Genomic DNA, 54,794 nt, shown 5'->3' on the forward strand with positions numbered 1-54,794 from the left:
CAGCTCTCCAATAGCTTTGTCTAGGCAATACAGAATCTAGGCTGTCATGAACTATTTAGATGGAAATAAATGTCACCATTAAAAAAAACCCCAACCAAACCAAATAAAAATCCAAACCAAAAAACCCAAACCAAACAAAAAAACACCAACAAAACCCAAAAAGCTCTCCCCCAAAAGCCATATTAGTTAATATATTTCAGAAACAAATCTAAATTTTGTGCTTAATCAAAAAAAAAAAATTTTTTGGATGAAATGCACTCAGAAGACAAGCCAAAAGATAAACAAAGAAAATAAAGAGATAATAAGATAAGCAAAGAAAACCTGTTAAAGAAGAGAGAATTTACATGGGTTGTCTATGTTTTTGTGGTTTCAAGCCCAGTTAGTAGAAAAATAAAATGATGTAACCTAGGAAGAGGATTCTGCATTTCCCTCATTTAGTTTACCCAACCTTTTCGTTGTGCTAATCTGTACTCTAATCAATTAAACTGTTGAATAACACCTTTGTCAGGTGGTATTCAAGTGGCATAAATAAAGTAGTTCAAGATTTCTCGTGGAATCTAAATTCCTGCAAGGAATTTTTTGGGCAAAACCGCAGCTTCAAAACGCACAGTAAAACACAGACTATCCCCTATCTCATGGAAAGATCCTGTATATGTGTCACACTTACATTTTATATCAGGATTAATGCCTTTAATATTTTCCCCGTTTTCTCTGCTGAATCCCATCTACAGGGACAATTATTGTTGTTTTTTTGTTGTTGTTTTTTTTTTGTTTTTGTTTTTGTTTTTGTTTTTGTTTTTGCTTTTGTTTTTGTTTTTTTTTACCTAGACACGCTCAAGTTTTGTTGCCATTTCACCCACTGAATTCTGTGCTGAACAATAATTACCAGCCCTACAAAGCCATGTTTCGTCTCTCGGCACCGAGGAATGAAGACACATTTCCACACCAAGCTGCGATTAGCTCTCCAGGGACAGAGTTTTCTTTGCCTCCTAATTCTTGCGGCTCCCTTCCCTCTTCCTCCTTACCGCAGCGATTTTCGAACAATAAACGCGTGTGGGTTTAATTTACACCTTTTCTTACACCTTCTGTTTTTAAGGGCGCACGGGGCACGCTCTTCCACCGCTTCTGCGCTCCCTCCTATGGAGTTGTTTCCCCCATTCCAGCGTGGAACGGGACAGCGCCTCGCCCTGTCTCCGGCCGCCCAGGCGGGACGAGGCGAGGGGCGCACGGCTCCGGGCTCCGGCGGCGGGGGAGCGCTCCGGGCAGGGTGCGGCTGCCGAGGGCTCGGGATAAGGCGGGATGCGGGCGGGATGCAGCGCCGCGAGGGGCGGGCGGGGGGCGGGGAGGGGTCGGCGCGGGGGGCGCGCAGGCGGGGCCGCGCCCGGCGGCGGGAGCGCGCTCGGCGGCGGGAGCTGCGATCCCGCCGGGGCACGGCCGCGCCGGCCATGGAGCCCTCGCCCAAAGACGGCGAGAGCGCGGCGGCCGCCGAGCCCGGCCGGGGCGGCACGGCCCCGTCCAGCGGGGTGGTGGTGCAGGTCCGGGAGAAGAAGGGCCCCCTGCGCGCCGCCATCCCCTACATGCCCTTCCCCGTGGCCGTCATCTGCCTCTTCCTCAACACCTTCGTGCCGGGGCTGGGTAAGGATGCTGCGGGAGGGAGCGAGGGAAGGCGGCCGGGGCTCGGGGTCCCTCTCTCACCTGCGGCTGCTTCGCCCCGGCGGGGCCGCCCGGGCTGCCGGGCCCCGCCGCGGCGGCAACTTTCCCCGACGGAACCGCGGGGAGGGCCGGAGGAACGGAGGGAGGGAGGCAGGAGCCCCTGCGCGAAGTTTCGGTCGGGGGCCGGGGCAGCGCCCTGCGGGGTCCCCAGGGAACCCACCGAGCAGAGCGGGCGAGGGTCGCGTTTTCCTCGGCGGGCAGCGGGGCTGGGGCAGCCGCCTGAGCCCGCTCTGCCACTCCGCGGGGCACGGGCGGTCCCCGGCCCCAGGGACAGATCAGACACACCCACCGCGCCTTGCGACCCCTCTGTTCTCGTCGGGCAAGGAGCGGGCGGGTAGAAGGGATTCGGCTGTTTGGGCTGTCGAGAACTGTGATTGCAGTCAGAGGACCAAAGCTCACGGTGGCCGCATCACTCGCTAGCTAGAGACGAGCTTTCAGAGCCCACCGTGCCGCGTTTTCTAAGGAGACCCCTGGAAAATGTTAGAACCGTTGTCCAGAGAAACTGGAGAGTCACAGTTTCTCAGTGTAAAGTCTCTGGTGTGCTCAGGTCCCCAAGATGTGGCTGCATCCTTTCTATATTTCCTTTTCCTCCACTTGAATTAGGAATTGCTTACTGCAAGAGGAGCTCAGAGTTTGAACACTACAAAAGCCCCTGGAATACAAGGCTAAATACAGATGTTCGAGATGGAAGCAAAATAACCACATTAATAAAAAACCAAAAACAAAACAAACCCAAACAAAATAATCAATGACTCATTAACCCATACCTCAAATCTCTCATAGTCCATTTCTGCTACTGTAGCCACCAAAGAAGCATTCCTTGCGATATGGGAGTATCCTCCACCTAGCCCTGCTTTTAAAGAGCTACTGCCTGCCTTTAATTGCTTTGTGTGCTTCAGGTGGCTTAATTCTTTAATAAATCAGAAATTCTTAAAGTTCTGGTTAAAGTACTACCCATGTGTGGGTGGGAGAGTGTGTGCAACATGTAGAAGCCATTGCTACTCCAGCGTGCTTGCTCTGAGCCTGTGGATGCATTCCAGAGGAAAACTTGCACCTTTTGCAATACCTCTGAGTTTTCCTGTGGAAGGACTGGTGTGTGCGCCTCCAGATGCAAACCACTGTGCTTGGGGTTCTTTGCACAGCCCTTTTGTGCAGCCACCTGAACAACCTCGAGTGATGAATCAAAGGCAAACTCTGGAGTTGAGTTCTCTCATGGGGCTTTAGGTTTCCTGGGGCTTAGTTTCCCACTCCGGAGAGAGAAGTTCAAAACCAGAGTTTTCAAAGCAAGTGCTGTTTTCTGTTGGCATTGAAGACACCACATCTTCACTGTAGACATACAGGAAAAAAGCCTGACTTACCACCCCTTTTTCCTTATCCAAATTATCTGACACTTCACAAAGCACACTAGAAAACCCTCAGTGTTCTCTAATCATCCCAGAAGGACAGACCCCATGAGCCATCCTGATGTTGAAATTGGCTTGAAGTGTGGTTCTCTGTCTGGAGTTCTTCTCTGGGTGCTGCTGGGGGTAGCCAGTGTTGTGCCTTCCCTCATACAGAAGGTGCCTAAACAAGAAGAGCAGATAGCCCTCCCTTCCTGAAGGTGAGAGTTCAGGGCTCCCAGTCCGTGCTGCTTGAAAGCCTGGGAGTTGAACATGGACTAAGCAGCTGTGTTGGCTGTGTAACCACTGACAGGCTGGACCAGCACGAAATGGTTTTTAATTTTATTTTTAATTCCATTTGGTTTTTTTTAAGAGGCGGAGGGTTTTTTTTAATTTTTTATTTTTTTAAAATTTGTTTGCCCTTTGATGCGGTGATTTCAGTGGTACAGTCTGGCTGACTGTGCCACTGTTGCACTCCTGGTGCCCTGTTGCAAAAGTCGCAAACCAAACAAACTACAGATGAAAAGGAATCCTTCCCTGTGACATCCCCACAGCCTGGCAAAATGCAGTGTTTTGGAGGTGCATCCCAAGCTCAGTATGCAAAGCATGGCATTTAGTTTGTACATAAATGTACTGTTCTGTTAATGAAGCTGCTAATATCACATGCATTTTGAGAGAAAACTTAGTCTGAGATGACACACCTGACTAGAATACAGCTATTTACAATCTCAGCCATATCCTGTCATGAATCACATAGCCCACACAGGAGGGGAAACAGGAGGATCACGAATCTACTAGCAGGCATGTTCAAGGTAAAAAGAGATTTTCTGTCATTGTTGCGCTTCAGCCCTCTCAATGAGCTGAGAATGCTTGTAAAATAGGGAAGATTTGCAGTGGTGTGAAGTATTCACATCAAGGATGTGAGCCTGTTCCCTGTGAAGTAAATGGCAAAATTCCCATCAGTTCTTGTAATGCAGATTTGTAACATGTTAAAATGATGTTTCACAGGCTCGCCATGTATTTCTGCCTGCTTAGCTGGAGAGTGTGACTGTGTTTAGGTGTTAGTGAAAGTCCTCTATTTCTCAGTCCCTAAATTCATCCCTCATCTGTTTTGCACGTAGTTGTCATTTGTGTGTAGACTCTGCAGTGCAATTGCAAAGAAGGGTCAGAGACCACCAGAGTACACAAGAAAATGGGCAACATTGAATAAATCAAGTTTTCCAATGCTTGGAGACTGGTGCATTTGAGGTTTTCATTAGTGCCCCGTGCCTCAGAGCAGTGATATCCAGATAGTAATTGCACTCGGATGCAGACTTCCAAATCCTTGGGCATTCTCTCACCATATGAAAGCCTCTTTTTTTTTTTTTTTTAGTTAAATTATCTTTGTTATGGAAGTCACCTTTGAGGGTGACATCTGAAAATTTAAAATATCTGGTTTATTTTTCCTTTGTGCTATTTATGTTTTGCAGTAGTACTCTATTTGGAGAGGAGAAGTAACACTTTCTCTTTTTTTATAGTCACTTTATTATCTTCAGTTGGTTAATTTTCAGAGTTTTATGTAATAACCCAGAACTGCAGGTTTTAAGGTGCATTGTAAACTGGGTTTTAACATTCCATACATGCTACATAAGATGTAGTTCATAGGAATTTTTTCATACATAGACGATGTGTTAACTATTCCCTTGCCAAAACTTAAAATTCAGGCCAAATGCAGTGTAAAAAAATTTGATTAGCCCATCTACTTGTAACCCTTTTTGCTGAATAGCCTTGAAATCACACATTCATTACAGTCGTTGTGATGGGCCACTTGGAAATGTTCTGGATCAGTCTCCCATGGTCCAGTGCAGTCTTTCTCATCTGTGTCTAACAGGGCTATAGGGCTGAGCTGCAAGGAACGTGTCCCAAGCTGAGGTTCATAAAAAGAATGGGTAGGAAGAAGAGGGAGGAGTCAACAGGTGCTGTGGCAAAAGCCATCGTGCCTTGGCTACCAGCGCTCCAGCTCTGCCCCAGGCATTGCAACCTCTGGTCTGGCTTGGGGTTTCTGGAGCAGGCTCTGAGGCATCAGGGCCAAATCGTGCAGTGATGAGCTCTGGAGAATGGGAGATGCAGCTGCCAGCAGAGCTGGAGGGTACCCAGTGCTGCCGTTCCTGCAGGATTGGGCGCTCCAGCCCGGACACGCCGCAGATGGCAAATGGGAGAAGGGCTGGCCGTGCCCTTTAGCTGGCAGACTGTGTTCTCCTGGAGCTGCCGTGTGCCAGTCAGCGTGGGACGAGATCTGGCTCCTTGTCATTCCCGGAGCTGAGACATGGGAATCTTGCCCTCCTTCCTCTCTGCTCTTCCTTCTCTCGACATCACGTGTGTGGGAGGGGGTAAACCGAGGGGGGGAACTTGAGGGAAATGTGAGAAGTGAGTGAAATTATCTGAAAGCCTGAGGTATTATCCAAGATTAATCCCTCCTGTCAGGAAGGGGGTGGACTTTTGGATCACAGCCTGCGTTATACATGTACACTATTTTTATGCAGGGAGTAATTGAAATACATGGCATAAAATGACGTTAGTGCAGGACAGGAGAGCAGCCACCCATGTGCCACGAAGACATGTGCCCATGTGCCAGCCTCTCACAGCAGCTACAGAAGGAAGGGGTGATTCCCAGCCCACTCAACTTTTTGCTTCCAGGGCTCCACAGTGCAGCTCTCCTGGTCCCGGGTGTGGCAGCTCTGTATCACGAGTCTTCTGCCATCTGTTTACTGATTCTTGAGAGAGTTCAAGCACTGCACCTTCAGCTGTGGGAATGTGGCTTTACCACTGGATTCATAGAAGCCAAGCATCTTCTCATTAGAAACCAAGGCTCTCCTGAGCAGAATGAGCTCTCCAAAGAGCTGAATAGAAAGTTGATGGGATAAGATCTGCATAAAATTACCAGTACCCATTTTATTTTTGTGGTCGCAATGGTAAATAGATGCCTCAAGCAAACATCCATCACCTTCATTATTGAAAGAAAGAATTTCAAGGAAAAAACACATTTTCTTGTCTATGGTAGAGCAAACAGTGCAATAAAGAAATTTGGACTTTCAGACATATGTGCATTAAAATCTCAGACTCCCTTTGGTATTTACAATCCTTTTAAATTGGTTTTTTCTTTCAAACATACAAACCAATGGATCTGTGTAATTTACAAGCTCATTTGTGGAAAACAAAGTTTTTTTCGAGTGTTTGTGTGAATTTTTGTTTCTGAACTTTACTGCTGCAGTTTTTTAGCTAACATTGCCTTTCAGCCTGTGCTGCTGGTAGTGTGCAGAAACAAGTTGTTTGTTCATGGGAGCATAATTAAACACAGCAAACCTATTGCCAGTAGACTTCACTCTATCTGGTTTTGTATTTTCCACTGAAAAGGTCAAGAAGTTCTTTATAAGTGATTTGTGCTTGTGCAAGGTGGGAAATGAGACCTGCAATAAAATGTGTGCATCCAGGTTTTACTGCTCCGTTACGGGTACAGTGGTATCAGCTGTAGATTATCCTCACAGTGAGGTAAAGTTGGGCTCAAGAATAACTGAATCTGAGTTTTCTGCACCGGTAGGTCTTTGTTCTTTTCAGTATGTAGAAGGCTATTTTATTTTGTTTTATTTTATTTTATTTTATTTTATTTTATTTTAATGACAGAGATTTAAGGGAGAAATCTAATTGTATCATATAACTTACCTGGCAGATGGTATTGAACAGTCATTCCACAATCACCACTGGGTAGTCTGGAATATTTTTGTTCCATGAAGTGTCTGGACCACCTAGAATGACAATCAATCCTGGAAAATTCAAAGGGGTTCACAGGTAATTAGTGATCTGAATAAATGCCAAAGTGTTTCAACTTTGTAGCTGCTTGATTGAGACAGTTTCACCTAGTGTAACTGACCAGAAAAAAAAGAAAAAAAGCTATTTTATCTGCTGAGGGACCTGATGTGGCCCCTCAGTTTAATCCAGTGTTGGACGGCACACTTTGCTGTATTTTAGGCAGAAAGATGCTTTCTGCTTTGCCCATAGTTGCCTAAATATTTAATGTATTCTTCTTCATCCCCTTCCTGTGTGTAACACTGGGTTCCTTCCTTGAGTTTGTCTCCCATCCATGAAGGTCACATGTGTACGTGCTGTCATACTCATCCTCCTCCTGTACAAATGCAGTTATGGGCACACACAGTAGAAGCTCTCCTGTGCCTTGTTCATGACCACATTCTCAAGTCACAGTCCAAATATTTAGAACTGTTTCTGTCCTTTGGTTTGTTTTTGCTCTTCCCTTGCTACAGTTGGTACAAGTCAACTGTTAAGCTGCACTTGCATTTGAAATGACTTTTTGGTTCATTTTGCTGTCAAGCTGCGCACTAACCCAGTGCTGCAGCCTTTGAATTGCTGTCCGTGCCAGACCAGCTAAAATGCAAACAAGTTTCTCTGCCTCCCTCATGCCTTCCGTTTCCACCAAAACAGAAAACAAAAGAAATGGCCAGGGACGTTTTTGTTCAGTGGTTTCTGTTCACTGCTGTTGTTGAAGCAGCTCTGTGGAGGTATTAATTTCTTAATGAACACATAAGGAGACAGGGTTTGCTCAGCATCTTGTAATCTTGTTTGTCATTTAATGCATTTGGACAGATGTACTTGATGATGAAGAGTGAAGGTGGGAGCAGACAGCAGAGAAGAGCTGTTAAATGGCCAAGTAAAGCAGCTGAATTTTAAGGTGGATTCAAGGCTGTTCCAGACAAAGGGTGATTCTCTTGTTCCAGAGAATCAAGTCCAGAAGGAGAAAAGTACATTTGCAGAGATTCAGTGAGAAGGCAAAAGAACTGAAACTTCTTGCAGCAAGGGAGAAAATGAATGAAAGGATTTGAAGATAAAAGTAACTTGCATGAGGAGAGTGCTTTTGACAGGTGAATTTTTCCTAGTTCTGGAGAGCAGGAAGGAAGTGAAACACTGCTCTGAAACAGTGGGTGTTGGAGAGATTTACAAAGCCTGATAAAGCACCATTGCCTGCAGCAGCTCACTGCCATTTAATCTCTCCACTATGAAAAGAACTTTGAGAGTTTCTGAACTGTTCAGGCTCATAAAGAGAGGACCAGGAAGCAGGAACCAGGTTCCTCAGGCTCTTCCTTACCCATGAAACTGTGTGGAGGAGCCTGAACACAAATACACCCACAATTGGCAGTGTTTGGCACAAAGGTGAATTTTAGAACCTGTGCCCAGTTTTGAATTGTGTGGAGAAACAAGTGATTGGATGGTAAAGGGATTCTCAAAAAGTCCTAAGGTTTGTAATAAGATCAAGTCAGTCTGACACAGGACATCCTTTCTCCTGTCTTAGGACTTGTCTTCGTTGCAGAGCTTCACAACTGTAAAGTGACACAGTGGCAGCACCACAGTGGATGAGCACAAACTTGGTTGTAGCACTGTGCAAAGATGCTGGTTAAAGACAAAACAGAATAGATTATTTCATTTGGAAGGGACCTACAATTATCATCTTGTCCAGCTGCCCACCCAGGTCAGGGCTGACTAAGATTAAGATTAGTATTAGTATTAATATTAACATTAACATTGTTAATGTTATTTAAGGCCATTGCCCAAATGGCTTTTAAACACTGACAGGCTTAGGGCCCAGCCTCACATGAGAAAGAAAAGTTTGTGTCATTGACCTTGCTTTAGAGCGTGCAGGAAGGTGAAACCTGAGTTTTCCTGCTTCTGCTGAAGATAAGGAGTTTTTTCATTAAGGGAAGAAGTTAATCCCTCTTCCCCTTCCCAGGGTTTTGAACATTTATGTTATCTAGGTAAGCCCAAAGTGAAAATAGTGTAAGAACTTAAGGAAAAAAATCACATGCCATTCTATCTAGTTATATTTCATTTGTTGATTTCTGATATTATAAACTTAGGTTTCAGTCTGTGTCAAGGAAAAAAAAAATTAAAATGGAATATTTTATTTAAAAAACTAATTTCCACAATTTGTTCTCTCTCCATCTTACCACTTAGAAGCTGCTCTCAACCCTCTTTCCTTCAGCAATGCAGACTGTGTAATAAAGGCAGCTCAAACTCAGTGTTTCCATTCCAAAGGAGTTACAGACCAAACAATTTCTCTCTAACTACTTGACAGCTCCTCAAAAGGCCTAGCAAAGCAACCCCGACTCACACAATATTTCCCCTGAGGCTCTTGATTAGATGAGAATCTTTGCTTTCAGGAAAAGAAAAAAATGTAACTCTTATGGCTGTGGAGCAGGATTTGAAGATAATGATCCTGTCTCAAATGAAAAAAAAAAAAAAAAAAAAAAAAAAAAAAAAAAAAAAGGAGGCCGTGGGAAGAAAGAATGAATTGCCTTTTTTTGTTTTTTTTTTTTTCAATTCTCAGTTTTGGAGAATCTGAGTCATGTTTTTTCAGCACTGGAAATGGCAATATTATACTGAGCTTTTAAATTTTATAGAGAGGATGCATTACTAACTAATTTACAGTTCTGCCATATTAGACAAAACCATGGACATCCATGTCTTTGAGCACAGCATCATGAAATACAGTAAATATAAATTAGGTGGTTGATGAAAACTGATGGGCAACTCAAATTAAAAATCCCAGTATAAACATACCCAAAGGATATGCCTGGAGTGGATCATGGTCAAATCTTATTAGAGGAAATGGTGAATACAATCAGTAGAACTCTTGGGAACATAATCACATTGCCTGCAGGGGTTCATCCTGTACTACATTTCCAACTTCAGAAGTAATGCTTATACAAAGAAATGTGCAGGGGAGCAAGGGCATCTTTGGGAACATGAATTTAAACAGGTCATTATCCAGCCTCTCACCAGGTTGTCATTCATCTGGGCTGAACTCTCAGCTGGCCACAAGTGTTGGTGAATATCCACACAAAACTTAAAAATGCTTTGAGATTGTGGATAATAATTTTGTTTTAGTTAAAACACAAACAAGTTTGTAAAGAATGCAAAAGGGCTGAATGGTCAAATTAATCTTGTGATTGTGTTGGGTAAAAAAATTCAATTGGACCAAATAAGAATGCTGTTTTAAAAAAGTGTTTGTACATTTTTAATAAGTGTTAGTGTTAATAAGCCTTTGAAGAACTGAGATATATTGTAGCCTAAAAAATAGATTATAATGACCCACAAGTTCACTATGTTAAAAAGTTCAGTAATTTAATGAAGTATGAATCATTATGTTTTTGTGAAAATATTTTACCTGAAATAAGCGAAATGATCACATTAGTATGGCACTGTCCATTGGAAATACTTTTGCTGGTTTAAGTTTAAAATATGTATTTATTTGCATACATATCTATTACATATGCCACTATGGTGAAATGAGATCATGGCATTAAAGGAAAGTCTCCTGTAGGCAGAAAACCATTTGTTGTATCTGTTTAAGAGCATTCATGAAAGAATGGATTTTAGACTTCATAAATTGGTTTTGTTAATCTGCTATTTTTAAAATACTTGCAAGACCTCTTCTGTTGCCATGACAATTTGATTTCCATAAACATGATATTTTGGATGTGACTGTCCAACAGTGTGTTTGCTGTGCTGTGTGGGGAAAGGAAATGGCAACTTGGCACCACAGAAATTACAATGCAGAGAGGCCCTCAGAGTCAGACCTCTCACTGAGAGTAGTCAGGACAAGTTCATTACAGTAAGAAAAAATATCAAGTTATTAAAAAATATCACGTATATATTTATCAAGTTAAAATATCAAGGATCAAGTTATATGTATTTATATTCACTGTAAATTAGATTTTTTTTCATATCTTCTTGTTTTGGAGTGAGGAAACTTCAAGTTTCCAATGAAAATTGGTTCCAAGAATGTGAAGACTAAATTCTGGCTAAAAGTATAGCTGGACCTTTTTGGATCTACACACACAAAGCAGCTCTAAGGACACAAAATTCTCATTGCCCTGCAACACACTCTGGATTCGCTGTCTTAGTGGAAGGGGTTCACAAAGGATTTAGGATGATGAGAAAGTGATGGTCAAAAAATGAGACATTTGTGAGGTTAGCCAGAGGAAAATCCCACCCTGGCTGAGGGATCAGCATGATTTCCCCATACTCTCCTTCTGTGTTTTTGAAATTATTGCAACAAACCAGACCCCTTTCAAAACTCATTTGCACCAGATTAGTTACTGAGAAATCCACTGAAAGACTTATGACATTTTTTCCAATGTAGTTAGACAATTTGATGAGTGTGGATTCTCTGGATTGGGCCATTAAATTACCTCTCTTGATCTGTTTAATTGTGAAAGCATAGCCAAATCTTTCTGTCTGCAGTGCAAATCTGATAATGCTTTTTTTTGCTGCATATCTTGCTGCTTTAGCTCTGCATCCGACAAACTGATCAATGCCAGGGAAGATTTAGCAAATTTTTTACAAAACAAAACCAAAACTTTTTTAAAAACAATATTTTAGACTCAGCATCACAGGATTTTTTTTTTCCTCCTACTGAAATTTCATTGTGGCTGCAGAGAGCTGGTGGGAGGGTTTCTTGTCTCATGTAAAAGAGCAAAAAGAGCACAGGGACTACAATCATTGTCAGTTGAGAGTTTCTTGTTTTCTCTTTTACAAGTCAGAATGTAATTTTATACATTGACTTGCGTCTGAGTACCTATTTCACTCAGTCCACCACACATCCCACAAAAACAATGTGGAAGTGGAGTCTCCTGACAGCCCTTTGGAGCTGACTCCCTGAGTTGATCTGACTTGGTTGCCGTTTTCTTGGTCAGCTGGACATGGGGAGCTGATTTTTGTGCCTGGAGAGCCAACCCCTTCCATGGGCATTGCCGCAGGACATCGTGTGTCTTTACACCCCCACTGCAGAGGTGTGGACAACTGCACACACACAGGGCAGAGCTTGAACCAAGCCAAGGGTGTGGAGAGCAGAATGGGGGCACTCTGGGCTCAGCCAGTCCATTGCACCAGCCCATCCCACCCAAATAACGCCTTACGCACAACAGCGCCAATGAGTGAACGCTCATTTTGGCCACAGCTAAGCCTCAGCATTTCCACTTTGGATGGAATTCAAGGCAGTGCAGATAAAAGTAGGATCTGTCTCCTTGTGCTGGGTGCAGCTGACACTTAGAAGAAACCTGTGGTGGAGCTGGGAATGGATTTTAGACCAAGCATGTGTTCCTGGGAACCACACCTGCTCAGCAATTACACAGGGAACCCTTCTTTTACTGAGGTTGTGATGATTAAACAGCAACAGTTCACCCTCGGTTGTACTGACACAAAGAATAAAAGATTTTTGTTCTGTGTATTAACTAAAACATGGTATTAACTAAAACTGGTCTCACATCAGTGCTTTCAGTCCACCAGATGTTCTTTCAGGCTCATTTATTCATTTAGTGCCAAGGCAGAACTGCACAGAAAGGGTATCCTCTTCCCAGTTGCTCTGTAGATTCCAGGTCACATTGCTTGGAACACCAGCCCATTATATGAACCAGTGCAGAACAGGTACAAAATGTTCCCACTGCAAGCTCAACTCCTTTGTCAGAACTGAGAACCCACAACTTACAGAGCAATGTGGTGTTGAGCCTCTGGAACTATTTTATCTCATCCCTGCTCACCTCTTTGGTTCTAGTAACATTGAGCTGGCCCCTTGAGGTTACTCCTGTCAATAAGTATTATTTACTGTAAAGAAGCATTGCAGAGCTGAGCTCTTTGCCCTTTCAACCAGGGAAGACCCTTTCCAAGTTGCAGTACCAAGCTGGACTCACTGAGAATTGTATTTCCCAAATTAGCCAGCAGCCAAAGCTAAAAATCTGGTTTATGCTGCATCATAAAATTTAATCTGCTTTCTCCCTTACAAATGTGGTTTTGTTTTAAATATTTATGACACTTCATCACACCCTAGTAAATGTTCTTCAGTACATTTTGTAAAAGGAATGATGCCTGAATGACATGATAGCTTACTCCAGGGACTGTGATTTAAGTTTTTCCTGAGAAGTTTAATATTTACTGGTTTGAGAAGTGCCAACAGGCAGTCAAGCAATGTTTTCATAGAATCATAGCATCGTTCAGGCTGAACAAGACCTTTAAGATCATCGAGTCCAAGCATTAATCCATCACAGCCAGCCCTAAACAACATCCCCAAGTGCCACATACACACAGCATCATTATTTCAGTAGCACTGTGAGGTGCAGACTACACTCAAGCCCTGTAATGATCCAGAAGGGAATGTTATGATATGAAGGAGAAGTATATTTCATACACTTAAGACTATCTGTAATCTGAGTGGAGAATTCAGGGGAAATACCCAGATTGTCCAGGAAGTCAGTGCAAAACTGCTGAGAGAATTTACATGGACTTCTTGCAATTTGGCACCCCAGATAATGCAGCCACACTTTAGTGCCATTAATCTCTTCCAGGAAAACTGTTATTAATGAACTACTTCCCTCACTCTTGGACTTTGTGTTCATTGAGAAGAGAGGTGTTGTCTGTGGGATGCATTAATGAAAACACAGTAAATACCTAGGATGGACAAAGCAGTTTTTAGTTTGGATGTGCTGGTTACTCCCTCACATGTTTCTATGATCTGCTTCATGCCTGTGAGAGATACAAACTCTCTTGCACACACGAGGGGCTTCAGCATGTTTTAGTTAGTATATGGCAAAAAAGAAAACCCACACCACACCCAAAGCCAGGCAAACACAGATGCAGCCCAGGCTTGCCATTTGCAAGAGCACTGATTTATATTGTGCTTTGTAGTTTAGTATTTACCAATATTTGCAGTAAGTAGGCTCTGTATTCCTTCTTGTTTGCACCACAGTTGTGCACAAAATGGGGCCTTACTGTGACCTTCAAATAATACCATTTTAAAATATATTATTTATACAACTATGTAGGTGACCATGGCACTGTACAGACAATGAAAAAAGGTCCTCTCCCAGAAGTCTGTGATAGAAATGTAACCTCAAGAGTCAGATCCAAGTTAAAAGAAGTCCTAATAAAAACACAAAATACAGTGTAATGAAAAGAAAAACATTTCCTTGAGTTGTATGTTTAAAAACAGAGTTTTAAAGGCACAGTTGGGACTTGTTTCTTAGCAACAGGGCTCATCTGAGCCCTGCAAATGCTGTCATGTTGGAAAAAGATACCCTCCAGAAGAGAAGCAATATGAAAAGAGCTAGAAACATCAAATTGAGATGTCTTCCTGCTGTTGCAGGAGCATTTCATCAGCATTGCAAAGCCTTCAGGCAACAACAAGGTCATTTTGATAAACTGTAATGATCAGAACAAAGAACTCCTCTTTACTTCTCTTTATCAACAGGGACGAGCAGTAAAAATATTATTTAAAAATAGGCACATTGGTATTACCATAAAGCACAGTTTGGGTTCTGCCATCCTCCTGTATCCGTAGAAACAGGGCTGTTTTCTGCACTGAGGGCAGGGGAGTCCTGCAGAACAAAGTCCTGGCTCTGTTGTGCCTCACTCTGTCAGTACCAGAAGTTTCAGAGGAAGATCTGTAATGCACAGAGTAAAATCCTACTGGCCTGTAGGAAGAGCTCCTCCTAAAGGAGTTGATTAGCTGGCCTGATACACCAAAGCAGGGGAATTTTTATAAGTATCATTTAATCAAAATAGATTAATGGCAAACGTATTTATTGGGCAGATTAGATGGGGTTCATGTAACCTGTGCACCTGAGTTGGTTGCCTTTATAATGTGAGAGGAAGAATTAGGTACTACCAGCATGTGACTCATCTCTTTAAACTAGGTTAAGTGAATCACACCCTCTGGGGGCTTCCATCTCTTTTTAGTGTTTTTTTTGTTTGTTTTTTTTTTGGTTTTTTTTTTTTTGTTTGTTTTTTGTTGTTGTTGTTTTTGTTTTGTGGGGTTTTTTTTTCTGTTGGTGTTTGTTTTTTTTTTTTTTCCTTCAAAGGGTAAGTGGCTCAGATCAAGACACCATCCTTGCAGACATCAGAAGTTAGGTCAGATGAAAGCTACCCATTATCTGGTTTGCAAAATGAGGCATTTGCTTCAATAGTTTCAAAACATTTCAGGCATTGCCCACACATCTTTCTGGATTTCATCTTGTCCTTACAAGAACTCAAGTAGTTCTGACCTCTGTGCTGTCTCCTAATGCATTCACATCTGCTGTGTCTCATGGAATTTGTGTATTTTTGAAACTCAGACCTCCTCTCTTTCTTATGAGTACTCAACATAAAACCCTATAATTTCTGTAATTTCCATCATTACAGAGTGCAGCTATTTGATAACTCTTTTCCAAAGCACGAGCTATTGAGAGGGAGGGAGGGAGGGAGGGAGGGAAGGTGACACATCTGTGAGAACATCCCAGAGAGATGTGCATGGAGAACCCATGGAGAGGAGAACTTCCTTGAAGTGACCACAAATCCTTTGTCACTCCCAATCAATCCTGCACTGTTCAGAGTGGGCAGAGGAAGAGAAATCAGGAATGAAAGAGTGAAGTGAAAGGTGAAGAAAACCTCCACCTGGGAGTGGAGGGAAAATTAAGGGGCAAGGGTCAGTCACATTTTGTTTCTCACTATCCAAACCTATTTTAATTGGCAATAAATTGATTTTCCCCAAGTCCAGTCTGTTTCACCTTTGACAATAATTGGTAAGTGATCCTGTTGTTCTTTACCTTGATCCACAAACCTTTTCAGTGTTATTTTTGCCATCTACCCTTTGGAAGGGAAGGGGAGTGAGAGAGTGGCTGGGTGGGTGTGTGGCAGCCAGCCATGGGCAGCTCACCACAGCACATCACCAATTTCTGTCCTGCTCTTCCATAGCATCCCTCCTTAGCCCAGCCTGCAAATCGTGAGGGCTTTGCTGACCCTGGAACACCTTGAGCATGTGTTCTCTCAGCACTGCTCACAGTGATACTTGGATTCCTTCCTTGAGGGATGTGCTGGGTGTTCACAATGTTTCTTTTTTTCATGCATTATCTAAGGAATAGAAAACATGAGAGAGGTCCTTGCATGCTCTGTATCAGTAGCATTGAGAGCTGCTCAATTTACCAGTGGGGTTGACAGGTGATCCCAGGGGACTCTTGAGAACTGGCTAGTGCCTCTCCTCACTTCACCCCAGCCATCCAGGATGGTGCCTGGCTGTAATCCCTGGGTGTGATGACTGATGTAGAAAGGTTTCCCTTCTCACTCTTCTGACTTCTGGGACACTGACATATCCGCCAGAGACTTTATCCATCAGAGGCAATTCTACAAACAGTGTCTGTCCCTTGATCTTGGCTGGAGATGACAGCACTTCACTGTGGCAGCAGCTCTCTGGCCACACAAAGAAACAACTTTCCCAGGCATTGTCCTGGGGAAAAGTCTGTGACAAGATCAGAGAAAAGAATGAGAAACAATTCTTATCTTAGCTTGCTGCACCTGTTATTGTGAACATGTGGAATGTGTTATGGAAATTTGTTTACCTAAGGGTGGTTTCTTAATTAGCCAATGGTGATGGTATTTTGGATTGGAGGACCAATTAGGTCCACCTGTATCATAACTGTCTATAAAAGCAATGGGTTTCTTAATAATGATAATATAAATTTAAAGAGATTGATCAGCCTTCTGTGAATCGTGGAGTCAATGCTAATTATTACCCAGCCAGGGCCCTGTGACAGCACCTCACATCAATAAAAAGCACAGAATACCATCTACCAAAAACTCAGTGCAAAGTGTGACACAGATAAGTGTTTCCTTCTGTTGACTCTGATACAGGTTTATAACCTATACTAAGAAGAGATTAATTGAGTAGCCACTGTTCCTCTTCAGCCTATGAAGTTCTAATACAATTTCACACATAAACACTTGATAGGAATCTATTGTATCAGTTCTGCTCTCCTCAAGTCATAAAAGTCCTCATAAGATGTCTTTAGCATTGCTAAAGCAGGAAGAAATATCACAGCATGGGAAAGGCATTTTAGATGAACATTCCTTAATATCCTGTAACACTTCTTTTCTGGTCCATACTTGTAATCTTAATCTATATATTTCATTATAGCCAAAACCCATGGAGGGCAGCAAGGCTTAACTAGGAAATCCAGAATTTGATTGAGCAACCTGATGGCTCTTTCACTATGGCCTGAGGCATGATTTAGCCTGGAATTCCTTGATTTCAGTAGGAATTTGGTACCAAAGTATTTTCAAATGTCCATGCTCTAGTTTCTCTGCCTTCCTTCTATCATTCTTCAACTGCAGGAAGAGAACATTGCCATGTGTAATTACACAGACATACACTGGGGTATCATTAGCACTTATCAGATGCTAAAATAAAGGGAACTAGATGAAGTGCTGCTCTTGGTCAGTATGGACATTCTGAGAGAAGAGACAGTAGGTTTAAAACAGAATAAGTAGAAAAATAGATGCAGTTACTTGCATATGTAAAAAAACTTTTTTGAAGGATTATAAATAGTTTAGGGCCAGACGTTTGAGAAGGGTAAGAATTATGTTTGTGTTCTCTCCCTGCTGAACAGTTTGGCTCAGCTGTTAATTTTCACTAACAGGAAAATAAAAAGCACTTTTCTGATGGACTTGTATTGCCTTAATGCCAGATCTAGAAAATGGGATGTTTCACATGGATCCCATGGATGGTACACACTGTTCCTGCCTTGTATGATTTGTCACTTGTCTGGGAATGATGAGGCTGAATTCCCCACAGCACCACACAGCTTCTGCTTAGTGTAGCCAGCCAACATGTCAGCAAATGCACCTGCACCTCCTCCAGGTACTCCTTTCTTCCTCAAGGTATTCTAAGATTCAGGGAATTTCCTACCCCATGAGTGGCACCCTGTATTGTTCTTTTCTTTGATCTTTCTTCTCTGTGTATTTTGATCAGTATTAGTTCAAAGAGTACTAAGGAGAATTAATCACAATTTTCACTCCATCCAGTCCTCTTCCCACCCTGAATCTGGTCATGCTTTCTGTCAGATGTGATGGTTGAGAAGAGCACAGAGCAAATTGCAAAGGTGAATGCAAGGATTTCTAAAAAGTCCTGGGGCTGCCTCTAGTTTCTTGCAGGGGAGCACTGCAACCTTGAGCTCCCTGTGGTTTCATGAATGACACATTCAGGCTGGTTTGTTCTACTTACACCCCAGGCCCACCCATGACCACAATTTTGCCCAGTCACAAGCACCCAGTGCTTTTACTATGTGCTGAAGTTCCTTTTCAGCATGAGGAGCATTTTCTGGGTGAGAGCTAATGGGGTCTGCATAACCCTTAGCAACTACTCATCCAGGAGTTTGATCTGTGCATTTTGAACTTCAGCTTCCCTTCTCCCCTGCTGTCCTGTGAACCGACTTGTTACAGATCTCCTGACAGGGAGCTGCCATAGGACAGTGGTTCCATTTGTAGGGCACAGTGTAAGGATCATTAAGGATGCGAGATCCTACAGTAAACCCTTCTGCTTAGAGTATTGCACTGTCTTAATTCCTTCCCTGTGTCTGAGATGGAGAGCTGTGGTTTGCTGTGGATGGCTGATGTCCCAGACTGGTGGTGCTGCTGTTCCAATCTATCTCCAAGAAAAGGAGTAAGGTGCAGCTGCTCTGTGGTGCGGTCTTAGTGCATCAGTGTCTTTGGATTTTTCATTGAACAGACACTTTTCTCTGAAAAATGCTAATTGTAAAATTTAAGATAATTTTTCATGAGTGCATCTGGTTAAACAAATGGTCCTTAAAATGACAATAACAGGCCTCTGCTATCAGATTGTTCTGTGTAGCACAGCTAAAAATACATGCTTTTTTTTTTTCATTGCAGACAAGGCACAATAAAATATGGCAGAATAGTTCTGATGTGTCAGATTGCTGCTTTTGTACAGTACTGTACTAGAAATTGCATTTTGTAAAATGTGAGAGAAGAAAAAGTGCTATGCTTTTAATCACTAAAATTAAAAGAAAAATTAATTATTTTAGCTAGAAATGTGGGGTAATTTAATGCTTAAGTGTAGGAAGTTATAATGACTGTAGAAATACACTTCAGACACCTGTAGGGATTAGCAGAGAAGAGTAAGGAATCCCTCAGTAGGAGGAGAACATTGAGGTGTATAGCAGCACATCAGTGGTCCGTGCTTTCAGAGCACACAGGAGCCCATGCTTTGGGGAGGGGTGTGAGAAAGAGCACTACTATTGAATTTTGGGCAGGAGAAAGTATTGCTGCCTATCTTTTTGGTAGTCAGAACTGCAGGTACCTACATGTACAAGAAAAGCATCTGACCTATAAATAAAAAGGCACAAGAGTGGTTTAACTGATGCAGCCTTTCTAGATTCCTAATACACACCAGGACATTGGTTAACTACAGAAATAAATTGTTACAGCAAGTTACCTTTTGTCACACAGGATCTAGAACAAATCCCTAATTCAAGGTAGGGCATTTGTGTTGCAGGATGTCTGTAAACAGAAACAATAACAGGTTTTCACCAGCTCTGAAAGGCAAGTCTTAGAGGGAAAAGCATTTGATGTGGCATGTGAAAGGGAACTCTGGCTGGAGAGTAGGTGAATATAAGGAAGGAAAAAATACTTAATTTTATGAGAGAGAGGAAAAAGAAATAGAAGTTGGAGCAACCTGACTGCATGTGGAAAGGAGAGGGAGGAATAAAATACATAATTATCCGCCTTTTATATTTCCTTGCAAGCCAGATTATTGGAAAGGTGGTTGTTGGTGTCATCAATAAGAAACATTCACTGTGCAAAGAAATTGAGTTTGACTTTGCCATCTTCATTAAGAGGAGAGAATGTCCAAGCACAGAGACCACAAGGAGTGGCCAGGATATGGGAGAAGTGTCCTGAAGAGATGCAGGAGTTGAGTCACTGGCAAAGAAATGGAGATGGCACACAAAGGCTTGTGTGCAGGTGAAGTTTAAAGGGGGCATAGTATGGAGAGAGCAGAGAATGGGGAAGGGAATTGCAGAGGCTGAGTCAGTGCCTCTGTAAAACAGGAAGAGAAGGATGGCAACAAAGAGTGAGAGATGCTGAGGGTAGGGTCAGAGACAGAAGGGAGGCAGAAGGCAAGATGTCAGAGAGCCCTGGTTCAGGCCAGAGCTAGGAACCAGAAACGTGGAGCACAGGTCCTGACACTCATCCAGACTCTGCAGACCTTGGTGAGAACTGTTTCAGCAGAGAGGACAGAAACGTTTGCAACATTTCCAAGATAAAGCAAGAGAGGAAGGGAGTTGGTATGGGGCCTGGAGAGACAAGTGAAGCTGCATGACTGACACAATTCTGCTGAGGTAGGAGACCTGCAAGAGACCTTTCTCTGCAGTGGGGTACAGTGTAGACCTCCCCTTAGTTTCAGCTGTGCAGTCCCATACACTGAATTCATGTTGTAGTGTGAATGCTGATACAGTGAATCCAAATGACCTTAAACCACAGCTGCCATTAGAAGCTAGAGACTCACAGGAGCTGGATAATGAGTCTCACAGCTGTTCAGCTGCTGGGCACAAGGCAAGCCCAAAGAACCTGCCATGATCACCAGGTGCCTGGGCCTGCTCAGCTGGGGAGCAAGGACAGCAACACCATCTGCTGAGCAGAGCCTGCTCCTCACACAGCTCACCAGACTCACAAAAAAGTTAGGAAAGTACATGTATGCACATAGAATCACTTTTCTACAATTTCTAATTCTGCTTAAGGATGTATCCATGCTATCCATGTTTGAATTTATCAACCTCATACCTAGCAGCAGGTGTATGCTGTGACTATTATTTAAAAGTACTGTTTTCTGCAGTTTTCACTGCACAATTGCTACCAAGATCAGGTTAGCCCTGGTGAGCCAAATTAATCCCTGGTGTAACTCTGGCAGTCAGTGGATTTCTGTCAGGGATGAATCTGGGTCCAATATAGATGTATTTTTTGGCAGAAGGAAAAGTAAAACAACAGAGGAATGAATAAAGGTTAGATGGATGGTCCCTCAGCTGTGCCTGGCCTTCTTGAAAGAAGTGTTTTCCTCCTATGCCCACTACTCCTTTCCAAGGAAATGCATTCCTCTGGTTCAGAGTCCTGAACTGGGGGAGCCATGCAAGGTGCAAAAGGCAGTCCTTGGTGAGTGGGAGGTGATGAAGCTTTCTGAGCTGTTCCAGGGAGCCACAGGCTCTTGAGAGACACAGTACCCAGTTCCCAAGAAAATATGGGAGGAGTAGCTTTGGGGACAGTCAAGAACTACAGAAAGAGCTCTTGGGCCCAGGGAGAGCAAACACTGCTTACCACTTGAAGCCTGGCCCTGGCTGGCACACAAGTGGCAAATGTGGATTCCCTTTCCTCTGCAGGACTGGTACTCCCCAAAAAATCAGCCTTGCTTAGAAAACACAACGGAAAACTGACCATAGTGAATTCCAGTTAGCCAAACTGGAGGGTGTACAGAAGCAGAGAAACAACATCTTTGTTTAGATTGAGAAGTCTTGCATTGCAATGTCAGTGTCAGGTGTCATGGTTGATCTGCTTCCCCCAGAGTAACTTCTGGAAGGGATATTTAAAAGGCTGAATCTCAGCTGCACTGTTTGACACTGAGATAAGTGCTTCCAGCAGTCCTGCATAGAAGTGTTGAACGTTACCATTGTGCCCAACCTCATTGTAACCTGTTCCACATCAGAATTAAGAAAAGGAAGATGTGGGATGAAACCATGCTAATTTCAAGTTTCTCTGCATAACCCTTTTTCCTGGTACACCTCACTCCATATAAATCTCCTCTAGCCTCCAAAAAATGAGTTTCTTGAGTCTTTGTACATATAGGTATTACTTTTGGTATTTTACTCAAAATCATTATGTGTTCTATTGTGATGTTGGTAGCTCAGTTCTTTGTGACATCTGAAAAAAAAAAAAAAGGCATGAATTTTTATCTAGTGCTGATCAGCGGCTAGTTGGCAGATATTGGAAAGTATTTGGTGAAGGGAAAATCAGTCCTTGGACAGAAATATATGTAAATCAAGATTTGCTGCAAACTGGGAACACAGGAACTCCAAGTGATGGGAGGAAGAGGGAATTCAGATGAAAAGACCACTATAAAATCTCACAAGCACATCTACAGTGCTGTGCCTTTGCAGGCCTTGCTGGACATGTCCAGATGGCCAAGAAGCATTAACTGTGGATAACCTGGCATTTGAACACAAGTACTCATCTATGTTTGTGACCTGCTCAACTAAGCTGTGGCATTTCCTTTGGCTTTGCTCTCAGACAGAAGATGACTAGTCCCTGCAGAAATGATGATTTTATCCAAGTAGATATTTCTTCTAAAGAAGGACCATACTTGTGCACAAAGCAGTATTTCCCTTCAGTACAAAGCATCTCCCCTCAGAGGCTGCCTGAGCTGTTTGACAGGAGCATGCACAGCTCAGGGGAGTGACTTGAGGTTCACCTGTTTTGGTGTGATCAGCAGCTCCAAAGCAAGTTTTCTGATTGCTGTGAGAGTAATTGCACTTGACATTTTAGAGCTAGAGCAGCTCTTCAAAAATAAATTGAGAAATCATGAAGAGGCCTGTGTTCAAGGGCTGTGGTGGCAGAAGAACACAGCCCTGGGAAACAAAACCAGGGAGATCAGCTAAGCTTTGCATGGAGCAGTTAAAGTTACTGGAATACCATAGAATAGCTGGGACTGGAAGAGGCTTCTGGGGGTCACTTAGTCCTTCCACCAAGTGGGTTAAAGTAGAGCAGCTTGCTCAGGTCCTTCTGCACAGCATCACAGGATACCTGCTGGTACTGACACATGCACTAGCCTCCATAATATCCACATTTTCTCCATCCTCATCAGAAATTTTCCTTTTAGAAAACTGTTCTATTTGGGCTGGATTCATTTGTCTTGGCTGGTGCTCATATCCACAGAATCTGTAAAGTCAGGGGTCACTCCAGCCTGCACTATTTATGGAGCCTGGGCTGGGGTGGTGTCAGGCACGAGGTACCACAGCTCATTTCTCTGCTGCCAGAAGAGATTTGCTTTTGTTGGCCTGCATGGGGCCTTTCCAAGGGGAGCCAAAATGGCTGTGGAAGACTCCAGAGCTTGTCCACAGGAGCAAAACTGGTTATGTGTAGAGGCTCACTCTGGCTTTGTGCTCCACCTCTTTAGAATTACAGCACCCTCACCAAGGAGGCCGCGGGTTGCTGCAGCTCAGCTCTGAGAGGATCCTTGTCCTCCTCATCCCACACTGCTCTTCTGCAGAACCCTTCATGTTCGAATCTGCTGGTCACGGATGGTAACGTGGGAAGTTCCAGTTAAAAGGGATGCAAAAGCTGCATGTATTGTTGAAAATGCTCCCTAATGGTTTTGCTGAATAGGATAAAACATCTTGATATCCTCAGTCAAGTAAACGACCGTGAAATGAGATTTTTGTTTGTAAAGTGTCTGAATCACCTGAAGGTACCAAAGCCAAACTTAGAGTGCAAAGCGCCATCTCCTAAATATATTGGATGCTATGTACATCAGCAAAACAGCAATGGCTTTAGTAGGTAAAGTGCTTTACCTTTCATCTAAGAGTAGTGGTTTTACGAAAAGTGTCCTTTAAAATCAAGACTTGGTCACTATTTGACTAATGGTAGCACTGAACAGAACAACAAGGATATAGCCCCATCAGACTAGACACTAAATTTCCTGGCAGACTTGCTAAATTAACACCTTAATAATGTTACTTTGGCATTATAAGAATCAAGTTATAGCATCAGAATTACTTAGCAAGCAGCTGTAAATCCAGGATGGAGTTCTGGTCTCACAAATCATATTCCAGACTCCTGAGTACAGCACCACATCACTTAGCTACAGAGTGCAATTCTCTTATGTCCTGTTTGTCCCTGCTTGAGACACTTTGGCTCATAAAATGTGTGCACTGAGTTTTCTGGATTAAGGAAAAAAGATGAAAGGATGCTTTTGTTAGCCTCCTGCATACTTATCACCGCAGATCTCCGAACATTTATGTCAGTTTTGTTTTACATTCCTCTAGTCCTTAAAAGATAGCTTGTACTTTAAGGTGATTTTGGAGGCTGATGCAATTTATTACACTGCCATTTCAGCTGCCTTGTTCAGTAGAATAACCTCTAATTGCTCTGCATCCCCATCTAACTTTCTAATAAGATTAATTCTGCCTTGTGTCTTGGTAGTCCCTAATTAACATGATTTGTCTTCACAGTCAAGGGCTCCAGGGTATCACAGCAAGCTCAGAGTCACTGCTCAGTGAATCTTAGAAGTAGTTAATCCATCCCTCCATGAGCAGAGCAGACCTTCCTAGGGAGCTTCAAAGGGCTAAATTCATCTCAAGGCATTGATGAGAGAGACAGAGGAGGCACAGCAGCTGCAGACCTTGCCTGGAGCTGTGGCTGTCGGGCTGGGTTGCCCAGGCAGAGCTGGAGGGAGAGAGCCTGCACTGGCCCTGGCCTGCTGTTTCCTTCTGCTCCGTGGGAGCTCCCCAGGATGGGTGCTGATGGCACTTGAACCCGTGCGAGGGCAGAGGCAGAAGAGGCGTGAGCTTTTGATGTGGCTTCACCCAGCAGCCCTTAAACTCGTTTGGGAGCTGGGGGATCCTGTGTGCCCTCCTCCTGCTCTGATGAGAAAGAGCTTTCCATGGCACAGACAATTAAGAATAAACTTCAGTTCATCACTGTATAATTGGCAAGAGCCTGTGTGAAAGCTCATAAGAGTCCATAGCCTTTTCCTCATTATGCTCCTGCTGTTACACAGCTTTTACTTCCAGCATCCTTTAGAAACTGGAGGGATCAGAAAGTCAGAAAGCTTTTCTTGCAGGAGGTTTCATGGCCTCTCTGAAATGAGGAGGGGCTCTCCCCAGACATTCTGCTGTTGAAGCTTCCAGGTTGGTCAAGTTTGGGTGAAAAGCCAGATTCAAATTATTTCTGAATCAACAGCACAAAACAGAATGGCTTGAGGTTTGTTTCTGGATGCACATCAAGGAAACAAAAATTAATTTCTTTGAATAGGATCAGAGTCTTAAAAATAAGAGATGGTTTAGTGGATGATTATTTCTGGCTCCTTGGTTCCTCTCTCATGTAAGTCCCAGGTTCCTGCAGTGGGTGGGTGCAGAGCAGCCCGGGACTAGGAGAGCCATGGCAGAGCATCCAAGCATGGCAGGAGGAGAAGGGAACACAAGGTGGGATAAGTACCTGGTTTCATACTAGACAGTATAAATACAGAAAGTTCTGTATGGCAGGAGACAGTAGAGAGAAGCCAGCAGCAGAGCTGATTCCATAAAAAAGAGCTTTTAAATTGCTGATAAAGTTACAGAGCAGCAGGAATGAGTCCACCTGATTCAGATGAGCTCTCAGCAAAGTGCCCTGGTGCTGTAAACAGCGGTCATGCCTTTTGTTCTCCCTTATATTTGTTATAATTGGAAGCCAATTGCATTACTTCTCTGAATGCTGGCATACTTAATAAGGATGCAAATTAATTAAAGATCTTCCTTCTATTCCATTAGTAAATAAAAAAAGCAAGCACTGAGCATGAGCAAGGCTGCAGTGCCTCAGTTGTTTTCACAGTGGAACCAGTGGCACATTGCTCAGCCTCCCTGGCTCTTCATTCCCTGTCTAACAGGCAGATGGGCTGTCATCCACTCCTGATGTACTTTGATGAGCTTATCTCCAGCAATTCATATTCCTTGACTGTAGGTGGTAGGTGTTACTTGTTACAGCTTGCCTATTTCCTATGTCTATTTCCTGTCCATGTAGCAATATTCCCCCCCCCACTTCTGGGACATTACATGTTCTCTACAGTGGCTCATACTGTTGTAAAGCATGATGCAAAATGTCCTTGGTGGTTCTGGGACCACATCATTTATCCAAAAGGAGGAAAAAAAAAAAAAAAAAAACTGGGAATCAAGCAGGTGCAACTTGCAAAGATAATTCAGCAAGTCCTGGCAGAATTCTGAGGTCTGCTCCACCACCGTGGATTATCTGGGGCCTTGCATTTGCTGTTCAGCAAAAATTCTCCAGTCTCAAATACTTCAAGCACACCCTTAATTTTATGCATCAAGTCAACAGATTTAAACCATACAACTGGACTGGAAAACTTCACCCAAGGACTGTGGAATGTCTGGCAGTGGAACAAGCTGTACTTCAATCTCACTGTTTATGGGTGGCTGCTTTTAAGTGTTCAAAACACTGCAGCCCTGCAGAGTAAAAATAATTTTGATGGGTCCGTGTACAATTAAAGCTTTAGTAAGTCACTTCACCCCCATGCAGCTCCCTCCCCCCAGTGTAATTTAAGATTTTGCTGTGTATTTTTAGCCTTGGAAGTCTGTGAAAGTTTGTTGCAGTCAAGTTTTGAAGTTTTAGTTTAAAAAATTCTGCATTTTTAGAAGACTTGACTTTTTCTAGAGCATTAAATATGAGAAAAACCTCATTTTTGATGCAAAGGCACTGCTGTCTTACTTGCACGTGGGCTGTCTTCTGTGGAAGCTACACAAACACTGTCAAGTGTGCTCTGACCACATGACACAAAGCTCCTGATAACAAACAAATGCAGAGCTCAGTGCTGGAGCTACAGTCAGGTGCTGAGAAAGCTGGCATCAGCCATGGGCACACAGAGCTTTGGGATGTGCTGGTCATTTTCCATGTGTGTAGGGAAAGCAGAGAGCTAATCCCATACACAGCCTACCTTCTGCAGGCTCAGGACTTGGAACAAGCCCTGTGGAGACAAGGATTGCAGGTGCCAGCTCTCTCTTGTCAAGTGACTGTATATTTTTGTCCACAGCGAGGCCAAAGGGAATGGAGGGAGCCAAAATTCCCTCTAAATGTTCTTTGGGTATGGAAGGGGAAAATAAAAACAATGTGCTGGCAGAAGCTAAACAAAACACTTTTAATAGCAGGCCATGGAAAAAAAAAATTCATGAGCTACTCTCCATGGCAACATCTAGGTTCTGTCACATTTGCTGCCTCCACTCTCTCCTCCTTCCCTTTCTCCTCTCCTACCCTTGGGCTCCTGCTGTTCCTGCCCGAGTCCTGCTCACACAGCTGTCCACGGGACCTGGCATTTGCACCAAGGTGTCATTGATGTCCCCCCCCGGCAGATCTGAATCTGAGGGATTCAGGTTGTTAATTCTAAGAGGGACCAAGTAAGCCTCCTTTTCTCTAAGCTGTCAACTGCTCCTGCTCTTCTTACCCTTCAAATTGTTAAAACAACCTATCCACTCTGGCCCCCTTGCACTGTATTCGCAGAGGCAGACTTCAGTCTGTATGGATACTGGAAAGGGGAAAAAAGCTTGCCCACGCCTGTTTAATTAAGCTTTATCCTAAAACCTGAGCTTTTAAGATGTTAGTCTAAAACATGCTTATTTCTAAGAAAAAAGACCCCAAACCAGGTAATTGCAGTCAGTGCTGACTTACTTCTGTGACTGAAATGAAGTGCAAGAGGACAGATGCAGGAGATGCCCCAACAGGTTGTGGGGGACACCTGAGCCTTACTGGTGCTGCAGCACTCTGTTGCAGTCTTGCCACCTCTACATTCTTCATATTTTACAGTATCACAGAATCATCAAGACTGGAAAAGACCTTTAAGGTCATCAAGTCCAACCAAGAGAAACAAGTCCAGCAGCCAATAACCAGTGAGGAATTGCAGGGTCAGTGACAGCCTCCATACCCTGCACTAAGCTCTGGCTCAGCAGCAGCACCAGGAGTTTCTCAGTGCTCCCAACTGCTCACTGGGAGAAGGCCACAGACTGTGCAGCTGGATGCTGTGCTCCAGGAGTGCAGCTGTAACCCTGTGGACTGATTTTCATCTCTTTCTGTGAATGGCAAGTGGCTTGGTGTTCCTCTGAGGAAACTGGGTAGGAATTTGTCCCCGGGCAAAGGAGCACAGCTGGCCACAGAGCCAGGTACTCAATAAAGGTCAGTTCCCTCAAGAGGACACCCTGCAGCCTCTACACCTCTACTTTTGCTGCCAGCCAAAGAGGTTCACTGATTGCCCCCTGGCAACCACAGTTCTCTGAGGGAGCCATGGGAAGAAGAGGCAGAGTGGAGACCCTGACAGGAGCCCTGCACTCACAAGCAGCAATAACCACAGAGGACGACACAGAGGTACCTAAAATATTTTCATGAATCAGCCTTTTCTGTTCAGAGAGCTGCAATGAGCTTGGGGAGAAAGCACTTTTATCTCAGGGTGACACACCTGCACTAGCAGATTCTCCCTCATGCAGCCCAAGCCCAGTGAGATCCAGCCAGGTGAAGAATGGGGATACTGGTTAGGATTCACATTGGCCAGAATGCCTCCAGGGCTTTTGACTTTGCACCTGTTTCCTCAGGCAATGACACAAACAATGGTCTGCTTTAGGAAACTTCAGTACATCATCATCCTGGGCATTAATGTTTTGCAACTCCATTTTATCACCTTGTTAATTGTGTCCTTTCCACAGCCCAGCTCTACCCAGCTAAGCAGAGAGGGGGATGGTGCTGAGCATCAGCACATAGTGCCTTACCCCTTCCCTAAGCAAGGGTTAGTGGTTTCCCTCATCATAACCCTAAGGGCTACAGCTGGCACTGGATTGATGCCAAGGATGAGAGGCCTCCACTCCTGAAATGACTCCTTACAGCTCTAATAGAGTATAAAAACAAGTTCATGGCACTGGGGAGCCAAGGATGTCTTGACCAATAGATACCATATTAATTTTTATACCAAGGCAAGGAGTATAAGGGCAAGCCCTTATAACCATTCTTGCACAGCTTTTTCTGACTCACATGAGTAAGAGCCTGCACATCTCATGAATTTTCAGCACATCCACAACATCTGCCTCACATACCTGCCAGCACTGTTTAATGACAGCTAATAATCATTTTACTTAAGAAGATTCAAAGACACACACAGCAGACATGTCCCCATACAGAGCGCTCCCCTGACGCAATACAAGGTACAGCTCATCCCCACAAAGCACACACTGTTAATTACATCTACCTGTGATGATCCAACAGCCCTGCTCCCACAGACACCTCCAGTTTTGTTCCCATCTTTGCCTGTACTTGCCTCCAGCTGTGTGCTTCCTGCAGCCTTGCTCCAGCTCCTGAGTGGTGACGTGGTTTTCCTCTCTGGGAGCAGGAAAGGAGGCACCATAACACTGCCTTATTTACTCCCAGCACTACAGGGGAATATCTTAAATGCGCTCCAGGCTTTCAGGAAGAGGAAGAAATACTCCACACCCCCTCCCTGCCTTCCAGGCTTTTGTAGGGTAGGGATCATTATCATCATAGAATCACCATCATCATCTCCACATGTCGCTCCTGATTGCAGTAATTTAGTTTCTGCTGTTCCTCCACCTGTACCAGCTCATCAGATGTGATTTCCTTACAGCAGAGATGCTTCTGGGAAGTCTTAGGTACCTGGCAATCACACCCACCAAACTGTCTGCATGCTCAAGTTACTTGCACTTCCACTGCGGTCATCAGTGTCCTGTCTCCCTGTGGCTCCAACCAGGCTCCCACTTCTGATGCTCCTGGGAAGGTGCCATCACAGCTGGTCCTCCACATGAAATGTGCCAAGCTCTGCATCTGACTAAAGCTCTTGCAGGAGTGCCCAGGATAGGCTTTCTTGTAAAACCAGGAAAGGAAAAACTTCTCTCCTGCAGCTTAAGGTATTCCATAACACATCCCCTTCTGCACTCACGTAACACAGAGGAGACTGTTCAGGACAGGCCATGGTCTTGACCTCATGCCTTTCTCCACCCTGGATGAGTGACACAAACAATAGGAAACCAGGGCATCCCTTTCCAGGGTGTGAGGTTTTGCTCTAAAAGAAAAAAACCCCAAACTATCCCTCTCATACAATTTTGTATGTGTATACTGTATTCTGTGAGGCCAGGACCAGCAGATGACGCTCCTGGGAAGGCCGTGGCTGCCAACGTAGCAGCGGACACAAAAGAGGAGACTTCATCCTGCATGACAATGGACCAGAGAGGAGAGGAGAGGAAAGGGCAAAACCCCCTCCTTTGCCCCTTCATTTAACTGTGTTTCTCTGCAGATAACACATCCCCTTCATGTTCAATGGGGCAAACTGCTGGAAACAAGCATCTTTCTGCATTTACTGGTGTAATCTAAAAATACCCCAATTGTGCTGACAGCCAAAGCAAGCAGAGGCTCCCAGGGGCTCTTTTTCTATCCCAGTACCATGTGGGTGCCCCAGCTGGCTGACACTGTCCCAAGTGAGTGAGATCGGTGTGACACCCCCTGACAGCCTCACTGCACATAGTGCCTTCACCCTCTGCCTCCCAGTTGCTCCAGAAGAACAATCCTCAGCTTCCACCCATCCCTGTGCCCAGCCCCTGGTACTTGCTGGCTTCAGGTGCAGCAGGGGCTGTACAGTTCAGCCAGGTGATTGCAAGGGGCCGAACAGACTCATTAAAAACAGGACAGGACATCTTCATCACCTCCTCTGTGTCCCCAAAGAGCCTGTATTAATTAATGATTTAGAATAATCCCAGATTTCATTGCAGTTTAGGTGTTTTCCATTGGGAAGCTAGAAGAAATGCTTACTATAACTTATGTTATACTGGCATAACTGCATGTGTGTTCAGTTTATATCTGCTTGTGGAGTTACTGGTTTGTGTTTGCTGTTTGCACTCACAACCTGAGACCTTTTGGGACTGCTGATTTATTTGGCCAACATCACCCCAGCAGCTGGCATTCCAGGTTTAGGATTTCTGGGCTGTAGGGATTCAAGTGTCTGAATGCCTGGTCAGGAATGGAAATGGTTCAGTGCCCCAGCTCTGGGGCAGCCACGTGGTATCAGCAGATACAGCTTGCTTGCCTTCCTTCTCCTCCTCCTCCTCTCCACCTCTCCATTTCCAGATGCAAATAATTCCAGATCTAGCAGTGTGTAACCATGATGGCTTCTAAGGGGAAAACATCTACTTTGGCAAAAGCATTTAAGACTCTTACTCCTGCTTCACATTCTCAAGCATATGTGGAGTAGAGGAAAAATGCTTCCATCCTATGCCTGCTGGCACAGCTAAAATCTTGTATTCAAAAAAGCCAGTAAGCTCCCAAAGATTGGCTCATCATAAGTAATAAAGAAAATGCACTGACACTGGAAAAATGAATTGGCTCCCTTGAGGAGGAAAGTGGCCTCAAGAGGAATCAGAAGTCAAGGTTCATGAGATTTTAATCCCAGTTTCTGTATCTATTCACAGTCCAGAGGAGGACACTTAATTGCTTTGTTAGCTTTATTCCTTTCTGAATGGGACTAGACTTTAGCTTAGTCACTGTGGTATTTAGGGCATTAATTGGCTAATTCAGCAGCTTGCTCTAACAATGTAAGTATCTTAAAAGCTTCACTGGAAGAATTTGAAGCTGTAGTTTAAGAATTATTGCTGATTTTTGACCTTTCTTTGTGGCACATCTTGGAAGAGTTAAAGGTTACACAAGAGGGGAAGATTTTAATTTTAAAAAGAGACAGGCATTTTCATTTCGCAAGATTTTGCATCCTGATGGGAAAACATAAACACCCAGTCTCTGATCTTGCCTCAGTTCATATTTAATCTCAGAGAGTGCTGTGGTGTAGTTTTGAAGAAAACACTTTCAGGAAGCATGAGGGAAATATTCCAGGCTTCCTTCTGCTTTGATAAACTATAAAGGGAAAAAAAAGTGGGTGAAGCAGGGCAGAGATGTCACATAATCCCACACAGGGGACACAAGAGACATGGAAGACAAAGCCAAAGAGATAAAGACAGCTATGGGGAGACTTACACAACGTCCTTTGGGATTATAATGATTTCCCCTTTTGGTTTTGTGGATAAGGGGATGAAACCCCGCCTGTGAAAGCCCAAGGAGGAAGCCCAGGGGTGTTTCTCATGCAGAAGATGTTGCCTGCCAGTGATGCTCTGCTGTAGGGCTGTGTTCCCCCTGCCCCAGCAGCACTTACTCACTCCCCTCCATGCCTGCTCCATGCCCAGCTCTGGCAGGTGCCACAGGGAGGGGGTGGGAATAAGAAATCAGATCCAGCCAGCGGCAGGAAGATAAGCAGGGTTTTAGGAGCTAGTGGAGTGTTAGGAAGGCTGGAATTGAAGCTTGCAGAGGGTGGCAGGCTTAAAAATAGGCTGTAGCCAGCCTTCCCCAGCATTTTGGCATCTCAGGTGCCTGTTATCCTTGTGACCCACTGAGGAAGAGGCGGCAAAGAAAGAGATTCTCTTTTCCACCTCCCTGGAAGTGCAGGACAAAATGGTATTTTGCTTCTAACCAGATGGTTCTGCTCTCTTGGTCTGATAAGATTTACTACAAGGGTGTAAACTGAGTGTTTTGTCCCTGTCTTCAGTCCGATCAAGGGACTCCCACCTTCCTCTGAGTTCAACAAGGCACTCGTGCACTGAAGATGTGCTCATTCATTCACATCTTACAGGCTGTTTGTAGGCTTCCATCCTTTAAGAGGAAAAAAGGCAGTTTTTGTAGAAACCATCATTTTAATTCAAGATACTGATGAAAGAAGGCATTTCACAGGACTGTGTTATCCAATAAAATCAACACTGCACCTTGGTACTTACCTTAGCAATGCTGTATTTGTTTTAGAAAAACCCAAAGACAATTCATAATGCTAAAAGGTGTTGAAATCCATACTTAGAAAAGGTGCCTGAACCTCCTGGCCAACAGCTCATATTTTAGAGGAGCCAGGAACTGCTTCTTCTGCTCCTTACCCATAGTGTGTATTTCTTCATGTTGGTTGTGGGACAGATAAGTCTTCCCTGAGCTGTGAGCTTCAGCAGGCCATGAGCATAACATATCAGCTAAAAGTAAATTATCTGCCTTGTCCAAGAGTGTACATTTAGGAGAAATCTTTGTGAAAGGCAGCTGAAGTGTAGGTTTTTGGTTTTTTTCCCCAGCTTTAATTTTCATACATCAAGATCCTTCATCTGAAACATGTTAGGAAGTTTGAAGTGTGGTTGCAAGATTGGTAAGTTGGTCTCAAGCAGAGCCAAGGGCTGCTACACCAGGTCCCCTGGCTCCAGCACTTTAAGAAGTTTAGTTACTTCTGAAGGGTTAAAACACACCCTCAGGTAGCAGCTTGTGACTGGGGAAAGCGTTGTGCAAAAATGCAGTGCCACTCCTTTTTTGTTTTGGTATCTGCTCCTTCTAAATCAGTATTTTATATAGTAACAGACTGCCAGACCATTAGAGATTCCTAGAGCCAGTCCTCCCCTATCTCTGGGTTTAGTTTTCCTTTTTAGAGCTGCTGTGTAGTAAGTGTTTCTCCCCAGGAGAGAGTCACCATGCAGAACAAAGGTATTTCCACAGATACACAGCACTCCCTTGCAGTGCAGAAGTGGTTTCTGTTGGGTGTGAGACAGAGTGAAAATTTAACGGGGTAGAAATACATTTGGATTTAGGTGAAATATGCTGCTTTGAGCTTGCTAGCATAAGTAAAATATGCTGTTTAGTCTGGTAACTTTGCAACACGAATAAAACTGCCCCAGCTAAGGAGAAAAAATGTGAATTTCCAAGCTGAAGAGATAAGAAAGACTCCTCAAACCTTGAAACAGACAGGGCAGAGTGACCCAGGAGTTCCTTCTGTACTTTCTGACAAAAAACTGAGTACAAGTGTAACTAGCTGTAGGTGTAATGGGAAATCAGCAAAATGTATATGCATAAACCTATTGTGAAATTCTATGCATATGTAAATTAGTAAGGAGTAATAAAAAAGGATCAGGAGTCCTCAGGGGCACGTATGTCCTTTGAAGGGGAACGATCACCCACATGCATCCAGCGCTGTAATAAACATACCATCCCTACAAATCTTTATAGGAATTGTGGGGTTTTGATTTTTCATCCGCGTTTCAGGTGGGTGGGGTGGAAAGAGCCAAAACCCAAGGAGTGCTTTTTCTACCTTAGTCTTCAAGTACAGGAAACGAGGCCTTGTCCAGGAGTGTAAATTGAGGAGGCCATGAGGGGAGCAGGCCTGAGGGCAGTGGTGTGGCAGGAGGTGCTGCCGTGGCTCTCACGGGGCGCTGTGCTGCTCCTGTGTCCCCAGGAACGTTCGTGTCGGCGTTCACCGTGCTCTGCGGGGCCCGCACCGACCTCCCGGACCGGCACATGTGCTGCGTCTTCTGGCTGAACATTGCTGCCGCCCTCATCCAGATCCTGACGGCCATCGTCATGGTGGGCTGGATCATGAGCATATTTTGGGGGATGGACATGGTCATTCTTGCAAGTAAGTACAGTGCACTCGCCCTCCTGACTTCTCCTTCCCTTGGCAATGCTACTGGGTCCCAGATAATGTCCCTGCAAGCCACTGGGCTGCACTCCAGGGAGGAAGAGCCACAGGATGGGCTCTGCAAGTCCATGAGAAACACAGTAGGCAGAGAAATTGTTAGGAGGCAGTGGGAATGGGCCCTGTGACATACCTGGGAGAGTCTCCCATCCCACCATGTGGGTCAGGAACTTCCCTGGATGAAATGAAATGCGCAGGAAGGGGGAGCACTGTGAACTCTGCTGTCTGGAGCCCCTTCTGCCCTGGTCACATCCATCTGAACAAGAAAGCCCTTTATCCCTTTCGACTCTGGCTGCAAATCTGTGGTTAGTAAGACCTTCTTGCTAGGTCGGTTCTGCTCCCAAGGCCAGCTGTCCCCAGAAAAGCCCTGGGGACTCTTCTGGACCCTCCCCTTCTACCCCAGGATACATTTACCTATTGTTTTGGAGTATTTTTTCATGTTTCAGACCAAGTTCTTAGGCTGAGCCAGAAGTGTTTTGCTGCTCCTAGAACGACGTCCCATAGACCCTTTGAGTTGACTGAAACATTAGTTTAAGGAAAGAAGAGTCCTTTTTAAAATGTACATAATTTAAATCACCAGTTAGTAGATATTACCACACCAGAACACAGGCTCTGTAACTTTCATCTGGTAGAGGCTTTCACTGGGGTAAAAGTTGTGTCATATCTCCTGTATCCTGGTGTACAGGATGGAGGTGATATCTCACCTTCAAAGCCAGAAGAAACACAGCTCAGGGTGCTGGTGGCATCTGCAAGACCCCACTCCCTTTCCAGAGGCCGATGGGCAAGCCCTCAAACCAAACAGGTCTGAGACCTTTCAGGCTGACAGGACAGGCAGTTCCCAAAGCAAGCCCTTCACCCAGAGACCATCTTACCAGCAGCTTTTGCCTTTTGGTTTGAAGACGCTCCACTTTGTCATCTCTGCTGATAACATCTGTGGCTGCACAACAGAGGGGGAGAGAGGATCTCAGGAAGTTGCCAGGAATCTGCCCAGAGACAAAATGGATGAAATTGAAAAAAAAAAAAAAAGCAGGAAACCAGTGCACATTTTCAGCTGCCAAACCCAGGGGTTAAAGCCTCTCACCAAACCACCTGCTAATTTCTGAGCCAGCTTCAGTTAAGGCAGTCCCCATGCAGAGCAAATGATGGATATTAAAAACCTGAACATGTGCAAGGCAAAAGCTTTCCTCAGGATGAAGGCAGTACTACTCTTCGCTTTTCCCTGGAAACCACCTACCACATTTCCTTCCAGATGTACCTGCAGAGCAGGTTATTTCTGAGGCTAAATTGTGAATTGCTGTCCACATGTGATGTGTCTTCAAGAATCTGCTGGAGTCGTGTGTAGTGCCATAAGTGCATGTTCATAACCATAAACTCTTCTGCTCTTCCTCTGTGGCGCAACCCCCGTGTGCGGGTTGCTGTCTGGCAGGACCTCACTCTGCTGTTGTAGGGAAAGTCAGGAAAGCATCTGTCCTGACAAAGAGCCACCACTGAAACTGACTTGCTTTGCTCCAAAGCCCTGCTCTCCAGCTAAGAGGGGTTGGTGCTTAGGAGGGTCTTACTTGGAGGGTCTTCTCCAGTTTCACTGTTGGGGAAAACCATACAGCTTAGAAGTATCTCCAAAACACTCCTTCCCACATCTGGCTGGATTCCAGCAAATTGGGAGGCAGAGGATGGATGAGCAGCATGTGGTGGGAATGCTCAGGTCAAGTGGTCCCCAGGCACAGCAGCAGTATTTCATCCCTCTGGTGGTAGTAGAGAATGGCAAGAGGAGTCAATGTGTCTTATGTTTCACCAGCAGCATCTGACAAACTGCAGCCCTTGGCAGTTTCTTGCCATCTCATTAAATAGCTGCTTTTAAGTTTACCTGCCATGCAGAGAAAGTAGTGGCTAAATGCAGCAGCTCTTGGTTGATGGAGAAGGAAAGAAAATAAAAAACTTAATCAACACAAAGAAAGTGATTGCTTGCTCTTACCTGGATCAAACAGCCCTGTCAGACCCAAAGTAGTTGGTTCTTTTTATCAAATTTTAAAAAAATAATAATAACTTAAGAAGGAAACCATGTTTCTAATGCAAGAAATAAGACATTTAATTTAAGAACACTGCCCGTTTCCTTTGGCTGGGTTTTGTTTGTGTGCAAACCATTGGATGCACTGGACAGAAACTGTACACCACTGCAACTGGGTGCAGATGGGAAATAGTTTAAAAAGTGTGAAACCACTGCCCACCTCTAGTCCCCTTGCCTTGAAATGGTCAATCCCATGTGTCCCTGTGAGGGTGCCAGGCTATTTGGATGGGTTAGAGGCTGTCTAAGCTGGTGAGGGCTAGCAGTGAGGGGGAGGGTGGGAAGCAGCTGAGGACCAGGAACTCCGCTCAGGCTTTCCCTAAGGGACAATCACCTCGCTCCCTGTACCTGGGCCTGCCTCTGTTAGCTGGTAGAGAGTTGGGAGGGAGTTAGAACCACAGAATCATAAAATCACTGAGGTTGGAAAAAACCTCCAAAATCATTGAGTCCAAGTCTTAAGCCATCACCATTGTGTCTGCCACTGAACTGTGTTGCCCAAGTGCCACATCCATATGCCTACAGGAGACTCCTTCCAGCTTTTCATCTTCTAGTGCTATTTCACAGGCATGGAAAGCGGGAATCTGGTCTGAGGATAATGGCATACTGTCCTTAATGAGTCAAAAAGGAGAAGAATTACAGGCCAATCAGGTATGCTTCAGTTCCTGCAAGAAGTAATCAAGTAAGTGACTTGCATGCATTTAGAAAATAAAATACACCCCCACAAAGTCACCGTGGCTCTGTCCAGAGCGAGCTGTGTCAGACTGGCTTGATTCCCTTCGGTGGCAGAGGAATTAATTCTGTGAGAGGTGGCAGCAGTCAGCCATCCCTGCTAATCTTCAGATGCTGACTCCGTCTCACACAGCATTCCTGCCAGCAAGCCAGGGGGACGTGGCCTGCGTGAAAATGCACTTGAGAACTTTCCTCTGAATGGATTTTCCTGACCTGCAAAGAGATAAAGAGAGGTGTGTGGAAAGGTCCCTCCTGAGCAGCTCTGCTCAGTATTTTCATTTGTGGCTTGAGGATGGGCTGGAGGAGAGGCTCCCCAGCTGCACACCAGCGCTGGCTGCGAGTGCCGCAGACACAGCGAGGGCAGTGCCCGGATCCACGCAGCCAGAGAAGTGGTCTGGAAACAGAAAGTGCTACTCTGTAGGGACAAGCCCAGGACTCTACAGAAGGACTAATCAACAGCATAAATACACACTAGGGAACAACTTGTTTTTCAGGGAAGGACATGGTGGCTGCAGTGAGTCAGAAGCGGCACAGGGGGAACATTGCTGCAGAGGGAATGAACACCATACAGGCAGGTGGGAGCAGAGCTTGTAGGGCTTTCACTGATTCCATCACCTTTCTTTGCATGCATAAAGCTGTGGTGAGGCTTGTGGCCAGCTTTGGAGGCTGTACTTCAAGTGGAAAACCTGGAGAGAGTCCAGAGAACCACAAGACAGTAGCAAGCTGATGATGAAGGTGTTTAGCAGGCTAGTAAATGTGAGAGGGCAGCAGTTCAGCCTAAGATAGACTTGAATAACACCAGGAAGGACCTGTGTGGAAACTAGAGGACGTTTTTCCTCCAGTAAGGTCAAAATGCTGCAGAGGTGGCATGGCAGGATTCGCTCTCTCTGTCCCTGGAAGACTCCAAGAGTGGGTAGATCCATCTCTGTCAGGGACAAGGTGGGACCTGAGACTGACTGACCTGGGGGTTCTATCCAATCCTCATCTCCTCTAGGGTGCCCTTTATCAGGATAATATCCCAGAAGGAAGATAAATTGAATGCAGTTTTGCTGTCACAGTTAATTACTTTTGGCAGCACCACAGCACAGGGTATTTTCTCTGCTAATTTAAATGAACTGCCAGCTGGCCCCACTGGACACCAGAGATATCTTCTTTAAGCAGCCAGATGGCATTGGGAACTGTCCTCTGCTGTATCTGCTGTCTGAAGGCAAAGGTAGAATTAGGGAGCACTTAATTCTTCTGCCAAAAAATGGCTGGGCAGTGCTGCTGCAGTGTGCTCTCCTGCAGCCCCTCGCCAGCTCTGCGGGGACGAAGCACAGAGCTGAGGCAAACCACAGCTAATTAGCTGGCCAAAACCAACTGGAAAATAAGCCTCTTAAGGCTTTCCAGGCAAAGCTCCCTCGCCTACAGGCACACCTTGCCCCCAGCCCACATCTTCATCAGCCCACTGTGCAGAATGAACTTTCCAGGAAGTCCCTGCCTGCTCAGAGCCTGGTATAAAGGCTGTGTGCCATTTCTTGACAGAAACACCAGAGAAATAACATAGTAATGTCACACTGACGTGGCACAGGGGACACAAGTCAAGGACTGTTTGTCCAGGCATTGTTTTGCCTCTGCTGAATGCAGCCAAGAAATCAAGACTGGTTTCTGAAGGAAGCCCTCCCTCAGCTCTCAGCCCCTGAATGAACGATGTGCTTGGCTGCATCGCTTTGGCTTCACTGGATGGAGACTTCGGCCGACTCTTGGGGCTGATTGCCAGCCAGTAGTGAGAACTCACCTGTAATCATGCCATCCTTGTCACTCCTTTGCTAATTACTCTGTTCAGACCCTGCCAGAAGCAGCAGCAGATGATTGCACAGTTGCTGTATGCTCAGGCTCTGAGGGAAAGCATCACTGAGCCTCTCTGCTCTGCAGGGCCCCTGCTGGGGCAGGTAACACTGCTGTCCTGGGAAGGAAGGAGGCCCAAACCAACCAGTAACCCTTCAAGAGATGAAGAAAATTCCAAGGACAAATTGCCTGCTTGGACTTATTACACTTTTAAAAAAGATCTAAAAAGAGCTGTTCCCCAAACTAGGCCTGAGGAAAGTAGTTAAAATACCCTTTTTTGCAGTTTCCCACCAAATGCAGCGGTGAGGCAAGTTCTTAAAACATTGTAGGAATGTTAAATAGCACCAGTGTTTGGTTTGCAGCACCCAGACAGGCTGAGGCATGTGACAGGCTGTGGTTGTGAGTTACCTGTGGGCACGAGCAGACTGAGCATGGAAGCTGCCAAAAACTCTTCAGGTGTAGTTGTCCCAGCTCTGAGACTGTGAATGGTATGCCATGACCCTTTGGTACACTGTGATGTCTTGTTTGATGCCTTCCCTCAGTGGCTCCCCTTCAGTCAAACCAACAAAATGCCAGTGGCACAGAGGAGAGAGTTTCTGGGAGCATTGCTCAGAGGTGTTAGCCCATCCAGCCTGTCCTGCTTGGGGCTGGAAAAGTAGATAAGGATTCCCCTGGCATCTTTAAACAAGAGTCCCAAGTGAAATGATCCACTTCAAGTACAAGGATTTTAAGAAATGTTTGGCCTGGTGTGAATGTTTGATGGTAGAGCAGCTGTTCCCTGTTTACTCTGCAGCCTCAGTTTGTTCATTCTCTTCTGGTTCTCCATGTGTTTCAGATATATCATCTACAGTTACATTTCTCCCTCTCTCTTTCTTTCATGTTCCTTTGCCTCCTTTTGTTCACCATCAAAGTCTCACAAGGTAAGTTTGTTTCTGTTCTTCCTCCTCCTCCTCCTCACACTCTGAGGCAGTTTCTCATGGAGAGCAGTGAGCATCGGTCCGGGCAGGACATCTGGAATTCACTTTGGCCAGCCCAGCCCAAGTCCAGCCACGTGCCTTTACATGTGTGTGTCCGACTGTCTCTGTCTGTCCTGTGGCTACACAGCCCCAGGCGTGCTGAAAATCTTCACACAGCATTGAAATGCCCCTGGGGATGCCCCAAAGGCACCCTTGGAGCAGAGCAGGAACCCATTTCAGCATTGAGAGCATCCTGAAGCCCCCCTCGGCATGAACCCAGTCCCAGAAGGACAGTCTGTGCACAGCCTGGGTTCTTTTTGCCTCAATCTTACATGCAATGCTTTACAGGAGAAGTGCAATTTCAAGTAAACTCCATTAAATCAGTGACTTTGTGCACAGGCCCACTTAATCCTGAACCCAGAGCTGTCTGTTCTACAGAATTGCACCTCAGTTTTATTGCAGGCATATTAATGTAAAGCTGCTTCATACAGAGCAGCTATTCCTATGCAAGAAATGCAATAACTCTTTTCACATACAAACTACTTGATAAGTTAAGTTTGAAGTATTGTAATAAACAAGTTTAGCATAGGACAGGTCATTTTTTGGCTTATGGTCATGTAAAGAGACAGACTTGGCCACTGTAACTTCCAGCCAGTTTCAACAGCGACAGCCAGACTGAAAGGATTTCTCAATCTTAATTTTCTTATATCTCAGTAAAATTCATGGCTGTACAAGTAAGTTACTCTTACTTTAGCTAAGGATTTAAGGCAGGCCCCACCTTTCTGGTCCATAGGGTTCTTTGTTTGTTTTTTTAACTCTGCTTCCTAAACAAATTAAACCAATGCCATAGACAAGCCCAAATTACAAGTTTCCAGCCAGCTCACCTTGCCTTGAGAGCTGACTCACACTTAAAACATAAATGCATGTGAAATCATCATTTTGCCCCCTAGAAAAAGCTGTTTGAAAGAGATGAGAGTCTTTCTGTTCAGCTGTACACAATAGGCAGAAATTCAGTTAAGTGTCATTATTCTGTCCCTTGAGCTTGTTTAACAGCAGGAGGTCCAGGCTGCCAAACCTGGGCGAATATGTGGATTTTTTCCAAAGTACAGCAAAGTTCATTCACTGGAGTCAATTCTTAGTTCAGCAAAAAGTCCCTTAAAGATAGGGGTTCTGGCACCTGCTGGTATTTTGTGTTCAGTTTCTGTAAGGGACTTACACAAGCCTAACACAAAGGTTAGAAAGAAATATTACAAAGCATAAATGGAAAAGTGCTTGAAAAGTTAAGCATTCTTCTGAGATATGAAACTTCAGACTTCTTTGAAATTCGAAATATAAAAATGACAGGCTACTTATGTTACTTAGGCTAAGAAAAAAAAAAAAACCTCCAGATTGAAAAAAGTTATTTTAGTTGAAAGATCTTCACTGTGGCAGGCACTGCAAGTAAGGGCAGTTTGCTTCTTTAATAAGGAGATTTTTTTTGCATTGATACAGTCAGAATAACAAGCTTCTCTGGAAAGGAAAGTGGGGAAAGCTTCTGGCACAGTCATTGCAACCACTTAGGAAAGCGTTAAGAAATCCAGTATTTTTCTCATCATCCTGTACTAGCACAGGAGCTGCAGGTGCTCTCCCATTGCCCTTCCCTGCCCTAGCCCCCACAGCAGATGAAGCTGTCCCCGGTGCGATTTGCAGCCTGCCCTCAACCACTGTGTGCAGGACAGTAAATAATCTGGGGCCCCAAGGAGCTGTGACAAGCAGCAGGACAGGCTGCTTGAGTCCTTGCAACATCCATGTGGCTGCCACACAGTGTGGACCCCTAGGGCTTCGCTATCTTGGCTGGGAAGTACATCAAACCTCATGGCCACAGGAAGAGGAAAGGATCTGAAGGAACAGGGATCCAGGCAGTTTCCTTGGTTTTGCTGCTGAAAAGATCAGGTTTCCTCCAGGCGCACTGGATGGCTGCTGTGCCCTAACAAAAGCACCTGTAATTCTGCTGGGCTGGAGCAAAGCAAGTGCAGAGCCAGGGAGTGAGAATATCATCAGAGGCATCCCAAGATCTGTGTTTGACACTTCAGCCTGTGATTCAAGGCATTCCCCTTCTCCTCCAAGAGGTGTTTGCTCAGCTGTGCAAACTGCAGCATAAATTGGTTGCTGCTGCGGAGCGCCATCAGCAAAATCCAGCATGGGAAAAAAAGGTGGATAGAGGAAACCAACCTCCTACCTGGCAATGCTCTGGGAGGACAAGGTTCAAACACAAGTAGATCCCAAGGAGAGATGCATGTCAGATGCACGACCTACCAGGGCAGTGCTTGGGAGCAGCCGTGTCTCTCGAGCAGGATACAAGGTCATCCATTTCCCCTGCACCGCAGGAAAACACACTCCATAAAAACTTTAGGTTATTGGGCTGGAATTGGTGACCGCTGGTACCTGCTGTGCTCTTACAATCTCTTCAAGCAGAGGTGCCCGTGCCCGGCTGCTGGCAGGTGAGTGCCAGAGCAACAGGGCTGGCTGCCAGCATCCACATGGCTGTGCCCAGGAAGGAGGCAGCACCAGGCAGCTGTTGGCTAAAGCAGGGCAGGGGGCTGCCCTGGGCAGCCTGGCCACGAGAGAGAATGTGGCAGCCCCCCTGTTTTCCCACATGGTTTTTGCCACTCTTGCTAAACCAGGTTAGTGGCTTGCTTGAGCCTCACCAAGAGTCCTCATTTGGAATTAACTCTAATCATGTTCCCTTCCCCTCCCTCCTCACAGGCTACAAGGAACAGGGGATTCCACAGCAGCTGTAGTGGCTGGGACAAGTATGGTCAGAGAAACACGGCGACAGATTTCCTTTGGCAGCCGTGGGCCACGGACCTTTTCATTACCCTTTGTCTCTCTTCTTGTCCCCTTTGTTTTGTCTCCTTGTGTCTGCCCGGTTCACCTGCCCGTCCAGCGGAGCGGAGATGCAGAGCAGCCAGCGCAGACTTGCACTGATGCCCCTGAGCAGCGGAGATGAGGCAAGCACGGCTTGGCTTGGACTGGTCCCGGCCAGCACGCGGTGGGCGGCCGACAAGGAGGACAAGGGTGCCAAGACAAGGAAACAACCTTGGTGACGGTGGCACCTGGGCAGGCAGTTGAACCAAGGGAGAGGGAGATCCTGCATTCCCTCTGCTCCCAGGGGGAGGTCGCTGAAGACGTTCTGCCTCTTTTTTATGCTTGCTGTTAAAGGACGCTGGCTGTGAACATCAAATGCCAAGGAGCTATTCATAGATATATGTACAGGATGTAAAAGCAAACCAGTGGTACTTTTTTCCTGCCCTGAAATTCCATCTGTGACTGCTTTGCAGTAGAGGAGGGTCCAACCAGCCTCCTCTGCTGTCTGTCTATATATGATGTTCACTGAAGCTCTGTCCCCACAGATGTCTTGAAAAACGTGCTTGCTGTAAATCGTATTGTACCGCTGAAATGACGGGGCCATCCCCTGCTTCCATCCGCTGCCACCATGCAAAAAACAGAGCTCCCACCAGCCCAGGGAACACTTTTCCTAGCACAGGACTGGTGTCCTGCAGCACCAAGCCTCAAGGGCAGCAAGTACTGCCAAAAGCCTCTCATGTAAAACAATACTGGGGAGCCAAAGAATGAGACTTTTTCTGCCCCTGAAAGCGACTTGCTGGCAGTGTCTCCATGCTTTGGAAACAAATCCCCTTAGAGCACGACGAGTGCTCCTGGCTGATGCAGCATCCCAGCTCTGCTTCCCCAGGTAAGTATCCAAAACTCCAGGATCACCACCTGGTACTAGACAGGTGTTGTGTTTGGAAGGCCCGTGGCCAAACGGGGTGGGGCTGTGATTTCATGGTTTGAACATGATGTACAGAATTGCAGTGGCTGCAGGTGGAGGGATCCCTCTGACCACAGCAGGGCAAGAGGATCTCGGCTTGGTGTCAAGCACCTGGATGCTTTTCTTCTCCAAAAAGATGGCAGGAGGAGCCCTGCTGAAAGAGGGCAAAGCCAGGCTGCTGACGTGCAAGGAGGGCCCTTCCAGACAGAGGAGTTTCACACAAACCCTCTGCCAAAACCGGGAGCCACCCAAGTGTGGCAGAGCTGAGACCCACTCCCAGCCAGGAGGCAGATAGTGAGAAAGCAATGGAAGCAAACCCCACTGCCCTGCAAGTGTCCAGCCTCTCCTGGTATGATGGTCTCCTTTTAACAAAGGTTTTTATTTTTCATGCAGAACAGGTCCTGTCAGCTAAAACACCCTCTGTTGTAAAGGGAGCTGGGGTGTCAAGAAGCAGCAAGTGCCCTGAGCTGCTCACCAAGGGTGAAGGAGAGTCCTGTGCTGGGCAGGGCACCTGTCAGTGATCCCACAGAGAGCTGCTGGGAAGCTCCTTCAGTTTTGGTTTAGCAAACCTCTGGCTTAGCCTCCCCACAACCCCTGCTGTTCTCCTGATGCCTGGATACTGTCTGGATTTAATGCAACACCTCTCTTCCCAGAAAGTTTCCTCCCTGCTCAATGCCCACACTGTGCTGTGAGCCCACAGCTTGTGGAAAGCAGGCATCAGTACCTCTTTGCCCTTCCAGCTCAGGAGGTCCTTCTTCAGGGCTGAGGACAAAGCAGCATCCACAGTCCCAAGTAATTTGTGATGGGACAGGACCCCTCTAAACTATGCCCATTTATCCAATGCAGGCATCAGAAGGAATGACAGACTTTTTCCACTTCACCCTTTCGTGACTGGGCACTATAAAAAACTTTGGGCTGCCTGAACAGGAGAAAGGGGCAGAGAGTTAGGAGCCTTGGGAGTACCAGCTTTCTTTGTGAAGATGCTGGCTCAAGCATTTCCTCTGATCTCAGCAGTATTAATTGGAATATATATATATATATATATATAAAAACAAGGAGGCAAATTTGTAACACAAACAATTAATTGTACATTTTACCAAGCCAGACTTCAGTGTATTTGTACAGCATGCAGTATACAGTAAGGAAAAAGGACAGGTCTCCTAAGCAAACCCATGGAATAAGTCAGGCTGCATTTCTCTTGCCTCACACCCTAAACTGCTGCTTGTACTGCCATGCTGGACAGACAGAAACAGGTATTTAGTCACTACCCTGTATCCAAACAGGGATGCTGAGCTCCACTTTTTGGGCTACTGCATAGAAAGTGAAGATCATGACATGGTGCAGACAGGAAGACTTTGCATTTGTCATTTTAGAGGAAAAGAGATGAAAAACCATCAGTTTTTAGAGCAACACATGCCACACAACATAGGTAGCAGAGGAGCAAAGGTTTCCTTGGGAGACAAAGTACCAGTTGGTGCTTTTTGTTAGCCCAGGGCTGGAAGTGCTCCAGAGGAAAAGCAACACAGTTATCCTGCCAGAATGCCAGGCTGCAGCGAGCCAGTTACATTGCTTTGCCAGGGAGAGGCTTGGAGGAGAGCAGCAGCTGGAGAAAACCAATCAAGCAGGTCAGTGGTGGAAAACCCAAGAGCCATCTGGGATCTGCACTAAAGCCAGGGGATGAGCTCCTCAAGAGTAACACTGCCACAGCGATGGCCAGAAGGATTTCGCCTCACATCATTCACTATTTCAAGTGTCTTTGTCCATTTCTACCAAAGGGACTGGTTCAGGGAGTGGCCTGTGCTGTGGCATCTGCAGCTCTGTGGCTTGCTGGGCTGTTCAGGTGTTACAGAACTGAGCTTCAGCATGTCCTGTGAGACAGACCATCTCTGCTCCTCCATTTCCCACCTGGGAAAATAAAGGGTAATGAGGATCCTAACCAGTAGCAAACGGGGAATCTGTAGCACATCTGGAAAACACCTTCACAAGCTGCTGCTATCATCAGTGAGAACGCTTTTTCTGAGGTCTATAACTGGCCCTGAAGTCACACAAACCACTTGCCCACTCAGCTGCAGCATGTGCAGTGACAAAGAGCAATGGTTACCCCTCACTTTTGCCAAACCAGAATGGCTGGGTCGAGTGCAAACACCAAACACTGCCTAAGCATCAAGTCAGTTGTGCTGCGGTGTCAGGACGGGTGTGCCGGAGCCCCTGCAGACATGGATAACAGGCCATGGATAAAAGGAACCAGGCAAAACCTTTGAAATAGGAGCAGCAAGTGTGGCTTAACAACTTCTTCTGGTGCCTGTGAAGTTGGGTTCACTTTTAGAAGGTGGATTTAAATGTGTAGTGGACAGGCAGCACAAGAAGCCTCTGGCTGGGGAGGAATAAACAAGCTGATATTTTCACTGGGCCTAAACTGCCAAAAGTCACATCTCCTGTGGCATCAGATGTCACATCAGCAGCAGATGCCCCATCCCAGAGACCTAGCACCTGCACAAAAGGTCCCCTGGGAACAAAAATGGACAGAATAAGCTCCTCATCAGCACCACCAGGGTTTTGCCGACCTTTTGGGCCACATTTGGTGCTGTCTGTCTCTGTGCTCTAGTTAGGATGGGAGAATTGGTTTGGCTGGGAAAGGATCGAATGGAAATGCTGCCCTCCCTGGGATGGCTGCAGGTCTCTGAGAACATCACTTTGGTTAGGTCTGGGTGCTGTCTGCATTTATTGCATAAGGGAGTCAGAGCACTGCACAGATGAGGTGTGGGATTTATAATTTACTTTCAGGTTTTGCTCTGTAAAATTTTCTCTTAGCTTTCACCTTCTTATTGAGTTGGTGAAGCCAAGAAAACACTCAGTGCACCACTTCAGAGGCTCTGAAATCTGTCAAATGACACCCAGGACAAAAAGCCTTATTTTTGCCTACTGTGATGATTTGCTTAATTGATTTTATTTAGAAGCAGACAGTTTCCCACTCTCAGCTTTAGGACAGGAGCCACTTTATAGATTGGCCTTGCTGCCAGGCAGCAAGCATCAAATTGCATTTTCCCCAAGGCTGTCCTGTGGTAGTAATAAAAATGATAAATCCCTCTGCTTTTTCCAATAGCCCTGAATAAAGCTCCCTCCAGCCCAGGTGTGACAGCAGCCTGCTCTCAGGCAATGGTGAGCCCCTCACCCTGGCTTCAGGTCTCCCCATGGCAAGCTGTGGGGAGCTCAGAGACTGAGCCCAGGGCAGGGCTGTGGCCACCAGAGGGTTCTGCTCTTCCCATCTTTAGTACCACACCCTCCACTATGACTTGGTTTTCTTCCTCTCACAAGAGGTCAGAGTTCTGTGGGCAGCTGGCAGCATCTGGAGGGGCGTGTCTGGCGCCCACAATCCAGGCACTGACAAGAGCCATGCTGTGAAGACACAGGTACGAGTGGAAATCTGGAGCTTTCCCCTATCAACAATTACTTTCTTTCTCTTTAGGGTAAAATTAACCACCCAGTGCTCTCACACCTCCTTCCGAAGCATTGCAGAGGGGACAACACCTCCATCTCCACCGGGGCTGGGTAACTCCCCTCCCTCCTGTAGGAGCTGTGCCTGTGACCAGCTGCAAACCAGCACAGCCAGAGGGCACAGCCCGAGCCCTTCCTGTGGTCCGAAGTGCGTGGCTCCCAGCTATCCTAGCACCATCACCTGCTTTGTAAATGTAGATGTTTGACATGCGAGTTTTACAGCTAAAGAGTGATCGTGGGTAATGAAGAATAAATGCAGTTGCTTCACCCCCATCTGCCAGCAACACAGAATTTTCGCTGCTCCTTTCTGATTGTGAAAACCAGGTTTCTCAAAAACAAAACAAAACAACAACCAAAACAAAGGGCTTTAATGAAATAGCTTCTTGGTACTTGAACCCAGCTGGGCTGAACAACTGATTTACTACTCATTGGAAAGCAATTCTAGGTAGGGACCAACTCAGTGAAAAACCCACTTCATCCTGGGTCAGCCCAACCATTGCAACAGAGGGCACAGGACCATTTTTCCAAGTTCATTGGTGTTACCAAATCCATATTTACCATGGAGAAGGTCCTTTGGCAGGTGACTCCCACCCTCCCAGCCTTTTGCCTGGTTGGCCATACTTGCTGCGGGGGTTTGGGGTTGCTCTCAGCTGTGGCAGTCACAGCAGGGAAGATCAGTGGGGCTTTGTGCTGGGAGCAGCTCTGGCACACACAGCCGTGGGGTCAGGAGAGTTAGATGTGAGAGGGAAGTCCACCTGTGCCACACCCCGTGCTTCCCAAGACACAAAGCTGCATGTCCCTCCCGTGTGCACTGGCTGTCACACATTTTATTAAAGACCTTCCAGTTGTGCTGGAAATTGCCCCTTAAGTCTTGCTGTGAGTGTTGTGCTGAGCTCTGTGGACAGGAAGCTGAAGCTTACAGTCCCAGGATTCTTCAGAGGGCTGTTTTATTCCTTGCCTCCTGCTTGTTCTGGGCTGACCCTCCAGTTCACAGACATGCATACACTCCAGCCAGGGTGCATTTTATTGCTACCCAGCCCAAACTACATCCACTGCAAGACACCACCAAGAGTTCCTTGACATCTGAACCCCAAGTACAAGGAGACCCTGGCTAGATCTGACACTCCTCCCAGGTAAAAGCAATGTATTCATCCACACGCTTGTTAACCATGGTGTGGCAACACAGCCCTGTATTTTCCAGCTGACTTTGCTTCATGCTCATACACACTGTGCACTTTGAAGCAGTGCTGCAATTTATTTCCCAAACTGGCCCTCAGCATTCCCATCCCCCTGTGGGAGCAGCATGGTGCAAAACCCCAGGTCACAGTGGCACCATCTGAACGAGGGTTAATTACAGTGAATCCCACCAGAGCTCATGCTACCCACAACCCATCCTTCCTCCTCTTGTCATCTGTACAAATACCTAAGCCAGGCTAAATTCAAGTCCTGCTTCTCTTGCACCCACCCAACTGGCCAGAGGGAAGCAACAATGCCCTGTCCCCACTGCTGGAATGCTGCAGTGGAAAGTGAAGTTTTTGTTCAGGCTCTAAGAATGGAAAAGGCCAGAGTAGCTCAATCCATCTTCCAGCTCTGAGAATGCTTTCAACAGGCAGGTGAAAGGGAATGGCACATTTTGGCTTGGGATCAAAACAGGGGTTCACCTCTACCAGCACTGCTGGAGGTGATAGCAGTGCTCCCCCAGACACCCAGCAAGCGATCCCACCCTGGCCCACACCCCTCCTTCAGCCACCACACACCAGCACAGGCACGGTTCCCAAGGCTGGGAGGGGGATTGCTGGCTCAAGTCTGTGTTCTCCTTGTTTTGGCCATGCGTGGGTACCTCAGATTTTCCACCTTTGGAAGGAGGGAGCAGGGGTCTGCCCACATGTGCTGTTTGCACCTTGCTGGTGAGCCCACCTTTCATTTTCATACTGGAGGCCAAACTGAGGGGTTGCAGAGGACCATTTGTATGCCTATTTATATCACTGAGTATTGGATTGTGACTTCTTGTGTTTTGATACTGTGGATATTTTTTTTTTAAAGTTAAATATATTCTATTGCTGGACAGCTGGAATGAAATGTAGAGTCTCTTTATGTCACCTGGAGAAACCCCATCATCCCTGATTCCAAATGGGTTCTCATTCTCCTCCCACCAGTGGGGTGATGGAGAGCATCCAGCAGACACCAGCCCACACCCACATCCCCTGAGGAGAGGAGGCAAGGGCCAGGGCATGGCTTCCTTAAGGAATTCGCAACCAGAACCTTCCAGAAGAGCAGAAGGCTGGTGAGGAGCTTCACCTGAATCTCTGGAATGGAGACAAGGGAGGTAGAAAAGCCACCCTGTGTTCCCTTGTGCACATGCCTATCAGCAGTCCTTCTTGACTGGGTTTCATTTGCAATTTTAACTTATTATTTAACTTATTATCCCTGCTCCCTGTGAAAGAACAGGCCACATGCTGTCAGGAGCTTGGCCACAGACACCTGAGCAGATCTGAGCAGGTGGTAGAGCCTTCCCATGAAAGGCAGCCTGCTGCAAGGACCAGCAACTTGTTAAAACACCTGCATATTTCAGCCATCCACACTCCATGCTCCTCCTGTGATGTACACCACAAAACACCACTGCTCTGCTCCCTCCCCAGAGCCACTGTGGGCAGGGAAACATATGTGAGATCCCAGCTGGATCAGGGGACCAAACTCAGATTGGTGCAAGACCAGCAAGAAGGGTCTTTTCACACCCCATGGCTTTGAGGGTCTGGGAGGTGAGGCAGAAGCTCCTTTCACTTGCTGTATGTTTCTGTTCAGGCTTCAGCCCTCAGCAGGGGAAGCGCTTTGGGCTGAACACTGATATATAGTAGTATGATGCTATTTATACAGCCATGCAGACACACCAGCACGTGGCAAACCCACTAGAGAGATCTGGCATAATTATCTCAGAGAGATTTCTTTAACACCCTGCTAATGGAACCATTTCAGATGGGGAGGAGGAAAATTAGCAACAAACCACATGAAAGCAAAGTCAAAAACTGGAGCTGGGTGAAGACAGACGAGACACAGGGAAAACCTCCATGCCACATTTCTGGCATCCCCTGCCACAGCACCAACACCACTCCCAGGGTGATGGGGAGCAGCTGTGACCTCCTGCAAGATCCAGAGCAATCAATGTAACCAGGTGTGCTTTGCATGAGGCCATCTGGGAGAGTTTGGGCTGTTGGCTGCTGTTTCACAGGTGGGGCAAAAGCAGCTTGTGCAGGAAGGCTGGGGTAAGTCCTGGCTTGCAGCTCACCCCAAAAGCGAGCCAGGGTCTGCCCACCAGCAGCTCTCACTGCTGGCCATGCTGGATATTGGATCATTTAGAGATACACATTTAGAAAAGCATAATTTCAACTGTATTCTGTTCAAACTAGCCTGAGCAACCATTTACAAAAGTAACCCTCCATGCAGAGGAGGGTTATTGCAAGGTATGCATGTACTATCTCTAAATCTCAAAGTCATGCAGTCCAAATACACATTCAGATCCACATGCAGCTATGAGAAGGTAGCACCTGATCCTAGGAGGTAATATTACAATCACAGGCTATTTCAGAGATTGTTTCCACAGGAAAACTGCAGCCCTGTGGAAAAGGATGTGAGCTGCAAGACTGGCAGGAGTGTATGCTTATGTCTAGGGCACACTAAGCATTGCACTGCCAGAGATGTGAAGGGAAGTTGTGGGTTTTTAAGGGACAGGCCTTGGTTTCAAATTCCAGATGAATGTCAAATTCCAGGCTTAAATTCTGTTTATTCAGAGGCCCACATGCTGCTGAGCAGCCTGGGCAGCACAGGCATTAGGAGCCACTATCCCTGCAGAGACAGTGTGTGAGTGCTGAGCACGCTCAGAATGCTGCAACCTCTGCCCACCAAAGCAGCCACTGTCACTGCCTGTCCCACCCGTGGCCAAAGGATACAACGGGTTCAAAGGATAGGATGGCACCAACCTGTCCTGGGGATGCTCCCTGGGCAGCCACACTGTGGGCTGTACCATGCTGGCACACAAGTGCTTAAGAGACATCCTCTGATCCTTAATGATCCCCCTGTAAACAACAGGGTCTGTGAGCCTTCCTGCAAAGCCATTTCCCGTGGGAAAAGCAGCTGCAGGGCACATGCAGAATGTGGCAGTCGCATCAGGGCACGTTTGAAGCGCCTGCTTGGGGCTGATGAATGGTGGGAGGAAGCACGTGGCACCCCGCAGAGCCCACCCACGGGTCCTGCCATCTCCCCTCGCTGTTCTGGAGTCATAAAAAGAGATGAAACATGAATCTAGCACTAGAAAAAGATATCACGCTGCCAGTGGGAAATGCTTTTTTAGCCACAGATCTTTTGCAAAGGGGGAAACATATCTGTGGCATCTCTATCTTGCTACTACAGACTCCTGCTGCTTTTTCTTCTCATATCCCCTTTTCTGAGCCAACCCCGCGGCTACAAGAGAAGCAGATCTCCGACTGTGTGTCCCTGCAGAAGTCCTAGGGTTCCTGCCATGGAAAGTAGCATGTAAACCATCTTGGAACAAAAGTCCCTTCTGACACAGAGGTCAGTCACTAGAAATTAAAGTATTTGATTTTGTTTCCTGGCTCTGGTCAGGTGTTTGAGTAAATAATTTTGTGCCTCTATTTCTTTCCGTGCTCCATTGTTCTGGTGGTTTCAAGTCTTAAGTTTCTACACTAGGGAAAGTGTGTTTGAACACCCTGGCACCAGGCAATGTGGAGAGGGGGGAGTTGGCCCCAGGTCCTGCAGGTCTGACATTGTTAATACACACCAAATAAATGGTAGGAGGCACAAAGTCCCAACAAATAGAAAGCACTAGCCCCAAGCAGGCAGTACAGCAGTGCCAGAAGTGGGGTGAGCTGCTGGGGCCCCAAAATTTCTCAGTTTCCTCCAGAGCTGTCCCACTTGGGATTCACTCAGCAGCCTCCTCCTTGGGCTTTCTCGTCTAAGTGGCACCAGCAGCAGCTCTCCTGTGCTCTCTGGCTGTTCCAGGGTGGAAGCACAGTTTCATCCTGGAGAGCAGCAGGAACTGCTAAGACAGGTCCCCTAAGCAGGACAGAGAACACCTGACTGTATAAAAGCAACAGCAGCTCCTAGGGCACCCCCCAGAGCAGTAAATCCCCATATAAAGCCTTCCTTGCTGGAGGCATCACTCGTGCTGGGTCAGGCACTGCAGGATGTGGCAGAGCTGTGTCCACAGCCCCATTCTGGGGATGCAGTGTGGGCATGGGCATGGCAGGACATCCCTGGAACCCCTGGGACTGCAGGTGCAGAGTGCGACCACTTCATGGACTTCAAACCACGTGGCAAAAGACAAACCAAACCAGCTGACACCACAGAAGTGGGCCCTGCCCACTTCTCCCATTTCTCAGGGGTTTCTATATATTTTTTTTTCACAGTAACAACGAATAAATTTGTATTTTTTTAAGGGCAGGGAAGTGAACAAAACGCAGACTCAAATGACACTGTGAGTGGGAAAGCTGTCCCCCAGGGGACAGGGGCTGGGGCCGCCGGGGGCTCCAACCCTGCAATGGCACAGGGAGGACAGACGTGTTGCCGCCAGCCTCTCACCCCCAAAACCACCCAGAAAGAGATGTGGGCAGCATAGATCGTTCACCCCCTGCCCTGCTCAGGCTGGCTCCGGGATGGAGCCGCTGAAAGGGATGGAGCCGCTGCTAGAAAGGGCAGGGTTTATTAATTTTAACGACCTCCTCAGCTCGCAGTGGGAAAGCCAAACCCCAGAAGTGCCGGGGATGGAGAAAAAGCCTCAAAGCATGGGGAGCATCCCATGGGGAGCATGGCGGGCGGCGCGGGGCCCTTCCCGCCGGGAGGCGCGGCCTGCCCGCCGCCGGGGGCACAGCGCCATCTCCCGGCCCGGCACCGGCACCGGCACCGGGAGCCCGCCCGGCACCCCACGCGGGACGGGGAGGCTCGGAAGGGGTCGGCTCTGGTTTTTAAGGTACGGCAGAAAGGCGAGCTCTCCCCACTGAAGGCTGGAGGGTGCCCCGGCAGCATGCCCCCCAAAACATCGCCAAGCCAGCAGGACTCTGGAGGTGTCAGGGCCACCCCCACGGCAAAGTGGCTGAGAGGAAAGGCATCCCCAAAGCACCTTCCACACTCAGATGCTGCTTGGCCATCCTGTCACTGCCATGGTGTCCCCATGCTGCCCCGGCCATGCATCCCCATGCAGCAGCACACAGGCAGGAGCTTTCCCACTCCGGCAACCTCCTCACTGCTGCTTCCCCCGCCACACTGGGCAGGAGGACACGCGGGGCCTGGGGCTGTTGCCAAGCTTCGGGCTGGGGGCTGCTCTGCATCATCCAGGGCAGGGGTAAAATCCCTGCTGAGGTGCTTCCCAGAGACCCCCAAAACCCCACCAGCTTGTGCTGGGAACAAAGCTGAGCACATCGTGTGGCCCCTGTCAACCACCACACCCAAGTCCTGCATTTTCACAGGCTGGAATGCCCAGCTGGCCACCAGCACCCCCTGAATGGGAGGCTCATTCTGTCAAGTAGTGCCCGATCAGACAATGCTGAAGGAAAGGAGCTGCCCCTCTCTCCCTACAGCCTGAGCAGATCACCTCACAGCCCCTGGCACTGCTGGAGGTGCTGTGAGGCTCTGTTCTGTAAGAGTAGAGACCTCAGCAAGGTGTAAAGGTGTAAAGTCTTTGTTGCATTAATGTAAGTCTTGGCCTCTCTTCTCTATATTGAGTTTATGAATCAATTAGTTTATTAATGCATAAGGTGGCAGGGAGCTCTGGGCTTTGCTTTGGGGGTGCAATAAAGCCAGGCAGGGGGGCCAAGGCAGACTCTTGCCGTTGCATGTGCCAATGGGGGCCTGCCCCATCCCAACCCTCTGCATAAACCCTGGGGTCGGCAGATGCCAGTACTCAGCCACAAGGGGTTTCTTTTCCTTACTTACTCCCTTTTCCTCTTGAAAGGAATAGGATGAATGTGTCTTTACAGACGATGTAAATTTGCTTGTAGATAGGACCAGGGACTTCTAGATAGGGAAGTAATGGGAGAAACTATCAGCTCTAGAAAATGTTACCATTTGACATAGACTGTTGCTCAGCCAAGGCCATGTTAAATTCCTGAACTTAGAGTAGAACAAAGACTGAATGGAGTTATGAATATTGTTTTGTTATCTATATAAAAAAGGAGGGATGTGCATATTAGAGGGGGACATGCAGTAGGCCTATTGGGAAGTCTGTACCTTCCATGTATCTCAGCCAATGGGGAAAGGAAGAGGGTGTTGTGGCCAGGAAATTAGGACAAAAAGGAGGCTGCATCCTCCAATAATTTAATAGACCCCAGGGGAAATGCCCCATGGCCTTTCCCTTTACTCAAATAAAGTTACAGGAGTCCTCTGTCTCCTTTCTGGACATAAACCTCTGGCATTGTGAATTTTTCTGCACACTCTCCACCACAATGTCATGGTGTTTCCTCAACTCTCAAGAGAGGTTTTCACAGAACAGGGTTCTTCACCCTCTGGTTTTGCGTTTGGGTGGGGTGGGTGGGTAAGTTTTGGACGTTTTTGCTTTTCTCTGAAGGTAAGAAGAGGAGTCACAGACCAGAGAGACTCCAAAACCTGGACCTGTAACTAAATCAGGGACTGTCAGTTCTGCTGGAGTGAGCTCAGCAGCCAGACAGGAAACATGTTT

General features: G+C 46.2%; 1 protein-coding gene across 6 annotated transcripts; it reads left to right on the forward strand.

Moving 5' to 3' along the window:
• Positions 1-1,397: 1,397 nt before the first annotated feature.
• STUM (stum, mechanosensory transduction mediator homolog) lies at positions 1,398-49,175 on the forward strand. 6 transcript variants are annotated; one of them, XM_053974423.1, is made up of 5 exons: positions 1,398-1,635; positions 33,991-34,179; positions 42,731-43,537; positions 45,104-45,240; positions 47,082-49,175. In XM_053974423.1, the coding sequence occupies exons 1-3, from the start codon at positions 1,446-1,448 to the stop codon at positions 42,769-42,771; spliced, it is 420 nt and encodes a 139-aa protein (XP_053830398.1). In that variant the 5' UTR covers positions 1,398-1,445; the 3' UTR covers positions 42,772-43,537; positions 45,104-45,240; positions 47,082-49,175. The 6 variants fall into 6 exon arrangements, with proteins under 6 accessions (XP_053830398.1, XP_053830399.1, XP_053830397.1 ...); XM_053974424.1 differs by lacking the exon at positions 45,104-45,240 and having other exon boundaries at positions 42,550-43,537; XM_053974422.1 differs by lacking the exon at positions 45,104-45,240.
• Positions 49,176-54,794: the final 5,619 nt, after the last annotated feature.

The sequence above is a fragment of the Vidua macroura genome, chromosome 3 (genome assembly GCF_024509145.1).
Source record: "Vidua macroura isolate BioBank_ID:100142 chromosome 3, ASM2450914v1, whole genome shotgun sequence".
Classification (NCBI taxonomy): Eukaryota; Metazoa; Chordata; class Aves; order Passeriformes; family Viduidae; genus Vidua; species Vidua macroura.

Coding starts and splice junctions, on each gene's coding strand:
- STUM (XM_053974423.1), top strand. CDS start 1,446: ATGGAGCCCTCGCCCAAAGACGGCGAGAGCGCGGCGGCCGCCGAGCCC. Junction 1,636..33,990: donor CACCTTCGTGCCGGGGCTGG/GTAAGGATGCTG, acceptor CTGTGTCCCCAG/GAACGTTCGTGTCGGCGTTC. Junction 34,180..42,730: donor CATTCTTGCAAGTAAGTACA/GTGCACTCGCCC, acceptor CTGCCCGTCCAG/CGGAGCGGAGATGCAGAGCA.